Here is a 72,089-nt window from a genome sequence, read left to right on the forward strand (position 1 = left end):
TGACTAACTTGTATTTCCAAATACACCCGAAATAATTATATTTAATATTTTTATTTTATAAATAGATTCAAAATATTTAATCTTGATATATATTTAATAGTGTTATAAATTAGTATAAAATATATTTATTAACATCATTATAAATTTAGGTTTTTATTATAATTAAAAAATTATTTATTTATATTCTTTGCTTTTATATTTTAAATACTAATTTTTTGTTTTATTAATCACATTATAACGTGTAGTTACTAATTTAATTAAAAGTATATCGTTTCTTATTTACAATAATTTAATTTATTTCCGATAATTTAATAGGTTTTCTTTATTTATAACAATCACCTATCTAATATTTATATTAATTGTATTATTTGTTTTATTTTATCACGAATGGTGATCTTTCATTCTTATTGCCATATCACTTGTCATAATTTTAGAATGTATTCATATTTGGTTTAAGGTATTACTTTATCTAATATGTGATATATGATATATATCATATAAAATTTAAATTTATAACACTAAATGATTCTGGAGTATTATTTAAACATTAAAAAGTATGTTAGGTTGTTTATGTATAAAAGAGAAAAAAAATAATAGAAATAGAAACATAAAAATAAATACTAAATTAAAAATAGAATAAATATTTTTTATAAGATTATATTAAAAATAGAATTAGGTTAATAATTTATAAATTTTGCTGAACTTACATACAATTTGAGGCATATATTTCAAGTCGAGTTGGACTTGAGTAACATGAAGTGTTAATCTCATACATAAGTTCGATCCGATTTATAGGCAATTCTAATTTGTAGATTATATACTAATAATGTTATTTCTAATATCTAAATTAGAATTAGGGGTGAGTTTAATTGAACTTAACTCGAAAAACGTATCTTTTTTTATTCAATTCGACTTGAAAAAATTTAATACGAATTGACTTGACTCGTAATTTTATAAACTAGATTGAAAAAAAAAATCCAAACTCAAGTTATAAAATATAACTCGAATAATTCGAAATTTTTAGTTATCAAATAACTAATTTTCAAGTTTAAGTCGAGTCTCTCAATTATGCATGATATATGTATATCACATATGAAAAAATATATATGTATTGTATATAATTATAAAAAATGTTTAAATTGAAATCAAATAATATCATAACTGTAATTAAAATTTAAACATAAAATCAAACAACTCGACTCAACTCGAAAAAATTTCAAATAAAATTTGAGTTATAAAATATGACTTTTCAACTCAATTTTTTTAACTCAACTCAACTCGATTAAACGCTGATCCTAATTAGAATTCTCTCATTAAAATACAATTTATAAGATTAAGATTTGTCAAGAAAGGTTATGCTACTTGATGTAAATGCGCGGGAAAGGAAAAGGAATAATATAGTATTGTATTAGTAGATTAATGATTGGCCATTAATGTTCTTGTTCATATGTAATTATGGGACATGACATAGTGCATAAAACGTAATTAATGTAAGGGTAAAGTATACATATGGTCTCCGATTATAGGATATTACTTTATTATGTCTTTTGACTATTAAAAGTTATAAAATGATCACCCGACTATCAATTATGTTCCAAACTCGTCTTTTTCGTTAAAAATTTGACAACAATCTAAGTTGTACGTTAAACTGTTGAGTAAGATATGATATCATATCTTAGTAAACATATCCAACTCAAATGACATTTAATTTTTTAACGAAAAATGATGAATTTAGAACATAATGAATAGTCGAGTGACCATTTTGTAATCTTTAATAATCAAGGGACTCAACAAAATAACATCTTATAATTAGAGGACCATTTTATAACTTTTTAATAATCAAAAAATCCAATAAAGCATTACTCTATAATCATGGCACCATTTATATACTTAATGTAAATATTGGAAGATTTAGGGGACGGGCAAGTTTGCTTTTCTTTTCCTTATCCGTTTCAAAAAAAGACAAAATCAACCGCAATTAACATTATCATTCCACAAAATATATATATTATTGAGTGCTTCAGATTTTCATGAAAGGAAAACATGTTTGACAGTTAATATGTCGAATAATTATTTTAAGTTAAAATAGTAAAATGTTTGGGGGTGTGGAGATTAATTTTCGTCCGACTATATGTTATTCTTTTATTCTTTTATTATTGTATGATACATATACATCATATTTATTTCATTTCTTTCTTCTTTTATAGATTCAACAACGGTGCAAGGCCCGAAACCTAGTTGGCCCAGCACCACCCAACAGAAATCCAAAGCAGTGGATGGCCTGGAACCCACGACCCGCTGGAGCGCCCGAACCGGTTCAGGACCTATTGAAGTTAGGGTTTCTAGAACCCTTGTTTACCCTCTAGCGCCGCATCAGCACCCCAGCCTCTTCAACGCCACTTTTCCAACAACCTGTAACCAACGTCGGTTTCCTCGACAACAACCCATAAAACAACAAATCAGAGTCGTGGACTCATCAACATCAAACAACCGAGTTTTACTCGTAATCAAACTCTAAAAATAGGTTTCTTTTGTACTTATAAATACTCATGTATTTGACACACAAGAGATCACGATTACACTAGCAAATACAGGAGAATACAAAAGCAAAAAAACAATGTGTGACTAAGGCGTTCAAAGCTTTTATTTCGAAAAATAAATTTAAAAAGGTATCTTTTTTTTACCTTTGTTTCTGATTCGTGTTCGTTGCCTGCATGTTGCTCTTTCATCGGTTTTAAAATCGATCGCTGATGACAAAAAAGGGGGTGTTTGAATCGTTTTCTCTAGATCTACACCCCCACGAGGCGAATCTTGGAAAACTATGGTGATTTTTTAGATGAGGAGGGTTCGGGCTTTCAAACGATGTAAAAAAGTTGAGGGTTCGTTGTCGATAACCGACGACTGGCGTCGATCAATGGCGGCCGACGAGGCGGCGTATCATCAGAATCTGGAAACCATGGCGCCGTGTTCTTCGTCTGGAAGAACAAGGGAGAGAAAGGATGAGAGAGGGGAGGAGGTTGAGTTTAAAATGAGAAAAAAGAAATTTTAAGCCAAAAGTTTGGCTTTTATGAGAGACCCATGGAGCATAGGTGACTCGCGCGCGACCCGACCCATCAAGAAGGGTCTACGCGTTTTTATTTAAAAAAGGGTAAACTACGTTTTAATCCTTCTGTTTTTTTAATCTTATATTTTAACCCCTAATTCCTTTTAATTTAACCATCTAATTTTGTTTCCTTGTTAATTTAATCCTTTTATTTTTTATGCATTTTTATTTTTATTTTTTTATTTTACTTCTTATTATTTTTATTATATGATATTATATATATATATATATATATATTATTTATTTATTATTTATTTTATTTTAATCCTTTTATTAATTCTTTTTATTTGTTTATTTTATTTTATTTTTTGTTTTATTACTTTGTTTATACGTTATTATATATATATATTTTTCTATTTATTATTATTATTATTATTTATTATTAATGTATATATATTTTTTATTTTTTTATTTCTTTTTCTTATTATTATTATCATGATGCCTACTCTTTTTTTTATTTTTTTTACTTATTTAATACTATACTATATCTATATTTATTTTTTATCATCTCCTAGGCCCCCTATATCCCTTCTTTTTGACCAAATTTTTTTCTTTGGTGCATTTCATAACATATATACATATTTTATTATTATGTATTGTGCATTTCTTTTTTGTGCATTGTGTATATTTTATTATTATTGGTGTATACTTTTTTTCTCTTTTAATTTTACTATGTTTTTTTATTCATTCTTTTTCCTTTTTTTATTTTCTTCGATTGACTTTTTTTTATCATTTTTTTGTTTTTTCTTTGATTTATTTTTTTCATTTTTATTTATTTATTTATTTATATTTATTTATTATTATTATCATTATTATTTTCTAACATTTTCGACTATTTTAGAGAAATTCCAACCAATCGAAGGTAAGTAATTTGAATCGGGTTTTAAATTTTATTTTTAATTTTTAATTTTTCGTAATTAAAGACAACCGATAAATTAATTGACATCGAAATGGCAGTTCAGTGGTGCTAATCCTTCATTGACTGTAACCGACTCCCGGACCCGACACATTTCTGGTAAAACGAAGATCGGGTAAAATGGTGTCTGATCCACCTAAATGTTTTTAAAGTGATTGGTGGCGACTCTAAACCAATTATTCAAGTCAAAGCCCAATTATAGGCCCACCCGAAAGACGGTCGCGACAGCTTGGCGACTCCGCTGGGGACATGTAAGTGAGTCAGGCCATAATTAATTTTCGGTTGCCTTTTTATGTGAAAAATAGTAAATTTAAATTTAAATTTATTTATTCGATTCCAATTATTTACCTTTGATTATTTTTCAAATAAATATTTGTACTGACATTTTTTAATGATTTCAGATTTTTCAAAGTTTTCATCTCTGGCTCTATACCCGAGCCCCGAACCCTTTTAAGTGGGGTGAAAGTGACGCTCTCGTGAGAATTTATTCTCTATATGGGCCTAGCAAGTAACCTTCGGGATTCATATACCTTATGCTTTCGTGTGAATTTATTCTCCGTATGGGCATAAGGGAATGTTTCCTCTCGAGTTTAACTTAGTCCACACAATCTTGTAATGGGCTTAGGACTAAGGGTCTGGCAAACCCAAGGGGGCACCAGCAAGGAGAACTCGGGTACATTTTTAGAACCTAAACCGGGAGATTACAAGGAGGTAGAGCCCACACCAAAACCTCATGTCAAACACTAGACTGCTTCGATATTATTTCATGCTTTATTTTTTGTTCAAAGCATGTGAACTAGAAATTTATGCGGTTAGGACTTGTTCAAAATCAACTTGCATGATAGAGATCATGTTCGGGTAGGAATATTAAGCATTTAGGGTAGATATCATGTGGGGTAGGACTTTTCTTTTCATGATTGTTTTTTACACTAACTCTTTTCATTTTTGTTTTCTTTTATTTTATTTTTATATTTTGCATCATTCATTCAAAAGAGGTGTTGATCCGCCAAAAAAACGTGTTTGTTAAACGTAAATAATCTGCATTAATGGAGAAAGGGGTTATAATACAAGAGGTGAAAAGCTCAGAAGTCCGACTATGGTCAGAGACGACTCAGAATGGACCGAGATTTACACTGTGCACACCAAAAGTCAACTTTTTGAGTTGGCAATGGTTGCAGGGGAAAGACAAGAAAAAAGGTTATTGATCTGCAGAGCTCCTTCAAAGACAGCAGGCCATTATTAACCAATTTAAGAAGCAAACAAGTGAGCTTTTCCCTTCAATTGAGGCTTCCAAAGGCGCTTTCGTTGAGGGGAGACTCAACAGAGAGTGGAAACCAGAGATGCAGCCATTCTAGACTTCTTGGGACAAGTACAAAAAATAGCTCGTCACCTGCACGGTTTAGCCAGAGGAGCCGGAACGGTTCAACAGGGCATTCAACCGGTGACAGACGAAGGCAGAAGATGAGTCAACCTGTTAGAAGCTGTTCAGGGTCTTGAAGACTTAACGATTTTTTATCTCTTACGAAATAACACTTTTGTCCCCAATAAAGATTATTCACAGTAATAGACATATTTTTGGATCAGTGCCTCGAAACTTCATGCATCATGCATTCTTGCATATTTCGCATTTTTTTCTTTCCTTCTTTTTCTTCTTTCCTTTCTTTTTTTCCTCATTACATTAACTAACAAGAGATGTCTCATAAAAAAGGATAAAAACAAGGACACTTCCGAAGCAGAAATTCGTGCGTCTGAGAGTATTTCAAAAAGAAGTCATGCCAAGTGAAACAATTGAGAAATGGGGAGCAAGTGCAGATTAAGGCCCTAATCCAACTATCGGGGCATCCTAATGAGGCTTTATTCCATTTTGCAACATCCTGTTTTAACTTTGTTTTTTACTTTCTCATATTTTTTTAAAACTTGCTTTTGAACTTTCTCATATTTCGTTTTATAAGGATATTTCAATGAATTTATGTTGAGCATTGCATCAAATCTACAACTTGAAATTCTTTGAATATCAAATGAATTGAGACATTTTGTAAATGATCGGAGTTACAGATCTTTGATAAATTGACATGATCAAATAATGACCCTTGGTTTTACCCAGAAGATGCGCTCAAACGCCGTACCCTTCTCTTACAAATAACCAATATAGCCTTTTCACTTCATAAGGCTTGGTATTTAGATGTACATAGGTGCGGACAACATGGGGCATCTTTTGCACATGACAGTACTATACTTTTTTTGAGGACGTTCAGTGATGATAATGATATTCACAGATGGAATAGTCGAGTAAGCAAATCTAGTTTAGGTCAATTGTTTGGGAATTGAACTCTAAAGATGAGATTCCTTGACTTTTAAAAACACCTAGACTATAACAGGTTCTTCTTGACAAACTTAAGAAATTGGACTCGTATACCCAAAATATAATATTATATATATACAATAAAGCTTGAGATGTCCCTCTAAAGCAATTGGTTAAATGCCCCGAATTTATGGATAAGATTCAGCTAGCCTGATAAAGGTGATTATAATATACAATAAAACTTGAGTTGTCCCTCTAGAGCAATTGGTTAAAGACCCTGGCTTTATGGATAATATTCAGCTAACCTGATAAAGGTGATTATAATATCTATACAATGATATTAAGTTGTCCCTCTAGAGCAATTAGTTAAAATCCCCGGCTTTATGGATTCAGCTAGCCAGCCAATGGAAAATTTAAATAAGAAGTTTCGGTAAAAATGGACTAAGGGAGTTAAGGAATGTCTGTTATAGTCAAATTCACACGAGCACTCAAGAATTTCATTTTTAGACCGATATTTCTATACTACCTTTGTTAGAGGAGCTTACAAAACTTGAACAAACTGAAGATTTCAGAGAACCGAAATAGAAGGTCTAGTAATTGATAATGCTAGTTGCATCATTTTGTCCGCATCCAATTAAAATGCCAAGCCAAGAAAAAGACATGTTGCAATGACCGAAAAAATGACATTTTTTATGGCCGAAACCTTAAAAAATAGGAGGCCAACCTAAAGCTAACTCATCCATTTGAACAATTGTCAAAGAACTATAACTCTGAAAGCATAAAAGAGCTATTGATTCTTTTGATATTCTTCTGAACTCATGTTTATGATTTGATTCGATTACAAGCCTAAATTTGGGAGCAATGTTTTACATAATTTTTATATCTTTTTCCTTCCTAAAATAAGAGAAAGGAGAAAAACACTTTCAAATAGGACAGTCTCGAATATGAAAGGCTGCAACCCGAGAAGAAAATGGGGCATGATCGATTCTAAGGATCAGATATTTCTGCATTACCTTTGCTAGAGAAACTTACAAAACTTGAACAAATGGAAGATTCAGTGAACCGAAATAGAAGGTCTCGTAATTGATAATGCTAGTTGCGTCATTTTGTCCGCATCCAATTAAAATGCCAAGCTAAGAAAAAGACATGTTGCAATGATCGAAAAAATACATTTTTTATGGCCGGAACCTTAGAAAATAGGAGGCCAACCTAAAGTCAACTCATCCATTTGAACATTTGTCAAAGAACTATAACTCTGAAAGCATGAAAGAGCTATTGATTCTTTTGATATTCTTCTAAACTCATGTTTATGATTTGATTCGATTGCAAGCCTGAATTTGGGAGCAATGTTTTACAGAATTTTTATATTTTTTCCTTCCTAAAATAAGAGAAAGGAGAAAAACACTTTCAAACAGGACAGTCTCGAATATGAAAGGTTGCAACCTGAGAAGAAAATGAGGCATGATCAATTCCAAGGATCATATCGGCAGATAAAGAACGAGACTCCGTTCAAGGCTAATTCATATTGCATGCATCTTAGACATACTTAAGAGCATTACATTTATAATTTTTCACATGCATAATTTTGTGCAGCTTTCAGAGTCAAGTTTCGACTTCATGATGTAAGATACTCGATTCGAAAACTCCTTTAAAGATCGATGGTGATTGCTTGACTCAGCAATGAGAAGCTACATCTCAACCAACTTGACATATCTACAGATCTCAGAATCAATTTCAGATGGGTTCGAGAGCCAATTCAGAATGAATCCAGATCAACTTAACTCAATAACGAGTAGTAGGATTCCAGTTAACATTTTCAAGCCAGATTTCAATTCCACGAAGGAAGATATCTGACTGACAAAATTTATCAGTGGGCTTTCCCGTGAATGGGAGTCATCCAAAAATCATATTACTTGGTTCAGACCCACTCAGAGGAACCACCTGAAGAATTATGACCGGCTTAGACCCGCGAAGGGAAGCCATTTTTTTTTAAAGAAACTATTGGCAGCATAACTCAAGGCTAGAAGGGTTATCTGATAACAAAAGACCTTTGAGTTCGACTACACTCAGCTCCAAGGCACATCATTTGCAACGTAGCTTAAGGCAATAAGGGTTATTTTCCAATAAAAGACCTTCGAGTTCGACTACGCTCAGCTCCAAGGCACACATCATTTGCAGCATAACTCAAGGCTAGAAGAGTTATCTGCCAACAAAAGACCTTCGAGTTTGACTACATTCAGCTCCAAGGCACATCGTTTGCAACATAGCTCAAGGCAAGAAGGGCTATTTACCAACAAAAAACCTTCGAGTTCGATTACACTCAGCTCAAAGGCACAACATTTGTAGCATAACTCAAGGCGAGAAGGGCTATCTGCCAACAAAAGACCTTCGAGTTCAACTACGCTTAGCTCCAAGGCACATAATTTGCAGCATAACTCAAGGCAAAAAGGGTTATTTGTCAACAAAAGACCTTCGAGTTCGATTACACTCAGCTCCAAGGCACATCATTTGCAGCATAGCTCAAGGCGAGAAGGGCTATCTGTTAACCAAGACCTTCGAGTTCGATTACACTCAGCTCAAAGACACGTCATTTAACAGCATAGCTCAAGGCAAGAAGGGCTATCTGTCAACATAATTATCGAGTTTGATTCCATTCAGCTCGATGACACATCAATCACACTACTTTCTGGTGGCAGCCGAGGTTTTCAAGTTGAGAAAATAACATGGGTTAGCTGTGCCATAGTGACAAGAAACTATTTTCCGGCATCACAACTTAAGTTGAGAAAAGCTATCTGTCAAAGAAGACATTTTTGAGTTCGATTTCATTCAGCTCGAGGGCCTATCAACCACTTGGTGGAGTCAATGAACTATTTTCCAGTCGAATTTTTAAACCAATGTTTTTAAATCGAGAAGAACACTGAAATTGACTACAATTTGGCAACGAGAAGCCATATTCCAATTCAAATTCTGAACTACGGTTCCAATTTCATCATTTCAAGGCTGACTCGACTGCACGACAGAGGACATTCAATAATATGAAAGATGTTGAACTCAGTGATACACTCATAGACGAAAATTATGTCTTGAAATCTTTTCATATCCCCGTTACACGACTATGGGAAAAGAGGGGCAGTTGTGGACACTAATTTTCGTTTGACTATATGTTATTCTTTTATTCTTTTATTATTGTATGATACATATACATCATATTTATTTCATTTCTTTCTTCTTTTACAGATTCAACAACGGTGCAAGGCCCGAAACCTAGTTGGCCCAACACCACCCAGCAGAAACCCAAAGCAGTTGATGGCCTAGAACCCGCGACCCGCTTGAGCGCCCGAATCGGATCAGGACCTATTGAAGATAGGGTTTCTAAAACCCCTGTTTACCCTCGAGCGTCGCATTAGCACCCCCAGACTCTTTAACGCCACTTTTTCAACAACCCATAACCAACGCCAGTTTCCTCGGTAACAACCCATAAAACAACAAATCAGAGTCGTGGACTCATCAACATCAAACAATCGAGTTTTACTCGAAATCAAACTCTAAAAATAGGTTTCTTTTGTACTTATAAATACCCATGTATTTGACACACAAGAGATCACGATTACACTAGCAAATACATGAGATTACGAAAGCAAAAAAACAGTGTGTGACTAAGGCGTTCAAAGCTTGTATTTCGAAAAATAAATTTAAAATTGTATCTTTTTTTTACCTTTGTTTTTTATTCGTGTTCGTTGCTTGCATGTTGCTCTTTCCTCGATTTTAAAATCGATTGGTGATGACAAAAAATGGGGTGTTCAAATCGTTTTCTCTAGATCTACACCCCTACGAGGCGAATCTTGGAAAACTATGGCTATTTTTGAGATGAGGAGGGTTCGGGCTTTCAAACGATGTAAAATATTGAGGGTTCACCGTCGATGACTGGCGACTGACGAGGTGGCGTATCACCGGAATCTGGAAATCATGGTACCGTGTTCTTTGTTTTGGATAACAAGGGAGAGAAAAGATGAGAGAGGGGAGGACGTTGAGTTTAAAATGAGAAAAATGAAATTTTAAGCCAAAAGTTTGGCTTTTATGCGAGACCCATGGAGCATAGGTGACTCACATGCGACCCGACCCATCAGGAAGGGTCTGTGCGTTTTTCTTTAAAAAAGGGTAAACTATGTTTTTGGTCCTTCTGTTTTTTTAAATCTTATATTTTAACCCCTAATTCCTTTTAATTTCACCACCTAATTTTGTTTCTTTTTTAATTTAATCCTTTTATTTATTTTTATACATTTTTATTTTTTTATTTTACTTCTTATTATTTTTATTATACGATATTATATATATATTTTATTTTTATTTTTATTTATTTTAATCCTTTTATTATTTATTTTTATTTGTTTATTTTATTTTTATTTTTTGTTTTATTACTTTGTTTATACGTTATTATATATATATATATATTTCTATTTTTTTATTATTTATTATTAACGTATATATATATATTTATTTCTTTTTCTTTTTCTTTAATATTTTTATCATGATACTTACTCTTTTTTTTATTTTTTTTATTTTTTTACTTATTTGATACTATACTATACCTATATTTATTTTTTATCATCTCCTAGGCCCCCTATGTCCCTTCTTTTTGACCAAATTTGCTTAATTTTTTCTTCAGTGCATTTCATAACATACATACATATTTTATTATTGTGCATTGTGCATTTCTTTTTCGTGTATTGTGTATATTTTATTATTATTGGTGTTTATTGTGCATTGTGCATTTCTTTGATTTTTTTTTCATATTTTTGTTTTTATTTGTTTATTTTTAATTTATTTTTGATTACTTTATTTTTTATGTTTTTCTTTAATTTATTTAATATTTTATTTATTATTATTATCATTATTATTTTTCTAACATTTTCGAATCTTTTAGAGAAATTCAAACCAATCGAATGTAAGTAATTTGAATCGGGTTTTAAATTTTAATTTAATTTTAAAATTTTTCTCAATTTAAGACAATCGATAAATTAATTTGTACCGAAAGGATAATTCAAGGGTGCTAATCATTTTTTGACTGTAACCGACTCCCGAACTTGACACATTTCTGGTAAAACGCAGATCATGTAAGATGGTGTCCGATCTACCTAAATATTTTTAAAGTGATCGATGATGACTCTAAACCAATTATTCAAGTCGATCTTTAATTTTGGGCCCACCTAAAAGACGGTCGCGACATGTGGCAAATGGAAAAAAATTAAAGAGCTAGAAGAACTCTGTAAGCTTGCTTTATGAGATCTACCAGATTAGTTATTCGGATGGATGGTGCGATCAATTAAGGAATGCCTCAATTGCACTTTAGTTAGCCTTTTCTTTTTTCCATAAATTATTTATTTAGAAATTTTTATATTGAAATAAGGTGATTACAAGTAGTAGTTGTCCTAAAGATTTTTAATCATTTGACAATGAACGCTCAAATATCATATATTTGTTGAAGCTCGAACCTGAGACCTTGGAGATACCAATAATCCTTTTAACCACTGAAGTGATTTAGTTTGTACATAACTTTTTATACTCAAGGTTTATTTGTTTCACATAAAATATTTTTCAAAAAATGTTTTCCTCATTTTTCAGTATTTGGTTAGAGGAAAATTGATTGGTCAACAGAATTTCCTTTGCATTTTCTGAAAAAATGACTTACAATATTATATTTAGTAAGTCATTTTTCGAACTTTTCACTTCAAAGAATAAATACTAAAAATAATTTTATCTTATGAATTTGATATGCATATAATATTTTAATATCATTTTAATCAAAATATTAATTATTACAATATTTAAAATATATTTATTAATTTTTCTAATAATATAATATTATATTTTTAATATTATAATAATAGAATCAATTATATTATAATAATATAAGATATTATATTTTTATTTTAATAATATATAATAAGTTATTAATAAAATTTATATTATTTATTAATTTCATAGAAATAATATTATTAAATTACTAATAATGAATAATATTATTTATGTATTTAATATTAATATAATATAATATTTTAATAAAGATATTTAAAATATATTAATTAATACTTTTTAAAATATATAATACTATTATTTTAATAAATAATTAATATAATTTATAATATTCTTATTTCATTAGAATGTACTAATCTTAATATTTTTATTAATAAAATCATAGAAATAATATTTTCATAATAAATAGATAAATTATTTTAATATTTAAAAAATAATAATATTAAATTTTTATGATAAATAATATTAATTTTATTATATTTAATATTTGTAATAAATACTTTCTAAAAAATTATCAACTAATGGAGAATGGTTTACACAACCTCTTCTAAACACTGCAATTTTTTTTCCAAAAATGTAAATCATTTTACGAAAAAAATTTCAGAAAAATGTTTAACAAGCAAACCCTTAATACATTAGTTTAACTAAATTCAACATTAAATAAAGATTATCATAAGCAATGGTTGTCTTATGTATCTTAACTTTTCGTTCAAATTAACGGTTCATAATTTTTTTTTTTATAAATTTAGAGGCAATACAAAGTAGTATATGTCCAAAGATTTTTAATCTTTTGACAATAAATATTCATACCTCTATTATTTTTAAATATTAATTAAAAATACATAATAATTTTTAGGGTAAAGTATATAAAGGTCCTTTGATTATAGGGTGTTGCTTTGTTGTGTCTCTCGATTATCAAAAATTACAAAATGGTCCCTGGACTATAGGATGTTGCTTTGTTGAGTTCCCAACTATTAAAGTTATAAAATGGTCACCTGACTACGCATTATGTTTCAAATTCTTCCTTTTTTGGTTAAAAAATTAATGACAGTATGAACTAGATGTTAATATATTGTATGAGATATGATAAAATCTGATCTCAGAATCTCAAACGGCTATCATATCTCATACAACATATTAATATCAAACTTAGACTGCCGTTAATTTTTAATGGAAAAGGACAAGTTTGGAACAAAATAAATAGTCGGGTGACCATTTTATAACTTTTAATAGTTGAGAGACTCGATAAAGCAATGTCTTATAATTGAGGAACCATTTGTATCTTTTACTCTATTTTTTTATGTACCCGTTTTGTAAAACTGTACAAATAGTCCACCAATTAATTACACATTACTTAACATAATAGATATGTTTCTTTTATAAATATTCACTGTCAATAAGATAAATTTATTGAGATAATGCAGTGGGAAAATAAATTTGTTCATGTTAATAATTATTTTTTTAAATATGATGAATGGTATAACATCAATCAAAAGTCGTATATATTATTTGGTTCCTTTGGAAAATACACGAAAGATACCACGTATTTTTACATTAGTTATTGTGTTTGTCTTCTTCGATGTTAAAATTTCTATGCGTCTTGTAGACACCCATTTTCTTAAAAGATAGAACTAACAAGAGTTCATCTCCTAAGAGGACTCTTCTACCACCATATCTTTTAAAGCAACAACCACACCAACAAGCGTGCAACAACCGAGCAAGGAGTCTAGTTGCATTATAATTCTATTGATTCTAAAAATATTTAGTTTTTTTCACTATAAATACATGTAATCCTCCCCATTTGTAACACACGGATTTACATACAAGATATAGAGGAAAACACGAAAAAATACAAAGGCTAAGCTATTGTAAACGATTCGAAAAGGAAATAAAAGGTAGTATCTTTTTTTACATTAATTCGTTCATTTCTCGCATGTACATGTTATTTTTCTTAAGATTTGGTTTGAATAACCCAAAGCGTGGGTTGCGCCGATGACCAAAAAGGGGTGGGGTTTCGAAGTTTCGAACCTAGATCTACTCCCGATGCATGTTCATTTTTTTGAAAGTATTTAATATTCCTTCTAAGCCAATCTTAATATTTAATTTACCCTTTAATTTTACTTTTATATTAATTTTGTCCCATATATATATATTTTTAATTATATTTTTTTATTTATTTACTATATTCCTCTTTTTTTATATTATATTATTTTTATTATATATATATATCTTATATCATTATATATATATATGTATTAATTTTTCTCCATTTACTATATATATATTTTTTCTTAATATTATATTTTATACGTTTTTATATATATTTTCTTAATATTCTATTTTTGTTTTTATTTATTTATATATATATATATATTATATTTTTACTTTATTTTAATTTTTTATTATTTTTTCCTTAATATCATGTATATCTTCATTTTTTTATTTGTTTTACTTAGTATTATATATTTATTATTTTTATTTGTTTTAGTAAATACTACTTTATATGTACATATTATTTTTATTCATTTTTAATTTCTTTTACCTTTTTTTATTTTTTTTACTCAATTAATTTTTTCCCTTTATCTGTGTCTTTATTTTTTTAACATTTTATTTATTTTGTTTATTTTTATTATTTTTATTATTATTTTTACGTGTTTTGTTATTTTCCATTTTTTCTTGTTTTATTTATTATTCTCACGTTTGCACACTTGCTATCCTAATTCGATTTTGTACTCCGCTACGAATCTAATGTTTTTATCTTTTAAGGGTATTTAAATCAAACAATTGTAAGTAATTTGAGTCGGGTCTGTTAAATTTTAATTTTAATTTCGAATTTTCGCAACTAAGACAACCGGCAAATTAATTGGTATCGAAAGGGCGGTTTAAGGGTGCTAATCCTTCCTTGACCGTAACCGACTCCCGAACCCGACACATTTCTGGTAAAAACGCAAATCAGGTAAGATGGTGTCCGACCAACCTAAATTCGTTTTAAAATGGTCGATGGCGACTCCAATCCACATTTTTCAAGTCGAAGCCCAATTTCGGGGCTCAAACCGAAAAACGGTTACAACAGCTTGGCGACTCCACTAGGGATAGGTAAGTGAGTCAGGTCGAAATTAATTTTCGGTTGTCTTTTTTTTAGCGAAAATTACAAGTTTAAATTTTAATTTATTTATTCGATTCCAATTATTTATCTTTGATTATTTTTTTCAAATAAATAGTTGTACTAACGTTTTTTCAATGATTTCAGATTTTCAAAGTTTTTCATCTAAGGCTCTATACCCAAGCTCCGAACCCTATTTAAGTGGGGGTGAAAGCGACGCCTTCGTGAGAATTTATTCTCTGTGCGGGCCTAGCAAGTAACCTTCGGGATTCATATACCTTATGTCTTCGTGTGAATTTATTCACCGTGCGAACATAAGGGAATGTTTCCTCTTGAGTTTAACTTAGTCCACACGAGCTTGTAATGGGATTAGGACTAAGGGTCTGGCAAGCCCAATGGGGCACCAGTAAGGAGAATTCGAGTATCTTTTTTAGAACCTAAACCGGGAGGCTATGGAGAATTAGAGCCCACCCCAAAACCTCATTCCAAACCCTAGGTTATTTTGTTTCATGCTTTACTTTCTGTTCAAAGCATGCGAACTAGGCAGCGGGATAGAGATAATGTCAGGGTAGGAATTAAAGTATGTGGGGTAGATATCATGTGGGGTAGGATTTTTCAATTTACCTCACTAACTCTATTTTACTTTTGTTTTCATCATTCGCATCATTTAAAAGAGGTGTTGATCCACAAAAAACGTGTTTGTTAAAACATGAATGATCTGTATTAATGTACAAAGGGGTTGTAATACAAGAGATGAAAAACACGGGGGTCTGGCTATGGTCAGAAAAGACTCAGAAAGAAAATGAGGATAATCTGGAAGACAACTATGTGTCACATTCGATCAAGAAGACATGGTGCCCACAATCAAATAGATCAAAAGTCAACTTTTCAAAAATAGGTTGACAAATGTGGCAGGGGCAAGACGAGAAAAAGGTTACTGACCTCGAGAGTCCCTTCAAAGACAACAAGAACAAGATGACAAAACGATAGCTGCATTGGAAGCCATTGTCAACAAATTCAATGAACTTCAGATAATCCATTTGATGGAGGATTTCAATGATGTTTCCGTTATAGAACAGGTTCAACAAAGGATGAAAGCCAGAGATGCAGTCATTCGATACTTTTGGGAACAAGTACAAAAAACAGCTCGTCACTTGCACGATTTAGCCAGAGAAGCCGGAGCGGTTCGGCATGGTATTCGACCGGTGACAAATGAAGGTAGAAGACTAGTTAACTTGTTTCAGGGTCTAGAGGATTTAGTCTGGATGTACCTTTAAATATGTTTATTGTCTCTTAAAAGATAAAACACTTTTGTCCCAATAAAGATTATTTATAATAACAAACATTTTTTTGGATCAATGCCTCGAACATTTCATGTATTTTTGCATTTTGCATCTACATTTCATTTTTTAAGCATTTTGATAAACATGAAATTTCTTCATGGAGAATTCGATGAAGTGGTTTTAACCACATGACACCACATGGAAGCAAGATTGTAACATCAAAAGAAAAAAAAATTGAAATCACAACGAATGAGCCCGATCAGCTGGTTATACGACTAAGCCTACCAGGATGATATGAGAAAAGAGTCCACATATCCTAAGGGCTACGATGTTGAAGCTGTTTGCAGTTGCCACATAGGATGCTCCATACATTCATCTGAGAACTATAAGGCGCTGAAGCGCGAGATCCAAAACCTGATGGATTCAGGGGTATAGACAGCCGAAGAAGGGGACATTGCATATATCATTTGCACTTATAGGATTATTTTGTTTGAACACGTCTTTGATCTTTCATATTTGCTTAATCTTTTAAATGATTGAATTTATGCTACTTTCTAAGGTGGAGCAATTGAACAAATTTTAATCTTTAGTTCTTCGAATATTAAATGAATTAAGGATTCTTTTAATTCTTTAAGAATTATAGATTTTTGACATATGACAAGATTAGACCTTTCTTATCTTGTCTCAAACCATAAAATAAAATATCTTGATTCTTTACCCAAAATAACTCATGGTCATTACCAAAAAGACCAAATTTTGGCATTACCTCCCTTTGAAACTTTTGAACATTGCATTTATCTTTTTGATACACCCATACCTTTCTTTGAGTCAAATAAAGTCACACCATTGTCTTTTTAGACTCAAAATTGACATTTTTATGCCATTAAAACCCAATGCATTGAGTTGTTCATTTGAACATGAGCCTTCTTCTAAGACACAACTTGGGGCATCTCGCAGGGAGCATGAACATTGAGACATGTTGGGGGCAAAAAGCAAAAAGAAGAATTAACTCGGAATAATTCTACCATGCATTAATTGCACTGTTTTCATGTGAATAAAATTAATCCTGAAAATCTATCCCCCTGGGATACCTCTTCTATGAGGACTTCCATGTATGAAATGATGAACGACTTTCTTTCTTCATCCCTTCACAACAAGAGAAAATATATATCATTTGTGTCCCATTTTGAGCCTATAGTATTTTTCTTCTGATTCAACCCTAACCAAGGATCACCCTCCATACTGGGGGCAAGGTGGAGAAAACATTGATTCAGATGAGATACCGAAAGGTGAACCAAATGCCAAGTGTGAAGATTCAATCAGAAAAAAAAGAGAAAAAAGAGAAAAAAAGCAAAGAGAAAAACAAAGGAAAATTGATGAAAAAAGAAGACAATATGCATATGCAAAGATTCTCTCGATTCAAACGACTCATCGAGATTCAAACTATGAGATTGATCAAATCACTGAACCACTTCACTCGAAGATCATAGAGCATCAAATGATATTGATCAAGCACAATCATTTCTGAATTACTGAATCACTCCACTCGAAGATTATAGAGCATCAAGAGAGACACATATACGAGTAGATTCAAATTGAGCAAGATATGATTGAAGACATCTGAATGAATTGATCCTTGGTTCAATCACCCTTAAACACTTGTTTGAGACTTTTATCCATTTCTTTCATAACCATAAACCATGACCTACGTTACGTGCCTTAAAAGTCCCTTCTAATCATACATGGATTTCTAAACAGAAGAGACTATCTTCAGATTTCATCCCGCCCATCAGGACTAATCGTTATTTGCAAAAACAGTGTAATTAATGTATGAAAGAGAAAAATAACAAAGGGAGGTTCAAGACGTAAATTACGAATAACGTCTTGAAACCAAAGGAGGGTTCGAGTTGAAAACCTGAAAAGGCGGTTCGAATACGAAAATCGGGTAGCTGAGGCGATCGCACAAATTCCTTGATAAGGCATCGCACAATCCGAGCATGACCATGAAAGTTGGGAGTCGGAGAGCACTTCCAGTAGAGGAGCATACAAGGTACCCCATCAAACCTTTAGGCATCAAATAAACAAAAAATGCCAAACCTTTGACTAAACAAAAAAACCTGATACTTTTTATCCTTTCCTTACTTAACCATTTCCCAAAAATAGCTTTGATCTTGGCACGTGTCAAATAGCTATAATTTATTGAAGGATTAACATTGTAATTAATTCTTTGATATCCAATGAACTCTAGTTTTATGATTCGTCTTAATTGTAAAATCGTGAAAGGGGAAATATTTTCAAAACTTCTGATTAAACATTTTTTGAAACTCTTTTAATTGATATTTTCAGAACTTTGAAAATAAAAGAGAAACATTTTTTCAAACAAGACAATCTCTCTAGAGTGGATCTTGGTAAATGACATGTGGCTCTCAAACAGTAATCTCATGCTTAGAATTAATGTTGAAGCAAGAAATGAGGAATAATAGGGGCACTTTTAATGTTGGGGCATTTTTGGAGATTCAACATTGAATATTGGGGCATCTCTGGGGATTCAAAATCCTGATGTGAACGATCATATCTTCCGAAGGCTTTTCCTCCATATGTAGGAACCAACAGGTAAAAAATGAGATTCTGTCCAAGGAATAAAACAAGAACTCATTCATTATGCATACATTTTAGAGCATCATATTTATCATTTTTTTCACATACATAAGTTTTGCAGCTTTAGAGTCAAGTTTCAACTTCAAGGCGAAATATACTTGATTCAAAAGAGTGTGCAAAAATCGATGGTGGTTGCTTAACTCAGCAGCAAGAAGTCACACTTCAACTAACTCGACATATTGAAAGATCGACATTCATCTTCAGATTCAACATTTCCAATATAACTTTTGTCTCCCTTGAGACAGTCTCATTTAATGCAGATGATTATCTCACTTGAGATTGCTTTTCTTAAAACAGACTTTGTCTCACTTGAGACCGTTTCACTCGAAAGAAGTCATTTCATTTCACTCAAGACTGTTTTTAAAAAGAAGATTTTATCTCGCTTGAGATAGTTTCCCTTGAAACAAAATTTTGTCTCCCTTGAGACAGTTTCTCTTGAAACATAAACATTGAAAACATTTCCCTTGAAATAAATTTCGTCTCTCTTGAGACAGTTTCCTTTGAAATAAATTTTGTCTCTCTTGAGACAGTTTCCCTTGAAACAAATTATTTGAATATGTTTTATTTGAAACAAATTTCATCTCCCTTGAGACAGTTTCTTTTGGAACTAAGTTTTGTCTCTCTTGAGACAGTTTCTCTTGAAACAAATTTCGTCTCTCTTGAGACAGTTTCCCTTGAAACAAAATCTTTGAATTTATTTCCCCTAAAACAAATTTTGTCTCCCTTAAGACAGTTTCTCTTGAAACACAAAATCTTCAAATTTATTTCCCTTAAAACAAAATTTTGTTTCCCTTGAGACCGTTTTCATGAAACAACAGATATCTTTGAGATCGTTTCCCTTGAAACGAATTCTATCTCTTTCGAGACAACTTCTCTTGAAGCATCATCTGAACCGTTACACTCAGCTCAGACACATACTTGAGATGGTCGAGAAGCATTTCTCAAATCAAAAATAGAATATGCACATCAGATTTGAACATGTAAAGAATTCAAGATCAGGGATCAGAACTTGAAGATTCAAGAATCAAGATTCCAGACAGGCAACCGAAGATCGAGATTTCTCTCCAGAGCCCCAAGATAACATATGTTACGTATGCATTTTAGGCACACATAAGATCATTGCATCCATAGCATCACATATATGCATAACTTTTTCAGGTTTTAGCTAGAGTCAATTTCAACTTCGCGGCGAAGGATATTGAACTCAAAGCGACACAATTTGCTCGAGAGTAGATTTCAACTTCACGAAGGAGAATATCTAACTCGAAGCCAAACTTCACAATAAAGGGGTCATCCACGGTTTCAACTTCATAGCGAAGGGAATCGTGTCCACCCGCAACATACAATACTTGGATTTCAACTTCACGATGAAGGATATTCAAGTCAAGGCTCAACTTCACGACGAATGAGCCATCTGCGATTTTAACTCCACGACGGAGGATATCGTACCCGCACATCCACGATTTCAACTCCACGATGGAGGATATCGTGCCATTTGAGGCTCAACTTCACGACAAAGGGGCTTCCTAGTTTCAGAGCCAATTTCAACTTCACAGCGAGGGATATTGGACTCAAGACAACACAAGCTTAAGTTCACAACGAAGGGGCGACTGATTGTCAACAAACAACTTTTCAGTTTCATTCAGAGTCAATTTCAACTTCACAGCAAAGGATATTGAACTCGAGACAACACAAGCTCAACTTCACAGCGAAGGGGCGGCTGGCTGTCAACAAATAATTTCCCAGTTCTAGAGCCAATTTCAACTTCACGACGGAGGATATTGGACTTGGAACAATACTACCTACTTGGATTTCAACTTCACGATGAAGGATATCCAATTACCAGGCTCAACTTCATGACGAAGGGGCCACCCGCGGTTTCAACTTCACGACGAAGGGGAATCGTGCACACAAGCAGCATCCATCTCTAGATTGGATTTCAACTTCATGACGAAGGATATCCAACTCATTATCTATCACCAAAGACCTTCGAGTTCGATTACATTCAACTCAGACGTAAATCAAATTTACAACATAGCTCAAGGCAAGAAGGGTTATCTGTCAACGAAAATTGTCGAGTTCGATTCCATTCAGCTCGATGACACCTCAATCACACTATTTTCCGACTACAATCGTGGTTTTCAAGTCGAGAAGAAGATCGGGGTTAGCCGTACCTTAGTAGTAAGAAGCCTTTTTTTCGTCAGTATAGCTTAAGTCGAGAAAAGCTATCTGTCAACGAAGACTTTTCGAGTTCGGTTTCATTCAGCTCGAGAGCATATCAACCACATTGTGGAGTCAAGGGATTACTTTCCAGTCGAATTTTTAGCCAAGGTCTTTAAACTGAGAAGAATACCAAAGTGGACTACAACGAGAAGCCACTTTCTGATTCAAATCATTTCAATATGGACTCGACTTCGCGATGGAGGAGCCATCCGCAACTCAATTCGACAGAGAGTTATTCTTCAACTCCACTGAACGAAAATTTGTGTCTTTTTATCTTTGTCCTATTTTTCGTTCCACGAAAAAGGACAAAGAGAGGCAGCTGTAGACACCCATTTTCTTAAAAGATAGAACTAGCAAGAGTTCATCTCCTAAGATGACTCTTCCACCACCATATCTTTTAAAGCAACAACCACACCAACAAACGTGCAAAAACCGAGCAAGGAGTCTAGTTGCATTAGGATTCTATTGATTCTAAAAATAGTTAGTTTTTTTTCACTATAAATATATATAATCCTCCCCATTTGTAACACACGGATTTACATACAAGATACAGAGAAAAGCACGAAAAAATACAAAGACAAAGCTATTGTAAATGATTCGAAAAGGAAATAAAAGGTAGTATCTTTTTTTACATTGATTCGTTCATTTCTCGCATGTACATGTTATTTTTCTTGAGATTTGGTTTGAATAACCCAAAGCGTGGGTTGCGCCGATAACCAAAAAGGGGTGGGATTTCGAAGTTTCGAACCTAGATCTACTCCCGAGACATGTTCATTTTTTTGAAAAAATTTAATATTCCCCCTAAGTCAATCTTAATCTTTAATTTACCTTGAAATTTACCCTTTAATTTTACTTTTATATTAATTTCGTCCCCTATATATATATTTTTAATTATATTTTATTTATTTATTTACTATATTCCTCTTTTTTTATATTATATTATTTTTATTATATATATCTTATATCATTATATATATATATATGTATAAGATGTATTAATTTTTCTCCATTTACTAGGTATATATTTTTTTCTTAATATTATATGTTATACGTTTTTATATATATTTTCTTAATATTATATTTTCGTTTTTATTTATTTATATATTATATTTTTACTTTATTTTATTTTTTCTATTATTTTTTTCCTTAATATCATGTATATCTTCATTTTTTTATTTGTTTTACTTAGTATTATATATTTATTATTTTTATTTATTTTAATAAATGCTACTTTATATGTACATATTTTTTATTTCTTTTTTATTTCTTTTACCTTTTTTTATTTTTTTACTCTATTAATTTTTCCCTTTATCTGTGTCTTTGTTTTTTTAACATTTTATTAATTTTGTTTATTTTTATTATTTTTTATTATTTTTTTTACGTGTTTTGTTATTTTTTATTTTTACGCGTTTTATTTATTATTCTCACGTTTGCACACTTGCTATCCTAATTCGATTTTATACTACACTACGAATCTAACGTTTGTATCTTTTAAGGGTATTCAAATCAATTAATTGTAAGTAATTTGAATCGGGTTTGTTAAATTTTAATTTAAATTTCGAATTTTCGCAACTAATACAACCAGCAAATTAATTGGTATCGAAAGGGCGGTTTAAGGTTGCTAATCATTCCTTGACCGTAACCGACTCCCGAACCCGACACATTTCTGGTAAAAACACAGATTAGATAAGATGGTGTTCGACCCACCTAAATTCATTTTAAAATGGTCGGTGACGACTCCAATCCACATTTTTCAAGTCGAAGCCCAATTCCGAGACTCAAACCGAAAAACGGTTACGACACGTCTTCGTAAAAAGCTAACTACCCGATGTATCTTCCATTGTGTACCATAAAAATCATTTTATTTGAAAAAATAGATTAGAATGATTTTATCATGTCAATATTGAAGTCGTGAATTATTTATTATAGAAAGATTGTTTTGTTACTGAGATTTTAAGAAAATTAGAAAGTCGAGTCGAGGCTTTGAAGTTTGGATCCAATCCAACTCTGTAAGCATACTATATTTTGTCGTTGATATATTTATTGAAAAGATTTAAATTCAAGCTGCTATATACATATTAATGACGTGATTTATTGAAAATGTTGGCCCAATTCCTTCTGGTACCTAAGCTTCAATATAATCTCGCGGCTTCTGATACCTGAAGTGTTCCTTCTGGTAGTACTCCAGGAATTCCAGAAAATTCTTCTGGCGACATATATGTTAAGTGCGGGCCTCGGGGAATATTGGTTTCGGCTCGGTCCTGGCAAGAGACTGCTAATCGGTTATGCCGGTCTGATCCTGGTTATCCGGTTCCTAAGAAAAATACCGCGCACTCTAAGCAAATTGTACGAGACAAGTACGGAACTGACAGTCCTTTGTCGTCTCCAAAAGGTGCATTGAACAGCAGAGGCCAGTTATGGGAAATTCAGGGGCCAGTTCGGCCTGCATCACCAAGAAAGCTTGGGTTGAGTGGTAATTTCGTAAATAGGCCATCGAATTTGAGCTTAGTTGGTGATGCTATTAAGATTGGGGAGAACAAAGTTTCAGATGCTCATTTGTTGAGGCTACTCCATAACCATTTGTTGCAGTGGCGTTTTGTTAATGCTAGAGCAGATGCGACTCTGTCTTCCAAAAGGTCTAATACAGAGGTATTGACTTCGAATTTCTCTCTTGTTGTATTCAACTAAGTAGCGCAAAACTAAGTTGCGCACTTTGCGCTACTGCTACCTTGTTGTTTGTATGCTTCAAGTTTGCATGCTTCACTGTAACTCAACATTCATAGAATTCACTCGTAGTGTAATTTGGCTGCACAACTCGCAGCTGTAAATGTTGCACGCCATTACCTTTTCAGGGTTATGGCTAAGATTTACTTTTGTTATTATATATCATGCTTTCTTGTTATGTTAAATTGTGAGAAAGTTGCCTGGCTTCTCGCAATTTATCTTGCTCTTACTGCCTGGAATTTCTAATTTTTCATTCAAAAACTCTAGAACCTGGCCAACAAAATTGACTTGAATTATGTGCTATGGGGAAAAAATGTTCGTGGTAGAACTGAAATTATTCAGGCCACTTCTGTTATAGTGCTTGGCATTCTGTCTTTTTGGTTCTAACCACTTTTGCGGTGTAGAAATTCTGTAGCGTGCAAGCAGCAGAGTTGTTTTGTGGCTTAAAATGAGTTTGATCATGTTAAAATATGATGAAGAATCCTTTGTCATCATATTTTTCAGTTTACTTACTTACAGTTCATTTTTTCGATTATCTTCATTGAAGTTAGTAAAAATGAGGATGAATTCTTTTATCAACATGTTCCTATTACAGAAAAGACTCTATAATGCTTGGACTACCACCTCAAAACTGCGAGAATCTGTTAGAGCCAAAAGAAATGAGTTACAATTGCTGAGACAAAATTTGAAGCTGAATTCCATCCTCGAGGGCAGGTAAGAACAATAGCTCCCTACTAGTTGTGTTTATTGTTGGCTTCGTTTCTTTCTTTGTTTTAAGACTTCTAACCATTTGTTTTTATCTTAACTCGATTGTTACTAGTTTTTCACTGTCTGCCGTATCTTATTTGAATTGCATATTGCAAATTGAATGCTTTTTTTTTTTTATCTATCGACTACTACATATTATTTTCATTGATAAGTGCAGATGATATTGTTGGATGAATGGGCTGTCCTGGACCATGAATATTGCAGTTATTTGTCTGGGGCTATCGAAGCTCTGACGGCTAGCATACTCCGCCTTCCACTGGTTTGTGGGGCAAGGGTAAGTTTCTTATTCTGAAATTTGATAATTTCCTTCAAGCTTTAGCATCTCCGCTGTCAATGCTCTACTTTATTTGGGTCTTAAAAAGAAAGGGGAGAAAAATTTGCTTTGTCGCTTTATTTGTACAGGCTGATATCCCAAAACTGAAGGAAGCAATTTTTTCAGCAGTATGTAATGCAGGCAATAACATCCTCCATATGCTCATTATTATCGAAGGTAATTCTTGCTTTTTTACCTCATCCCTTTTTCTCCCCTCACCCTTCATTCTTTAATGCCCAAAGATCGAAGTTTCCTTCGTTCCCCTTTTATGTTCAAACTCCCTTTTTCTTAAGCAGTAGTTCAGACAAAAGTTAATTTAATAGTAATATATTGCTATCTATTGGAAGTTTTTTTTTTTTTGACAAATATCTAAAGGTAGATTAATCCTTTTTATTCTGTGGGTATCATGCTCTATGATTAAAACGGTTTTTGGAATTTTAGTCGATGATGTTTAGTATATAAGCTTTGTTTTTTGTTTCTTTCATTTTCATATAATGAATGATGATGGGCTTAGCTTTTGATGCACATCTTCTCTCATAATAAAACCTATGATAAATACGATAGGTTTGTTATGTGTTGAACCATGTTTACGATTTCGCGTTTACTTCTGTATAATGGGATTGGGTAGGTGGCTTCTTTTCTGGTGCCACGGATTAAATCAATAAATTATCAACATAGATATGCATAGATCAGTACCAACCAAGCCCGTCTAGCTCAGTCGGTAGAGCGCAAGGCTCTTAACCTTGTGGTCGTGGGTTCGAGCCCCACGGTGGGCGTTATCTTTTTTCAAGTGCTTTTATCTTTTAGCTAGTTAGAAAAAGACTTTGTCTAAAAGGCTTGCTAGGTTTACTCGTGTGTTCTTAGTTTGATACCTGATCTTTCTGAATGATTAGCTGCCATTTGGTTTACTTTGTTAACCAGGCGAAATGAAAATAATCATCCATAGTACAGGAACCAGATTATTTTTTAGCTAGTTGTTTCCATGTTTACGTAATTTTGTAGCCTTTATCAAACAGATAGGTATGACCGCAATAGAACCATTCAAGTACAGCAGCAAATCAAATTGATATGATGTTAGCTTTAACGGCTTGTTTGCTCAAACGAGTGTACCAGTAGTAAAAGTGTTACAAGTCGATCCAATTGCACATCTTGGTTTCGCTCATCTGAATTGTGGATGACCTAATTACAATACATCTTCCCTTTAAAGCCAGATTTTATCAATTTCATCTGTTCCTATAAGCTTGCATGTAATTTTTGTATCTTCTTTTGTGGATAGGCTGCAAAAGTTAACACAATGGTGGCAGAACTTAGAAATTTAAGCACAAACGAGATTCCTTCACTCTATCGATGCAAACAAGTATTACCAGCAATTGCAGCCATGCGGGTAAATTTCTCTTCTGTTGTGTTTTATTCGGGCTCGTTTCAAAACTTACGGGTTGGGTAATTAGCAGGTGAAGACATGTAGCCTTAGAACGCTCATTTACAACTAAACCAGGTTTCTCCCACCTTTGACAACAAAATCGTCTGATTTTAAATTCAATACCAACTGAAATTATGATTCGAAGAAAGGTTTCGATAATTGATTGAATGTCATAAGCATGGAGAGATGATACTTTGGACTTTTTATCGATACATTAAAATGTAGTTTGAAAGGAACTATCCTTAGGTTAGGTAATAGGTTGCCTTTGGTTTTCATTTTGCATGGGCCTGCCAATGAAAGTGTGTAAATATATACGTGTAAATGATGTTGGACAATGATTCTTCGTATATAAGCTCTGTATTGGGTTGCTTTCATTTTTCACGTAATGAATGATGCACATCTTATCTTATTTATAAGTAACCCTTGGATATAATATGATAAAACGAATGTAACAAACTTGATTATATGAAGATTCCCAATTAGCTGGAAACTATGAATGAATATCTGAATTAAAACAAAACTAATTGAACAATAGCTGTTGAGAGAGTGGGGAATTCTTCAAATGCTATATACAGGGGAAAGAATATTGTTCCAACAAATCAAGAAGACTCTAGATTCCTAAAAGGACCACGGTATTTGTTTAGTTGACTTTAATTTTGAGTGGAATCCGTATCACGAGGCGTGGCTTCTTCAAAGGGTGTGGGCTTTCCACTTCATCATCTCCGCCGGAAACAAAGAAGTTGGGCCTCGAGAATTCCGGCAGAGGCGGCAGGTTCAGGTCGAAGCCCCTCTGGCTGGTGGTACTAGTGCTGGAGCCTTGTTTCTCAGATGTTGTCCCGCTGTTAGCTTTGCCGCCTTCATAGTGAAGTCGCTTATGCCCACCCAAGGCCTGTCCGCTAGGGAAGCTTCTGTGGCAGATGGAACACTCGTGGGATCTACCGCTGGGGTTCGACGATGTGGAAGAGGTTGAACAGTCCTCGCTGGCGGCCATCAGTTTACGGTGGCTGGCTTTGTGGCCACCCAAAGCCTGATAGGAGGGAAAGGATTTGTTGCAAACCCTGCAGTTGAAACCAACTTTTTCCTCCGGCGGTGGGTGTAGGGTGGAGGAGTTGTCGGTAGCGCCGCGTGCGAGCATGAGGAGGCAGAGAGCGAGGTATTCGTCGTCCTGGTCGAGACGTGGTCGTTTGGAACGCTTGCCCTTGGTGAAAGAGTGGAGGCAATGAACATGGGAGTCAAAGGGAGAGGATGTTGGAGAGTTGAGAGCTTGTAGAGCCATGGAAATCGGAAGAAGATGGGTTCGTTGTAAAATGAGTTGGAATTGAAGAACTGTGAGTTGAAGAGCAGCGAGTGAGAGTTTTTAAAGGGGGAGTAGAAGGAAAGTGGTGAGAAAGTGATGGTTTTATTATAATAACGAGTGAGCGAGTGAGAGATCGATCTTCTCTTTTCTCAAATGCGGCGGCTTCCAAGTCAACAAAAGCCGTCAAAATCAAACGCGGTGAGAAATTGAATTTGACAACTCTCCGCGAACATAAATTGTATAGAAACTGAAATAATTTTTAATTTTAACTCGATTAAAAAAATTTAAATTAAATTTAAATTATAAAATATAATTCGTCAATTTAAATAATTTAAATTATTTTAATTCGATTCGATCGAATGCATATCTCTACTCACTTTAACTTATCAAAATGGGTCCACAAATTTCATCCCACTTCCTGTAATACCATCAATTTTAATTAACATAATCAATCTCTCCTTTTACATTTTATAACAAATTTGGGTTACCTCACTCTCACTTTCACCTTCACCTTCACCTTCACTCAAATTATAATATTACAATCCGTCATCTATATTATTATTTTATAAATCATGGCACGAGTACATTCGTGATTCTTATCTATTTAATAAATTATAATTTTTATTATTATAAAATCCATAAAAAATAGTAATAATATAAAAACATGTGTACTGTTAGACTTTTTAATTATAGCTTATCGGTTAAATTTATTTTCTTTTCATAAAACTATTACTCATTTATTAATTTAGTTATACATGATTATTTTAATTACTTATTAAAATATTATTATAAATATATAATTTTATCATTGAAATTAAAACAAATATCCATATGACCGATATGATAATATTTTTAGTCCTAAAATTTATATATTTTATAAATTCAAAAAATTCAATAAAATTTATCTCACATATTTAAAATTCCATCAATTTAAACATTTTTACAATATTATCAAATAAAATAAATCTAAGGGATACAAAATAATTAAATAGTTACATTCTACTGTAAAGCAACAAGAAGATATTGTTAAACTGTTATTATACTAAGAAATGAACAAAAAATTAATATAAAATATTTAGGATAAGAACAAAGAATGAATTGATGAAATTTTAAAATATGAAAGGTTAAATTTATTGATTTATTTTGATTTAAGAATAAATTAACTACTTTTATAAGATTTAAAGATTAAAATTATTATTATACAAGATCAGATCACTATCCTATCTAAATTTTATTGATCATTAATTATTTTTAGCAATAATTTAATTGAACTAAACTATGAGTTTTAGATAGAAAGAAAGAAATGATCTATTTGTAACCAAACCAAGATTAGAGGCTTGCTTATTAATTATATTTTTTGTTCGTTGTAGAATCTTGCTGGCAATTTCTTTACTTGATACATAGTGTCAATACGGTATGAACTCAAATTTGCATTCTCCCTACTGAAAATTTGAACTGATCCAATTCGATCAACTCAAATAACTGCTGGCTCAATCACTGACTAAAGCGGAACTGCTGGTTCAATGAAAGGGACATTCAGTGATCTGAGGGCTGAGGCCTAGGCTATTACTGAAGCTGATATTCATTACAGGCCATGAATGAATTCATTTCAACTCAAATAACTTGTGTAGAAAGCACAAAATGAGTACAATGAACGTTACACAATTGTATATTTATGAGCCATCGAAAATTTAAACCAAAATGATATCCAAGTTCTCAAGTCGGTTTCTGCCTGCAGAAGTCTATGAATCTTCATCACCAGCGCAGATAGCAAAGTGCCCAGAGTTTCTATCCTGAATAGAAACAAAAAAGAGAGAACAAACATTAACCAGGAGGCCAATTTTACTAGTGATTAGAAATGCTTACCTTGGATTGCATCCGCCGCTTGTTCAATATCTGGGTTCTTGCTTTGCTGATCGCTGAATTTGGTGATTTGTACATTCTCTGTACCACAGAATCCGAATAAATCAATATCAATTTCATATCTTTGGGTAATTCAAGACACGCATATATCAACCAATAACATAATAATTATAACCAGCCATCTAACACACCATTGTCTATAAAAAAAAATTACCATAGCAGTTCATGGCACAGACCGGATAACGAGCTTTAAGAGGTATGATGACCTAATGAATTATAGACCTGAATCTTAAAGGAGGCGTAATTGAAAGACGAAACACTCAACATGGTTAAAACCAACCTTTTGACTGTTGGACATATCCTCACTACCCAGAAGATTCCTCCTTTTTGGCGTAAAACCAAAAACCTCTTGAAGAAATCCGTATTCCTGCACAAGTCATGTCAATCTTAATCAACCAGAAAACAAAATACGAGCAAACCGAATCAACAAGTGTAAACTTCACAGAAAAAGAAGACTGACCTGCATGTGTTTGGTCAAACCTCCACCTAGAAAGTGCTTCAAAAAGTTCAACTGTCGCATTGAACTTTTATAAATTACTTTGAAAATTCATGGCACGTAACTCCTATAGGAAACTAAAGAATTAGAGGAAGAAAGGAAACCTGAATTAACTGAGAACATGTTGATGTCTGCAGTGAATCCCCGCCAATTTTCATTGATGTCTCGGGACAATAACCATCCTAACATTACCAAGATAATAAACATTAACATGAGATGTCCTAGAATTGTAAGTCATGAAAATGAAAGACAATATTAATACCTCAAGGAACTCCAAGACATCCTTAAACAAATTTCTCTGGTTGTTCAGATCTTTCTAGGCAGAACCTTTACCACCAGCTTCCATAGAGAGGTCTCTGACTTGATTCAGAATTACCCCCCTCAGTCCTAGTATATCTGAGAATGCTTCTTCAGTTTTATTTCCTTCGGATATTGAGCCATCATTTGAGCCTTTAGCTTCAGCAGCAAACATCTCTAAGCTTCCCATCTCAAAAATTACTACCAATGCTTCCCCTGCAGCAATGCGAACAGATCGGTCATCCTTGTCTAGCAAAGTGGACAAATATGCTATGGATCTGCATAATTTTCCATGATCGATCAGTCTCAGCCTTATATATTGTGGAAGCATCAAAGTATCACAAGGTTGTTTAACCTACTTTTCTGAGATTTAAACCCAACAGTAAGTTGGTTCATAACCAAAGTATATATGAAGAGGATTTAAGAGTACCCCCAAAAAAAATGATCCATAGAGCTGACTCACTCTTGCCAGAGATTGGGACCGAGTCTCTATCAATCCATGGTTGTCAAAAGGAACGACCAGGCAGATGCAGATACAACTGCTGTTATTACAACAGCAGAAGGTTTGACAGTAACAACCTACGAGTCAAGCAGAAACAATTAATTCTCAAATAAAGAAAATTATGAAGCATAAACAAATAATCATGCTTTCACATTGACAAAATAGAAGCAATAACCGATTCAGTGAACCTCAATACGCTATCAGAATTTGGATGTTTCACCAATTAACGAAAATCAGGATACTTATATTAGAGCCTAGTTTAGGAATGAACTGTTTGCCACATGATTTGCATTGATTTTTCTGTTTCCTCGGGATCAATCCCCCCAACAAAAGTGATGATAGCCAAGCAATTCAGTAACTATAACAAGTAACCAGGTAAATGCGAAAGAACTGATTGAGCGTCATAATACAAACAAAATATTAGAGGTAGAACAAATTCCAATTAAACTTCTTGCATACCGAAGCTATCTTAGAAGATTCAGAACCAGATTTAGAAGCCAGTGAAATAGGAGTGATTGACTCCACCATTATTTCCTGTGCATTATCTCCAGGGCCAACAGTCAATGCCAGCAAACCTACAAAAAGAAATTTATCAGCTTGAATACTGAAGCCTTGTGGTCTCTTCCATGCATGTGTGCACTCAAATTTGCAAAAGCTTTCAAAACTAACCAATGACATGGGAAGCTAAAGATATCTCTTTGCTGGACCCCTTTTTGATAGAATTCACACACTGGTGCAGTAATGTAGCAAACCTGAACAGCAAAAGATAATTCGAGCATCAGAAGCACGTAGATTCATGTACTCAAACCATATTTTTAAATCATAAGAATCATTTTCACCACCAACTGCAAATGTCCTTGGCAATAGAAAATAACAATCTAATGCCATGTATGTGATCTGAAGTCTGATTAACAAATCAATCCTACTAAATGAGTGCTATTCCCAATTTTTGGTGCCCCAATGATTTAACCAATTAATGAATTTTAGCCACCCAATCACAACTCCATAAAATCTTATAGAACCATGATCCTAATACATTGGGCAATTCTTGCAATAACATAAATCAAAACCATGATTAAAAAACACTTAGAAAAGTGCAACTTACTTCTTCTCCACGAACTGATGCTGCAAGTCACAGTTGAAAGCCTCAATAATCAAGGCCAAGGCCTTCTCTCGGGTAGAACCCCTTCAAAAAAGGTGAAAAACACCAATGGAGTCTTATCCAACTCAAAAGCATAATAATTCTCAAAAAAAATTGAGAAATCTACAAAACTTGTCTAACCAATTTCACCTAACCAAACATTTCTTCCCTAATCACATTCACAATGATATTTTAGGAATGCATCAAAATTTCACCCAAAACATAAATAAACAAATATATTAAATAACAGTATCTGACTTCTTTTCGTATAAAGCATCCACAGCTTCATCAAGTAAACTATCCTTATTAACTTCTACTTCTTCAATACCAGAAACCGCATTCGATCGGATCGCATGGTTGACGATGAACTTATACTACTATTACTATCATCAGCACCATCTAACATGGTCATATTCTTACGCTGAGTTTTACCTGTCAAATTCATATAATTCTTTTTATTCAGCTAAAAACCCGTAAATAAAATATAAATAAAAAGCAACGCCAAACACACCCAAAACAAACGATAGAAGAGTGCTCAAACGCAACTCGGCCAATCAATCAATAATATAATATTCATAACAATTTAGAAAGACAATACCCTGTTGAAATAACTAAAATAAAAAGTTTTATCAAATTCATTGGCAGAAATTATCGAAACAAAACAAAAAGATATTTGGAACAAAATTTCTTGCGTTTACCCATGTTGGTTATTACTTCTCCGCCGCCGATTTTAATATGTCAGAAACTACACGGTTGACTAAAAATCTGGGAATGAGATGGGTTTGTGATTAAACAAAGATCAACAAAACGAAAAACCGAACAAGAATCCAAACAGAAAAGAAAAGACGACAGCAAAAGTGAATCAAAGGACGATACAGCCATTAAATTAATGTACGGAGGGGAACACCTTTTGGATTAAATAACCTAAGAAACGAATCGGGTGTTAAAAATTGTTAAGGAACCCTAATTATATAAGAAGAATTTGAGAAAGGTTTTAACTTGGATTTGGGAATTTGGTGATCGCGCGACCTATGTGTGGCATTTTGGTAGCCGTTGCTTGGGACTGTCGGATGCACGCGCCGAGCGAGACACCAGGCGAGCGTAGGGATAAAGCAATTGGTGTTAGCCAATTCTTAAACGCTTAAAAATCCAATTGTCTGTGAAGGAGGTTATGACGTGACGTGAGGGGGTTAAAATACGATTAAAAAATAGTGTGATTAATTAAATAAATGATCGGTTATAATTAATATTAGAAATGTTATATGTTTTTACAAGAAATATTATTTGTATTGGTAATAATAATGATAATAATCGAGAATGTTATCGTCGTATGTAAAATGTGTCAAAAACATTGACCTTAACATAATCGGTTAATTACTCGAAACATTATTAACCATAATAACATATTAGGTAGCGATTATGTAACGTAATAGATAGTGTCTTTTTAAAACTGATCGGCCTTAGAAATCTGTTGATAACAAAATATGTTAATTACTTGATTTGTTATCAATATTATCAACATATTAGGTAGTACCTAAAATGTTACTAAAATTTAAGTTGATGGAACTTTAGAAATCCGAAGAAAACAAAATAGGTTGATTATTGGAAACATTAACAACCATAATAACATAACAAGTAGCGTTTATTTAACGTAATATGTAGCGGTTGTTTAAAGCTAATAGGGCCTTAGAAATCCGACGATAACAAAATATGTTAATTACTTAATTTGTTATCATTATTATCAACATATTAGGTAATCCCTAAAATGTTACCAAAGTTTAAGCTGATGGAGCCTTAGAAATCCGACTATAACAAAATAGGTTAATTACTGGAAACATTATCAACCATAATAACATAACAAGTATCGCTTATTTAATGTAATAGGTAGCGGTTGTTTAAAGCTGATGGGGCCTTAGAAATCCGATGATAACAAAATAGGTCAATTACTTAATTTGTTATCAATATTATCAACATATTAGGTAGCACCTAAAATGTTACCAAAGTTTAAAGATGATGGAGCCTTAGAAATCCGACGATAATAAAATAGGTTAATTACTTGATATGTTATAAGTATTATCAACATATTATCGTGTACATTGTTAATTTGCTTTTTACTTGAACCTTGGTACCGATTTGTTTATAGGTTAATAGTACTGTAAACGATAAAATATTTTTAACCTAACCAGTTAATTGGTTTAATATCGGTAATTGTGTTGAAAGTATCGACGTTGTTTAGATAGAAAGTATCGATACCTATACAAAAAGTATCGAAACTTTATGTTTATGCCTATTATCATTAAACCGGTAGATTTTTACCGTTTACATTATAAATTTACCTATTACTTTAAAGTAATAGGTTTCGAAATTATAAGTATCCATACTTGTGATACGTGTATCGATACTTTCTGTGTGCATGTTGTTTGAGAAGCATACTAGACTAAAAATATCGATACATATACAAAGAGTATCGATACTTTATGTTTACGACTATTATCATTAAACCGTTATATTTTTACTGTTTACATTGTAAATTTACCTATAACTTTAAAGTAATCGGTTTCAAAATTATAAGTATCGATACTTGTTATACATGTATCGACATTTTGTGCGTGCAAATTGTTGAGAAGCATACTGGATTAAAAGTATCGATACCTATACAAAGAGTATCGATACTTTATGTTTACGCCTATTACTAGGTACCGAGGTTTAACATATTACCGTGTACATTGTTAATTTAAATATTACTTTAAAGTAATAGGTTTCAAAATTATAAGAAATGATACTTATATGACAATATCGATACTTGTACATTTACGACTATTTTCATTGTATCGGTAGAAACGTTTACTGTGTATATTGTTAATTTACCTATTACTTTAAAGTAAAAGGTTTCGAAATTCCATGTATTGATACTTTATACATGTGTATCGATACTTGATGTTTGCGTATATTATCATTATACCGATTGACTTTTATCATTTTCATTGGAAATTACCCTATTACTTTAAAGTGATAGGTTTCGAAATTATAAGTTGGAATATATATATATATGTCTCTGTGTGTGTGTGTGTGTTTGTGTGTCGATCCATTTTGCGTGCAAATTGTTTGTGAAGCATACTGAAATTAAAGTATCGATACCGAAATAACAAAGTATTGATATGATGTGTTTACGCTATTATTATTATACCGATATACTGTTACCGTTTACATTGTAAATTTATCTATTACTTCTACGGTGCTTTTTATATATGGGTTATCAGAATGTTGAACTTACACATAAGACATCTACAATGCACGTCAAAGAGGTAAAGCAAAGGAAATCGTTAATGGGGATGTCAATGCACTAATTGCTTACTTCAAACCGATACTTGGAGTATCGATACTTGGAATTTCAAAACCTAGTACGTTAAAGTAATAGGTAAATTAACAATGTAAACGAATAAGTTCATTCTTTCTTAGAATCCCTCCATGATTTATGCAACTACGAGCCCTTTCCATATGTTCCCTTGTATCGTGTACTTGAACCTTGCCAAACAGTCTGTAGAATAGAGTCTCCCACAAGTCGTGGTCGAAATCAATTCTGTAATTGGGATTATCCAGGTTAATCATGTTGACTGTATAGCCAATAAAACCCCTTTCTAGGGTCTAAATGGTAAGCTAGGAATTGGTAAGACACACATTCTTTGAGGGTCATTGAACTCAACCCCTCCCAGCTAATGTAATAACCCAAATATCAAGTTAGTGATTTTATTGAAAAGATTTAAAATTTGGAGGATTAATTTGAATCAATGATATGTTAGAGTATGCCCAAAGATAAATCATATGATGATTGTAACAATACATTTATTTACCGATTTTTTTGAATAAAGGCATTGCCAATATTATTTTCAGTTATATGTCCGTGTTTAACATAAACTGAAATATAATAAAGTCCATATAATAACATTATTAAAAGATCCATAGTCAAGTATTATTATGGGCATGGACAATAATAATACGCTTAAGGCTAACATGTTATTGATTGATGATAAGGAGTTGTCATTGACATAGAGATGTCAGAATTGATACATGATTATATTGTTAGAGAACAATATATTGGATTGACCCATCAAGAGCATATGTATTGGATTATTATGTAACAGTCATAACATTGCTCATGGTGATGACTATATGTATGATCCTCAGACTTGAGATCAATGTCATCCCAACATATATTGTTGTATGTTTTGATACAATTAAACATGCTCCATAACTGGTTGCACTATAAAGACTGTTATTGAATATATCTCGATATATATAGTAGGGTGTATATGGTTAAGAAAGGATTTGTTCTGCCTACATAATAGGAAATATATCACAGACCACTTGATTGATGGAGACTAGAAATGCATGGCCATGCTCAAATAAGTTGATATGTGATATCACAAATTATTCGTTAATTATAGTCTACTCTATATATCAAGAAACAATAGATGTTCTATACAAGTGTGACTATTCTGAGACTTGTGCCTATTCTAGATATAAAGGACAAAAGGATATAATACATAAAAGAGTTAATCACGAAGATGATATGTCGAATCATAATTTCTTGTAACTTAGGTGACATTGATATATTGCTAGATGTCACTCATTATATGTAATATTAGAATTGTTCTAATAATTACTACTAACATTACAACAACCTACAGGGTCACTCCAGAGGATTAAAATGAGAAAAAATGTACAATTTGTTGTATGTTACTAAAATATATGTAGAGTTAAGATATGTATATTTGATATACATATGATTTTAATTATCCTGAATATAGTAAGTAAGCATTAAAAGAATGTAATTTAGATTACAACTCTTTTAATTGATATATATTTCGGAATAATTAAATAATTTTTTAAATAAACATTAAAGATTGTAATTCAGATTATAAGTCTTTAATGTATATTTAATTTGAATTAATTAAATAATATTTTATTTATTAATTCGAAATAACTTTAAAACCCCTAAGATGTTAGGGTAATTGATATATTTAAAGGAGGTAAGGTCTAGTAGCTGTTTTTACTTCAGCCATTTTTCTCAAAACTGTTTTTGGGAAAAGAAAATTTTGCTCTCAATCGGGTGAACTAAGTAGAGGTCGAGACGTATTTTCGTGGAGGCTTACGATTCGAACCGTTCGTGATCACCACTTTCCACTATTATCTTTGCTACTTTTCAAGGAACCCATTGTAAGTATTCACATCCTTTCCTCCCGATTTCGGTTTTACGTACTTGGATTGCTAGTGAGACTGTTGAGTTTTGTTTCCGCTGCGCCGTGGGGTGCACCGACGATCCCAATAGTGGTATCAGAGCCACTTGTACGATCCAAATTCGAGTTAAATTCTTGGTTGATGCGATATGTATGAGATGCATGTTCTAGTTTTATCGTTTTCGGTAAATATGCATGATATCATTGTTCGGATCGATAACCACAACGATAAATATGGTAATCTGTTAATTTGTTTTTCAATTGATTTGTTGCTGCAAGGATTTTATGAAATCCATATGTCAATCGTTGACATGATGATCCGTGGGAGTGAGATAGTAGATCGCGTTTGGTAGTGGAACAATGGTTGTTCCGATGCAAAAAACCTTCAGGATTGAAAATCCTAAAAGCACAATTCTGTTGATAAGTGTTATCAAATTGTGAGGTTTTTCCATAGAAACGGAAGTACTGTTTTTCAAAAAAAATCCCACCGGGAGTGCAATAGCAGATCGCCCCTTGACCCCTCATCGGTAATACAAATTGAAGGCCCATATTAATATTTTTAAAAAAGACATAACAACGTGTATATATTTTATATGTTTGTTTTGCAAGGTGTTTGACATGCATGGTTATAGCCCTTGTTCAATTTACAATGGTTTAATTTGAAATACGGTCTACGAGCCGTGCCTTTCTATATCTCTGTTGTATTTCTCTTCTCATCCTACCCCCTTGTATGTAAAACGAGTTTCTTTTAAAATTGTAATCCTATAAAGATTCACAAGGAGCAGAAGAATGTCGTGAAGATACCTAGAGAGCAGTCTTAGGCTTTAGGGTTTTTTGGTTATCCCATTGGCTTGGGATGGGCCACCTTAGTCATTGTTTTGGGCTATAACCATTGCATCTTATTTATTGCTATATCTGTTATGTATGCAATGCATCAAATGATAAAATAAGAATGAATATTGATGAGATCAATAAGGGCCTAATATTAAAACGAGCAATGATGAGATAATTGCGCAAATCCCTCTTTATAATCTAAGTTAATTTAACCGTCCAATATTTACCCTCGTTAAGGTTTCGATCGATATTGTGTGGGCTTTTCCAAAGCATTGGCACATAAATATATCTTGGTTAAACGCGAAGAATAAGCAAGTGATATTCACCGGTTGAGATATTGGTAATAACTTAGCTAGGTTATTCTAATAGGATTATAAACCTAGAGGTTAAATATTTGGATAAGTCATGAGATGACTTGAACAAGAGTTGTTCACTAAAATGAGGAGTTACATGAGATGTAACTAGTAAAGTGTTACTTACCTAAATAATCACTATCCTAAAAGAAAAGCCAAAGCTGATTTAGGAAATTGATGTATTATGGATCCTCACCCACTAGAAAAATTTTCGTTGATTTTTTCCGAAATTAAAACAGAGAGGGTTTTTAATTTTGAATAAAATAGTGAGATTAATTTGTAAATAAAGACCTATTTATAAATTTTAATTCGGTAAATTTACTTACTTTAATATTTCCATTGTTTTAGATTTAATGGTAAACAACACTTTATCATTGCGATCACTCCTTGAGAAGGATAAACTTAATGACATAAACTTCCTTGATTGGTTTCATAATTTAAGAATTGTTCTCAAATAGGAAAGAAAGGAATAAGTCATTGAAGAACCTATTCCTGATGAACCGACAACTAATGCTTCAAGAGCCGACAAAGACAAATTCAAGAAACATATAGATGACATGTTAAATGTTGGATGTCTAATGCTTGCCACAATGACTCCTGAGCTTCAGAAGCAACATGAGGACATGGTTTCATATAAGATTATTCAAAATCTCAAAGAAATATACGAAGGGCAAGCATGTTAAGAGAGATATGAGACCTCTAAAGCTCTTTTTCAATGCAAAATGGCAGAGGGAACTCCTGTAGGAGCTCATGTCATCAAGATGATGAGCTACATCCAAACGTTGGAAAAGTTGGGATTTCCTCTCAAAGATGAATTGGCTACCGATGTTATCCTGCAATCGTTGCCAGATAGCTTTAGCTAATTTGTCCTTAATTTCAACATGAATGAAATTAACAAGACTTTGCCACAATTACTTAGCATGTTACGAACTGCTGAAAGTAACATGAAAAAGGTTAGATCTAAGCCCATTCTGATTGTTCACAAGGAAAAAGGAAAGGGAAAGAAAAAGGTTGTGGCAAAGTCCAAGGGAAATGGTAAGGCCAAACTGAAAGGGAAAAACATTGAAACCCAAAGGGGGAGTTAGCAAGGAAGGAAAATGTTTCCATTGCGATAAGACAACACTGGAAGAGAAACTGTCCTGTTTACCTTGAAGAGGTCAAGAAGGCAAAAGCAAACGAAATGTTTGTTTTAGGTATTTATGTTATTAATGTTAATTTGTCAACATCTACTTCTTGGGTATTAAATACCGGTTATGGTTCTCATATTTTTACTTCCGTACAGGGATTGCAAAAGAGAAGGAATCTGGCTAAAGGAGACGTAGACCTACGAGTAGGAAATGAAGCAAGAGTTGTTGCATTAGCTATACGTACATATTTTTTATCTTTGCCTAGTGGACTTGATTTAAATTTAGAGGATTGTTATTTTGTGCCTAGTTTGACTAAGAACATTATTTCTATTTCTTGTTTGGACAAGATTGGTTTTGAGATTATTATTAATTATAATTGTTGTTCTTTTTATCTCGATAATGTTTTTATGGTTCAGCACAATTGGCTAATGGTCTCTATATTTTGGATCAAGAAAACACCATTTATAACATAAATACTAAAAGATCAAAACAAAATGACTCGAATCAAACTTTAACTTTGGCATTGTCGTTTAGGCCATATAAGTGAAAACGCATATCAAAACTCCATAAAGATGGATTCCTAGATTCATTTGTTTCGAACAATATAATGTATGTGAATCTTGCTTGTTGGGAAAAATGACTAAAGCTTCTTTTAATAGTAAAGGTGAGCGAGCAAGTAATTTATTGGGGTTAATACATAGTGATTTATGTAGACCGATGAATACACAAGCCAGAGGTGGATTCGATAACTTCATTACTTTCACCGATGACTTCAGTCGGTATGGTTATATTTATCTTATGCGCCATAAATCTGAAGCCCTTGAAAGGTTTAAGGAATTTGAAAATAAAGTACAAAATCAACTAGGAAAGAGTATTAAGGCACTTCAATAAGATCGAGGTGGAGAATACTTATGCATAGAGTTTGATGTACTCCTAAAGGAATGTGGGATTGTCTCACAGCTTGCACCACCTGGTACAGCACAGTGGAATGGAGTTTCTGAAAGAAGGAATCGAACACTGTTAGACATGGTTCGATCGATGATGAGTCATAGTGATCTTTCAACTACTCTTTAGGGACATGCACTTGAAACAGCCGCTTTCACACTAAATCGTATCCCATCTAAATCGGTTCAAAATACATCATATGAGGTATAGATTGGGAAGCGTACTAGTATGTCTTTTATGAAGATTTAGGGTTGTGAAGCTTATGTAAAACATCAAATATTTATAAAGCTCGAACCTAAATCTCATAAGTGTATATTTTTTGGATATCCTAAAGAAACTAAGGGATACTATTTCTTCAACCCTAACAAAAACAAAGTGTTTGTTGCTCGAACATGAGTTTTTCTCGAAAGAGAATTTCTCTCAAATAAAGAGAAGAATAGAAATATTGAACTTGTAGAAGTTTAAGAACAACATATCAATGAACTTGAAGTTGAGCATGTTTCACAAGTTGTTGAGGAGCATTCAAGAGATTTAGAAACACAACCACTGCGTAGATCCACAAGAAAATGTTGTGCACCTGAGAGATTTGAATTTCTCGTTACTGCACATGGACATGTTCTTCTTATGGATCAAGATGAGCCTAGGACTTATCAAGAGGCAGTGTCTAGCCCGGACTCTGAGAAATGGCTTGAAGACATGAGATCTGAGATGGATTCCATGTTAGTAAACCAAGTATGGAGTTTGGTTGAACCACCTGAAGGTGTCAAACCTATAGAGTGTAAATGGGTTTTCAAGAAGAAAACTGGCATGGAGGTAATGTACAAACATACAAGGGGTGATTAGTCGCTAAAGGTTTTCGAAAAGTTCATGGTGTAGACTATGGCGAAACATTCTCCCCTGTAGATATGTTTAATTCCATCCGGATCTTGCTCACAATAGCTGCATTCCATGATTATGAAATCTGGTAAATGGACATCAAAATTGCTTTCCTTAATGGAAAACTTGAAGAGGATGTGTATATGACACAACTAGAAGGTTTTGTCATTCCAAGAAATGCTGGAAAGGTTTGTAAGATACAATGGTCTATTTATGGACTAAAGCAAGCTTCTTGAAGCTGGAATCTTCATTTCAATGATGCAATAAAAGAGTTTGGTTTTATCAGAAATGAAGATGAGCCTTGTGTTTATAAGAAGGTTAGTGGGAGCATTGTTTCTTTCATAATCTTGTATGTAGACAACATACTCATCATAGGAAATGATATACATACTTTACAATCTGTTAAGACTGGGTTAGGTAGTTGTTTTTCTATGAAAGATTTGGGTGAGGCAGCATATATCTTAGGAGTTAAGATCTATAGAGATAGATCAAGATGACTTCTTGGTCTGAGTCAAAGTACATATATAGACAAAGTGATGAAAAGGTTAAGTATGGAAGAATCCAAGAAATGAGTTTTGCCTATGAGACATGGCATTTCTCTTTCGAAGGAAATGTGTCCTTCAACTCCACAAGAAAGAGAATGGATGAATAAGATTTTATATGCTTCGTCTATTGGTTCTATATGTATGCCATGATATGTACTCGACTAGATATATCGTATGCTTTAAGCATGACGAGTCAGTATCAAGCAAACCCTGGTGAAAATCACTGGGTTGCGGTTAAAAATATCCTTAAGTACTTAAGAAGAACTAAGGATAAATTTCTTGTCTATGGAGGGGAGGAAGAGCTCAGTGTAAAAGGTTATACTGATGTCAGCTTCCAAACTGACAAGGATGACTCACGATCGCAATCGGGTTTTGTTTTTTATCTTAATGGAGGTACTGTGAACTGGAAAAGTTCGAAGTAAGAAACAATAGCTGATTCTACAATAGAGACTGAATACATTGTAGCCAGTAAAGCAGTAAAAGAGGTTGTTTGGATCAAGAAGTTCATATTGGAATTGGGGGTTATTCATAGCATATCGGATGCTGTAGAACTTCGTTTTGACAATAATGGAGCCATTACACAAGCAAAGGAACCCAAATCTCATCAACGATCCAAACATATTCTTAGGTGCTTTCATCTCATTCGAGAGATCATAGATCGAGGAGGTGTGGAAATATGCAGAGTACACACGGATGACAACATTACTGATCCCCTAACGAAGCCTCTTACATAGCAGAGGCATGATCATCACACTTAGTCACTCGATATTAGATATGTAAGTGATTGGTCTTAGTGCTAGTGAGAGACTGTTAGAGTATGCCCAAAGACCAATCATATGATGATTGTAATAATACATTTATTTACCGATTTTTTGAATAAAGACATTGCCAATATTATTTTCAGTTATATGTCTGTGTTTAACATAAACTGAATGATAATAAAGTCCATATATTAACATTATTAAAAGATCCATAGTCAAGTATTATTATGGGTATGGACAATAATAATACGCTTAAGTCTAACATGTTATTGATTGATGACAAGGAGTTGTTATTGACATAAAGATGTCAGAATTGATACATGATTATATTGTTAGAGAACAATATATTGGATTGACCCATCATGAGCATATATCTTGGATTATTATGTAAAAGTCATAACATTGCTCATGGTAATGACTATATGTATGATCCTCAGACTTGAGATCAAGGTCATTTCAACATATATTGTTGTATGTTTTGATACAGTTAAACATGCTCCGTAACTGATTGCACTATAAGACTGTTATTGAATATATCTCGATATATGTAGTGAGGTGTATATGGTTAAGATAGGATTTATCCTACCTATATAATAGGAAATATATCACAGGCCACTTGATTGACTGAGACTAGAAATGCATGGCCTTGCTCGAAGAAGTTGATATGTGATATAACAAATTATTCGTTAATTATAGTCTACTCTAGATATCAAGAAACAATAGATGGGTTATACAAGTGTGACTATTCTAAGACTTGTTCCTATTCTAGATATAAAGGACAAAAGGATGTAATGCATAAAAGAGTTAATCACGAAGATGATATGTTGAATCATAATTTCTTGTAACTTAGGTGACAATGATATATTGCTAGATATCACTCATTGTATGTAATATTAGAATGGATTGAAATGAGCAAATATGTACAATTTGTTGTATATTACTAAAATATATCTAGAGTTAAGATATGTATATTTGATATACATATGATTTTAAATATCCCCAATATAGTAAGTAAACATTAAAAGAATGTAATTTAGATTACAACTCTTTTAATTGATATATAATTGGAATAATTAAATAAGTTTTTAAATAAACATTAAAGATTGTAATTCGGATTATAAGTCTTTAATGTATATTTAATTTGAATTAATTAAATAATATTTTATTTGTTAATTCTAAATAACTTTAAAAACCCTAAGATGTTAGGGTAATTGATATATTTAAAGGAGGTAAGGTCTAGCAGTCACTTTTTTACTTTAGCCGTTTTTCTCAAAACCGTTTTTTGGAAAAAAAAAATTTCTCTCAATCGGGTGAACTAAGTAGAGGCCGAGACTTATTTTCGTGTAGGCTTACGATTCGAACCGTTCTTGATCACCACTTCCCGCTACTGTCTTTGTTGTTTTTCAAGGAACCCATTGTAAGTATTCGTATCATTTCCTCCCGATTTCGGTTTTACGTACTTGGATTGCCGGTGAGACCGTCGAGTTTGTTTTTGCTGCTCTGTGGGATACGCCGACGGTCCCAACATGATAATGGATAAGAAATGACTTAGAAATAGTGTTTAGGACCAATTAATAACAATGGATGAATAAAGAGTCCATTTTGGTCCTTTAAGAGCAAATGAATTTAAAATTCATTTTAATTAGGATTTAAAAAGGGGAAAGTTAAAACAAAAAACTAAGTCATTTCTTATTCTTCTTCTTCTCGTGTTCATGTGCTCTCCCCATAGCCAAGGTAAGTTTTCTTTGAGTTAGTTTATGGACAAGTTTGGAAACGTTAAGTGATATAGAGGCTTAAGGAAAGTTCAAGGATGATTAAAACTAAATGATTAGTGAAATATTTAAGATTGAAGGAAATGAGTTTTTGAATGATATGTTGGAATATGAGTTTTTATTGATGTTTACTAGTATATTTGACTTGTCAAAGAAGTAAATAAGAGATTAGAAGCCTCGGATATGATTAAAAATATGTTAGAAAAAGTGGTATGATTCTTGGTTTGAGATGTTTGGAGATTTTAGATATTATAAGAAGCTAAATGAAGAAAAGTTAGTTGGGATAAGTAAAATAGAGTTTAGTAGTATTGTTGGAGGTAAAAATAAGGAAATTGACCAAATTTGGGGTAAAAATCAAGCTAAAAAATGGAAAATCTAGGTAAAGGTATCAGTACTGGAAGAACAGTACTGATACTATAGGTCTAAATTCAGGGAAAACAGATGAACACTATCGATACTGATACAATTAGTATCAATACTGATGTGGGTATCGATAATATGAGGAAGGTATTGATACCATGGATTCCAAAATACAGAAATGGTATCGATACTGCAAGGGAGTATCGATACCATAGTATAGAACTATCGATACCATAATAGGGGTACTGATACTATTGAGTCTGGAAAATTAAAATAGGAATTTTTTTTAATAGAAATTGAATATAATATTACTTTGAAGTATTATTAAAAGTATAAATGTTAGAGAGTATACTAACATTAGTATGATATATGTACTTAATGGATGCTTGTGTAGATCGTAACCAAGCCCCCGAGTCAAGCAAGAAAAAGGGAAAGGGTAAGGTTCCAGAGTAGTTGGACGACATCTTAGCATATTAGGGAAGTATATAAGGTGAATGCATCTAATGTAATTATATGGGATGAGAGAGACTTACAATGAGTTAACCTCTAATGTTTTATTTAATGTATGTTTTACCGTATTAGATATATGTTTATAATGTGTATGAAATTGATATTTCAAATAATTTTTTGAATAAGAAATACTCTAAAATGGAAGTTAAATGCCTAACGGTGCATTTTGGTAGAAAGATGCCATTAATGTAAGTTAGATAATAAGTTAAATGCCTAATGGTGTATTTTGGAAAAAAGTGCCATTAATGCAAGTTAGGTAATAAGTTGAATGCGTAACGGTGCATTTTGGTAGAAAGATGTCATTAATGCAAGTTAGATGATAAGTTAAATGCCTAACGGTGCATTTTAGCAGAAAGGTGCCACTAATGCAAGTTAGATGATAAGTTAAATGCCTAACGGTGAATTTAGGTAGAAAAGTGCCATTAATGCAAGTTAGATGATAGGTTAAATGTATAGCTGTGTATTTTGGAAGAAAGGTGCCACTAATGCAAGTTAGATGATAACTTAAATTCCTAACGGTGCATTTTGGCAGAAAGGTGCCACTAATGCAAGTTAGATGAAAAGTTAAATGCCTAACTTAGCATTTTTGGCAGAAAGGTACCACTAATGCAAGTTAGATGAAAAACAGTGCATATTGGCATAAACAATGTTACTTATTGGTTTAACTAAAAAGATTGTAAAGGATTCTCATGAAGTATACGAAGCATCTCGAATTTTGGATAGTCATGACATGCTTACGAATCAATTATAGTTCATTTATAGTATTATGCCTCACTAAGTAAACACTTAACGTGCGTTGATTTCATGCTTAGGTAAAATCAAAGAGTAGCTGAGTAAGGGGTGTAGCAACAACATCTATCATCAATTTAAGGTTGACTCGTCAGTAACAGTAGGACAATCATGTTCATTTTGAAACTTAGCTGGCATGTAATCTAATTTAAGAAAAATGTTTTGGAATGGATTTAAAGTCAAAATCTTTAGTAATATATTTTAATAAATGTTTTATTATTGTATTAAAATGTTTGGTTTGAATTTCGAAACAAAAATCTTATTGGTTTTACAAATGAGTGAATGTTATTATGAGTCATGTAACACCTAGGACTTGTATACGGAAATGTATATGGGAAATGGGTGTTACATTTATTGGTATCAGAGCTATAGGTTTAGATGATTCTCGGCCGAAACTAGTTCTAATTGAATTAGAAAAAGGGATTACATGCCGTTAAGATCGTCATAGTTACTAATATGGTGTCATTAGAGTGTGATTGATGGCGCTCCTTACTAAATTTAGTGTTATTATTATTTATGTTCTAATAGATGTCAGAATCCTTAAACTCGCGAAGAGTAAGGGAACAAGAAATTAGAGAAGGAATAGGTAGCAAAAGTTACGAGGCTAACAGTGAACAACTGATTCTATCTGAAAATGCTAGTGCGCGTGCCATAAGAGGATGCTGGTGCCTGAGTTTAGAGCTTTTATGTAAGCTCTCAATGCCATCCTAACACGATTCTAACCTCCTTTGCCTCCCCCTACTTCTCCAGTACCGATGATGTTAATCCCAAAGGAGCTGAAGAGTTTAGAAGCTCTAGAATTCCGGGGAGAAGAGGATGAAGGTCCTATGGAGGTTGACTTATGGCTGAATGATGTAAAGATAATGCTTGAAAGTTTTCACTGCTCAGATTAGGCAAAGTTGGGTAGAGCTGTATCGTTGTTAAGGGGATCAACTAATGTATGGTAGTCAAATATTATAATGTATGCACCACCGGAACAATTGACCTGATAGTTCTTCCTGGAAGAATTTAACAATAAGTATATTGGTGAACAGTTTAGACGAGCGATACTGCTGAAGTTCCTTAATTTGAAACAAGGCGACTGAACAATACATGAGTATGAGGCTGAGTATAATAAGTTGAGCTGTTTTGCTACTGTGGTGGTTCCCAATGACAAGGCTCGACGTGATTGGATCATTGAAGGTTTGAGGCTAAAGTTGAAAGAGATGATGTTGGCTTTGAATTTTCCTAGCTTGCAAGAAGTCATAAACCAAGCCAAGGCTATTGAAAGAGCCCAAGAGGAGACATTAGCAGCGGAGTAGAGTTTGCAGATGGGGAAAAGAATTGAAACACCTTCAACTCCCTATCATGCTAAGAGAGACAAGGTCTCGAGTTCCTGATATACTGACAGAGATGGTTCTACTGTAGCTTCACAGAGAACTAAATAATCCTAGTCTTTTGTTGCTAGCTTGGGTAGAGCATTTGGAGAGAGAATTTTATGTTAGACATGCGGTAGAGTGCACCGGGGAGTATGCAGACTTCTCAGTGGAGCTTGTTTCCAATGTGGCGAGAGTGATCACTTTGCCTGAAACTGTCCTAAGAAATCTGGGGACAATTCATTGCAATATGAAATATCTGTAGTAGCCTTAAATAGAAGCAGATGAAGGGGTAGATCCAGGGGACAATTTGAATCAATTCAGCGATAAGAAACTCGGGGAGTCTCCAGAATTTAAAACATTAAGACCAATGAGGATCGGGATGACCCGGAGATCATAATAGGTGTATTACATCTTTTTGATGAGCATGTATTTATTTCAGTTGACTCTGGTTGTACACACTCTTATATTAGTACAAAGTTGATTAGTGCTAGAGGAATTCCTTTAGAACCAATTTTTAGTGTGATGATAGCGGTAAACCCCATGGGCTATAGTGCGAGAGTAACTCGGATATGTAGGAAATGCCCAATAAAGATTTAAGGGGTTGTGTTCTCGAAAAACTTGATAGAGTTTCCCTTTGATGAATTTGATGGTTGTCTTCACATCATGGATGGGTTGATTGTCGTAAGAAGCAACTATTCTTGAAGGTTGCGAAAGGCTCCGAAATAGTAATGATCGGCGAAAAAGCAAAATCACTATCCAATGTGATACCGACCATGACTGTAAAGAAAATTATGTCAAAGTGATGCATAGGGTTTCTAGATAATGTGTTAGACACTCGAGTGCCAGAAGTGAGATTAAACGATATCCCAATAGTTAAGGAGTTTCCTGAGGTTTTTTCAGAGGAATTATCAGGTTTACCTCCAGATCGTGAGGTGAAATTTAGGATTGAGGTTTACCCGGGTATTGAACCTGTTTCTATGGCTCTGTATAGAATGGCTCCAATGAAGTTAAGAGAATTAAAAGCCCAATTGCAAGAGCTATTCTATAAGGGATGTATAAGACCCAATGTTTCTCCTTGGGGAGCACCTGTGCTATTTGTGAAAACGAATAACGGGTCTATGCCGTTATGTATTGACTATCGTTAGTTAAATAAAGTAATGATAAAGAACAAGTTTCCTCTTTCGAGGATTAATGATATGTTTGATCAATTGAAAGGTGCAACAGTGTTTTATAAGATAGACCTGAGATCAGGGTAACACCAATTAAAGATCAAAGTGGATGATATTTCAAAGACAGCTTTTCGGACTCGGTATAGAAACTACGAATTTGTGGTGATGCCATTTGGATTTACTAATGCTCCTGTAACCTTTATGGACTTAATGAACCGAGTATTCCAACCTTACTTTGATAAATTCGTGGAGGTATTTATAGATGATATTTTGTTGTATTCCAAGTCAAGAGAGGAACATGATTCTCATATTCGAGTGGTTCTTCAGACATTTCAAGAAAAGAAGCTGTATGCCAAATTGTCCAAGTGTGAATTTTTGGTTAGCTAAAATTTCTTTTCTTGGTCATATATTCTCCGTAGAAGGCATAAGAGTAGATCCCAAAAATATTTAAGCTATAGTGGATTGGCAACCCCCAAAGAATGTTTCAAAAGTTTAGAGTTTCTTGGGGCTTGCTGTTATTATAGACGGTTTGTGTAGAACTTCTCAATGTTAGCTTCACCGCTAACTAAGTTATTACGGAAATATGTGCCTTTTTCATGGGCGGAGAAATGCCAAGAAAGTTTTGAAATGTTAAAGAGAATCATAACAGAAACCCCAGTACTTGTACAACCTGAGTCGGGTAAAGATTATGTAGTCTTTAGTGATGCATCTCATAATGGGTTGGGATGTGTGCTTATGCAAGATGGAAAAGTTGAGGCTTATGCCTCAAGACAGTTGAAGAATCACGAGAGAAATTACTCGACACATGACTTGGAATTGACAGCGGTTATGGTTTCTTTAAAAATTTGACATCACTATTTATACAATGAGCGCTGCCATGTTTATACGGATCACAAGAGTCTAAAATACTTGCTGACTAAAAAAGATCTGAATTTGAGACAGAGAAGATGGATTGAGCTTTTAAAAGATTATGATTTGATCATCGATTTTCATCCAAGAAAAGCTAATATGGTAGCTGATGCACTCTGTCGAAAGAATTTTGGAGCTCTACGGGCCTTGGATGCGCGTATGTATTTAAAGGAAGATTGTGCCTTGATTGTTGAACTTAAGTTAAAGCCGATGCTTTTGGATCTGGTAAAAGAGCTACAAGGTCGATATGAGAAATGGTTGGTGAGAATGGTGCACATTGAAAAAGAAAAGGTCAAAGACTTTGAAATGAGGGTCGATGTATGTTTATATTATCGTGGAATACTTTGCATTCCAAATAATGATGAACTGAAGAAAGATATTCTTTCTGAGGCACATTATAGTCCTTTGACGATGCATCTAGGCGGGAATAAGATGTATCAAGATTTAAAGAGTCATTATTGGTGGCCTGGTATGAAAAGAGTTGTATCAGAGTTTGTTACGAGATTCTTGACATGTCAGCAAGTGAAAGTTAAACACCAAGTGCCATCAAGATTACTACATCTGATATCCATTCCTGAGTGGAAATGAGAACGATTTACAATGTATTTTGTTTCGGGGCTACCTTTTTCACCAGGTAAAAAGGACTCGATATGGGTAATTATAGATAGATTGACCAAGACATATTACTTTATTCTATTTCGGGTAGATTACTCGATGGATAAGTATGCAAAGTTGTATATAAAAGAGATAGTTAGGTTGCATGGAGTGCCTATATCGTTAGTGTCTATCGAGACCCAAGGTTTACTTCAAAATTCTAGAAGTCTTTACATGAGGCAATAGGTACTTGATTGAACTTCAACATAACTTTTCATCCACAGACAGATAGGCAGTCAGAACGAACTATTCAGATATTAGAACATATGGTAAGGGCATATGTGATTGAATTTAAACAATCATGGGACATGTATTTTCATTTAGCATAATTTACTTATAACAATAGTTACCAATCGAGTATTAAGATGGCCCCGTATGAAGCTTTGTATAGGAGGAAGTACAAAACCCCATTAAATTGATTTAAACTAAAGGATCGAGACCTAATTGGCCCGAAGTTGATAAAGAAATGGAGGAGAAAGTGAAAGTTATACAGGACAATCTAAAAATAGCCTTCGATCGAAAAAAGTCTTATGATGATTTAAAAAGAAAAGAAATTGAATTTTAAGTGGAAGATAAGGTATTTTTGAAGGTATCGCCTTCGAATAAAGTATTGAGATTTTGAAAAGGGTCAGACTAGTAGCATATCTATTAGCTTTGCCTCTGGATATGGACAAGACCCACAATGTTTTTCACGTGTCGATGCTTAGAAGGTACTGATCAGATCCATCCCATGTCATCACACCTGAAGAAATAGAAATCCGACCAGATCTAACTTATGAGGAATAACCAGTGTAAATCTTGGCTAGAGAAAGTAAGAAATGCGTAACAAGAGGATTACTTTAGTTAAAGTACTATGGGGGAACCATAAGGTAGAATAAGCTACTTGGGAAAGAGATAAGGACATGAGGAAGCAGTTTCCACACCTCTTCGTTTCAAGTACTTCTTTAAATTCGAGGATGAATTTTCTTAAGGGGAAGAATTGTAATACCCCAAATATCAGGTCAGTGATTTTATTGAAAAGATTTAAAATTTGGAGGATTAATTTGAATGAATGATAATGGATAAGAAATGACTTAAAAATAGTGTTTAGGACCAATTAGTAACAATGGATGAATAAATACGGCATTTTGGTCCTTTAAAAGGAAATAAATTTAAAATTCATTTTAATTAGGATTTAAAAAGGGGAAAGTTAAAACAAAAACTAAGTCATTTAATCATCATCTTCTTCTTCTCGTGTTCACGTGCTCTCCCCGTGTTCACGTGCTCTCCCCATAGCCAAGGTAAGTTTTCTTTGAGTTAGTTTATTCTTTAGTTTATGGACAAGTTTGGAAACCTTAAGTGATATAGAGGCTTAACGAAAGTTCAAAGATTATTAAAACTAAGTGATTAGTGAAATATTTGAGATTAAAGGAAATGAATTTTTGAATGATATGTTGGAATATGAGTTTTTACTGATGTTTACTAGTATATTTGACTTGTAAAAGAAGTAAATAAGAGATTGGAAGCCTCAGATGTGATTAAAAAATGTTAGAAAAAGTGGTACGATTCTTGGTTTGAGATGTTCTTTAGAGATTTTAGATATTATAAGAAGCTAAATGAAGGAAAATTAGTTGGGATAAGTAAATAAGAGTTTAGAAGTATTGTTGGAGGTAAAAAAAAAGGAAATTTGACCAAATTTGGGGTAAAAATTGAGCTACAAAATGGAAAATATGGGTAAGGGTATCAGTACTGGAAGAACAGTACCGATACGATAGGTCTTAATTTGGGGAAAATAGATGAACAATATCGATACTGATGCAATGAGTATTGATACTGATGTGGGTATCGATACTATGAGGAAGGTATCGATACCATGGATTCTAGAATACATAAATGGTATCGATACTGCAAGGGAGTATCGATACCATAGTATAGAAGTATCGATACCATAGTAGGGGTACCAATACTATTGAGTATGGAAAATTAAAATAGGACAGATTTTTAATAGAAATTGAATATAATAGTACTTTGAAGTATTATTAAAAGTATAAATATTAGAGAGTATACTAACATTAGTATGATATGTGTACTTAATGGATGCTTGTGTAGATCGTAACCAAGCCCCCGAGTCAAGCAAAAAAAATGGGCAAGGGTAAAGTTCCAGAGTAGCTGGATGACATCTCAGCATATTAGGGAGGTATATGAGGTGAGTGCATCTATTGTAATTATATGGGATGAGGGAGACTCACAATGAGTCAACCTCTAATATTTTGATTTAATGTATGTTTTACCGTATTTGATATATGTTTATAATGTGTATGGAATTGATATTATGAATAATTTTTAGAACATGAAATGGTCTAAAATTAAAGTTAAATGCCTAACGGTGCATTTTGGCAAAAAGGTGCTATTATTGCATGTTAGATGATAAGTTAAATGCCTAACGGTGCATTTTGGCAGAAAAGTGTCACTAATGCAAGTTAGATGACAAGTTAAATGCCTAACGATGCATTTTGGCAGGAAGGTGACACTAATGCATGTTAGATGATAAGTTAAACGCCTAACGGTGCATTTTGGTAGAAATGTGCCATTAATGCAAGTTAGATGATAAGTTAAATGTTTAAATGTGCATTTTGGCATAATAGTGTCACTAATGCAAGTTGGATGATAAGTTAAATGACTAACAGTGCATTTTGGCAGAAAGGTGCCACTAATGCAAGTTAGATGAAAAGTTAAATGCCTAACTGAGCATTTTTGGCAGAAAGGTGCCACTAATGCAAGTTAGATGAAAAACAATGAATATTGGCATAAACAGTGCTACTTATTGGTTTAATTAAAAAGATTGTAAAGGATTCTCATGAAGTATACAAATGATCTCAGATTTTGGATAGTCATGACATGCTTATGAATCAATTATAGTTCATTTACAGTATTATGCCTCACTAAGTAAATACTTGACGTATCTTGATTTCATGCGTAGGTAAAATCAAAGAGTAGTTGAGTAAGGGGTGCATCAGCAACAACTATCTTCAATTTAAAGTTGTCTTGTTAGTAATAATAGGACAATCATGTTCATTTTGAAACTTAGCTGAGATGTAATCAAATTTAAGAAAAATGCTTTGTAATGGATTTAAAGTGAAAATTTTTAGTAATATATTTCAATGAATGTTTTATTATTGTATTAAAATGTTTGGTTTGAATTTTGAAACAAAAATCTTAATGGTTTTACAAATGAGTGAATGTTATTATGAGTAATGTGAAACCTAGGACTTTTATACGGAAATGTATATGGGAAATGGGTGTTACATGTAAGGATTGCATGATTGAACATTAAATAGAATAGTTGTATTCAGTTCTTTAAGATTTGTTCTTAAATGTATATAAGAATAGTTGTAATGATCTCCGTTAATGTTTCCAAACCAATAAGTATCATGCATGCCGTACCCTATATCCTCGAGGCATATAACAAGATATCTACGACTTAAAGATTTACCAAGAGCGGTAGCTTATGCATGAAGACCGAACCTACAATCAACTTCGCCATTATACCCATACTGGTCAAGCTCAAGAGAACCTGCTGAATGAAGAGATTTGTACATAACTGCGAGCATTTGATCTTCACCCAATTATTTTAGAGAAATCTTGATGGTTAACTTGTTCAACTACCTTTAGTCGATGCACAGCCTCATCGACCAATCTTTCATTTTAACGAACAGTATTGTAATACCCCAAATGTCAGGATAGTGAGTTTATTAAAATGATTTAAATTTTGAGGATTTAATTAATAAATGACAAAGTATAAGAAAATAAATTAGAAATTATTTGGTTAAGACTAATTTCTAAGAATGAAAGAATGAAAGGGGTATTTTGGTCCTTTAAGAGGGAAATGAATTATGGTATTAAAGTAAAGTAAAGGGGAAAAGGGAGAGTGTTAATACCTAGGCTATCTTTTTTCTTCTTTTCCGTTTTTCTCATGGCCTTCTCCATAGATAAGGTAAGCTTCATCAAATTAGTTTTTCCTTTAGATTCTGGTTTGTTCCTGCAACCTTAAGTGATATGTAAGATTAAGGAAGGGTTAAATAAAATTAAAACTAGGAGATGGATGAAATATTTGAGATTTAACTAAATGGGGTTTTGAATGATATGTTAGAATATAAGTTTTTATTGATGTTTATTAGTATATTTAACTTGTCAAAGAAGTAAATAAGAGACTAGAAGGATTATATGAGATTAAAAACATATTAGAAAAAGTGGTATGATTCTTAGATGGAAATGTTCTTGGGAGATTTTAGATTTTTTAAGAAGTTAAATGAAGGAAAGTTAGTAGGGATAAGTAAAGAAGAGTTTTATAGTATTTTTGGAGATAAACATAAGGAAATTTGATCAAATTTGGGTAAAACTCGAGCAAAAAATGGAAAATCTGGGTAAGAGTATCGGTACTGATAGAACAGTACCGATACCATAGGTTTAAATGGGTAGAAATATGATGAACAATATCAATACTAATGCAATTAGTATCGATACCATGGATTCCAGAATGCCAAAATGGTGTCGATACTGAAAGGGACTATAAGTACCATGGTATAGAAGTATCGATACCATGGTATGGGTACCGATACTTTTGAGTCAGGAATTATGAGATAAGTTGAAATTGTTAGAGAAATTGAAAATATTAGTACTTTTGAGTATTATTAAAGTATAAATGTTAGATAACATACTAATACTGGTATGGTATGTGTAATCACCAATTTTCAGCCCAACCCGAGGCCCAGATAACCAGTAGACCAGACCCAGCTCCAACCCATGACCCGACCCGGTCCAGACCCGATTCTTATTCACCATGCCCACGTGAACCACCCTGCCACAACCATTTTTGTCTCCCATGCCTTGTCGCTCAATCCTCGTGCCACACGACACCACCAACACGCTGCCATACCCTGTTGTTGCACACTAACCCCCACCATGCTCTGCAACAACATCATTTCATCACCAAATGCATCAACCATCAACAACAGTTTCTTTTTTATGTAAATAGGTTATATAACCCAAACGAAAAGGAATGTAACGGGGGGACCAAAAAGAGAGAGGGAATGGAATAAAAAAGGGGTTCTCGGTTGGAAAAAATGTAAGGGGAGGGGATATTTCCCCCACCCCCCCAAAATATTCTCCCCTATTTATTTCTTTTCTCTAAAACAAATTTTGTAATCAATTCCCAAGGGCTAAATTAATACAACAACAAAGTATTTTTTCCTTTTCTTTTGTTCGTTCCAGTATTATATATATATATATATATATGTATTTTTTCTTTCTTTTCTATCCTATAAATTTGAAACAAAGAAAAAGATAAGGAAAAAAGAGATTCTTACCCATTTGGCCGGCATTTCACGGCGATCAGGACCTCTGTTCGAAGATCTGAAAGGTCAAAGTGGAGAAAGGGAGCCGTAGAATAACATACTCAAATTTGGGGTTGATCAGACGACGAACGGTGACGATCATAGCTCGGAAAGGCTGAGCAGTTTTCGGCCTTTTTGCGACGAATGGAGCCGAGTCTCACAAAACGGAGGTCAGATCGACGACGGGGAGGCCAAGACAGACCTCTTGGTGACCATCAGCCACCGGAGGTGGCGGCGGCTGGCCCGGCGACCGGTGAAGGTAACCCACCTGCCACCGGTTGATTTTTTAGAGAGAGGAGAGACCTTCTCTCTCTAAAATCTATTTAAATTGAAAAAAATATAAAAAAGGTTGATATTTATAGTCACAATCTTTGGCGTGTTTTGCAAAATAGTCACATGTATGGACTCGTTTCATAATTTCACCATCTATGTTTGTACTTTATAATTTTTGGTTTAAATATTGTTTAGTCCTCTTGGTTTAGCCATTTTTTACATGTTAGTCCCTGTAGGGACTGCTTTTATAATTTTACCATTTTTATGGTTGTTATATATTTTTAGGATTATTTTTCTGATTTTGACATTTGCTTTTATTTTGTTTTAATTTAGTCATTACAATGTCATGCTGTTTATTTGAAATTAGTCACTGATTTTTATTTTATTTCATTTTAGTCATTAAGTGTCTGTTTTGTTTATTTATTTCTATTTTGACATCCTATTGCATTTTATTTCAATTGCATTTTATTTCAATTTGGTCATCATTTTGGATTCTGTTTATTTTGAAATTGGTCATGGATTTTTATTATGTTTCATTCTAGCCACTGACTAAATTTGTTCCTTTATTTATTTATGAATCTGATACTAAAGCTTTAATTTACGCATTTTGGTCACTACTTATTTATGATTTGGGAAACTATTTTTTTTATCATTTAGTCCCTTACTTTTCAGTACTTTAATTCTAGTCCTTTAATTATTGTGCCTTATTTTATGTTTATTTTGTTTTAGTCCTTTTTGCCTTGTTATACAATTTTCTGTTATTTTTAACTTGAGCACTTTAATTTCTTTATTTACGTTTGTAATGTTCATTTTAGTATTTATTATTTAAGCTTTATTATGTAGCACTTTAATTTTTGTAATGTTCATTTTAGTATTTATATTTTCTTTGCATGTTTAACATAATATTTATATTTTAAGTATTCACTTGTTAATTAGTCAAAGTTTTATTTCCAGTATTGAATATCATTTAATTTTCATCTTCGCTTTAATTTCCATTTATTTGTTCCTAATTGGTATTTTTATTTTTTTTTTACCTTTTTCCATGTAAATTTGTTTGTACATATAAATCTAGACATTTCAAATATATATGAAAACCTCACAGGCATAACTCGACCGATTTTATAATTGGATTACAAGCAATATTTATTTATTTTAAAATATTAAAAAGGACCGTCTTAAAGTAACTATACGTCCTATTCTGATATTTAAAAAAAATAATTACCATACTAGAAAAACCTAAAAAATAAAGTATGCATAAATTAAATCAAAAATGAAAGGAAAAGAAAATGTTCTTTTTTTTAAACTTGTCGAGACAATTCATCTAATTTTATTAGAGATTTGGTTTCGACATTTTTAAATAATTGAACATCCCTTATCTTTTCTAATTAAAGATATAAGTTGGATCAATTGGTTTAATTTCTTTCTTTGGTCAAATCAAATTTTCTTAATATCAAGTTTTTGGGAGAAACTATTATATTCTTTTCATTTTAGTTGTAAAAATAAATATTCGTCCTAAAGTATTTTAGGGATTATTTCTCTTCGATTGGAAATATTAGAATATTTTCTATTCTCCTTAGAATATCCCGTTAAATAAAAATTATATGGTTGAATTTGGAATAATGGGATCGTAATTTAAATTTATATTCGAATTCTTAGATTTCCACTATTAGAGATAATTTATAATCGATGGGGTACCAATCTTGGGCGTTGTGGGGGTGCTTATCCTTCCCATACGTAATTGATTTCTGAACCCGCTTTTTTATTTAAAAAATAATGAATCTCTGGTCACACGCAGACTGATTTATCTTTTAAAATGATTTTTCTTAAAAATTCTTTTAAAAGAAATTTTTAGGTATTCGACCTACCTAACTTAAAAGATTGATGGCGACTCCAAAATATTTCAAAACATTTTCAAAAGAAAACCTCAAGTTGTACTAAGTTTTTCCCCACCCGGGTAAACAATGGTGTCGACAGTATGTGTACTAAATGGGTGCTTGTGTAGATTATAACCAAGCTCCCGAGTCAAGCAAGAAAAACAGCAAGGACAAAGTTGCCAAGTAGTTGGACATCATTACAACATATCAAGTGAGTGCATATAATGTAATTATATGGGTTGAGGTAGACACACAATAAGTCCACCTCATATGTTTATAATGTGTGTGGAACTGATATTATGAATGAGTTTTAGAGTAAGAATTGTTTTAAATAAAAGATTAATTGCCTAGCTATGCATTTGACAGAAAGATATCAATTATGCCAGTTAGATGAAAGGTTAAATGCCTTTGAGTAAAAGATTAATTGCTTAGCTGTGCATTTGACAGAAATGTGTTAATTATGCCATTTAGATGAAAGGTTAAATACCTTTGAGTAAAAGATTAATTGCCTAGCTGTGCATTTGAAAGAAATGTGTCAATTATGCGAATTATATAAAAGGTTAAATGCCTTTGAGTAAATGATTAATTGCCTAGTTGTGCATTTGATAGAAAGGTGTCAATCATGTTAGTTAGATGAAAGGTTAAATGCCCTTGAGTAAAAGATTAATTGCCTAGCTGTGCATTTGACATCTGTATCTAGTGTATGGAAAGGTATACAGGAATGGGTGTTACAAATATCGACTCTCCCCATGGAGAGATGTTCAGTCGAATGAACCCATTCTGTAGTAACCCCTGGATCTAAGCCTTTAACTCCTTTAATTCTATCAGTGCCATGCTATATGGAGTAGTGGACACCGAGGATGAACCTTGCATTACCTCAATATCAAACTCTTAACTCACGCTCGGGTAGTAAACCCGATAATTCTTTTGGCAATACATCGACACATTATCGTACTGTTCGGATATCCCCAAGTGTAGGTACTGAAATTCGAGTGTCGACTACGTGGGCCAAGAATGCTTCACACCCACAGTCGATCATCCTTTGGGCTTTCAAAGCTGATACTATCCTTGTCTGGCGGGATGTCTCACTAGTCACTACTAACTTGGTCTCATCAACTATTTTAAGTTTAGGTCGTCTTGCTTTGCACCTAAAACTGGCATCATGCTCGGTTAGCAATCTATCCGTAAAATCATGTTAAACTCCCCGAAGGGTAACTCCATTAAATCTACTGGGAAAGCCTGGTCTTGAATTCTCACTGTGCATTGTCTGAAAATTTTGTCCTTATAAATCTGCTGGGAAAGCCGAGTAAGGAGTGCAGTAGCAACAAATTTCATCAATTAAAGGTTGACTCGTCAGTAACATTGGGATAATCTTATTCATTTTTAAAACGTAGCTAGCACATAATTGAACTTAAGACAATATTTTGTAATGAATTTAAAGTGATAGTTCTAGTAATATGCTTCTATGAATGTTATATTGTTGTGTGGTTTTAAAATTTAAAACAAAATTTTACGGGGTTTTAAATGAAAAAATGTTTTAAAAAGTGATGTAACATCTGTATCTCGTGTACGGAAAGGTACACGGGAGATGTGTTTTACATTTATTGGTATCAGAGCTACAATTTTAGCTGATACTTTACCGAAACCGAGTTCACTTGAAATTAGAAAAAGGGATTACATGCCACTAAGATTGTCAAGGTTATTGATATGGTGTCATTAGAGTGTAATTTATGACACTCCTTACTAATTGTAATGTTATTACTATGCATGTTCTAATAGATGTCAGAATCCTCAAAGTCGCGTAGAGCGGGGGAACAAGAGATGAGAGAATGAATTGGTAGCGAAAGTTATGAGGCTAATAGTGAACAATCGGTTTCATTTGAAAATGCTAGTGCGCCTGCACGTCAAGGGATGCCAGTACCAGAGTTTGGAGCTTTTATGTAAGCTCTCGATGATATATTGACCCGTTTTTAACCTCCTCCGCCTCCCCCTGCTCCTCCAGTACCAAATATGTTGATCCCAAAGGAGCTGAAGAGTTTAGTAGCACCCAAATTTCATGGAGAAAAGCATGAAGGCCCTATAGAGGCCGATGTATGACTGAATGGTGTAACGATAATGCTTGAAAGTCTTTACTATTAGGATTTAGAGAAGCTGGGTGGAGTTGTATCGTTGCTAAGGGGATTAGCTCGAGTGTGGTAGTCAAATACTACAATATATGCACCACCGGAACAATTGACCTGACAGTTCTTCTAGGAAGAATTTAACAATAAGTATATTGGTGAGCAGTTTAGACTAGTGATGCTGATAAAGTTTCTTAATTTGAAACAAGACAACCGAGCAGTACATGAGTACGAAGCTGAGTATAATAAGTTGAGTCGTTTTGCTGCTGAGGTAGTTCCCAATGATAAGGCCCGATGTGATTGGTTTATTGAGGGATTGAGGCCAATGTTGAAGAAAATGATGTTGGCTTTGAGTTTACCTAGTTTGCAAAAAGTTATAAACCGAGCCAAAGCTATCGAAAGAGCTCAAGTGGAGACATTACCAGCGGAATAGAGTTTGTAGATGGGGAAAAGGGTTGGAACGCCTTTAACTCCCTATTATGTTAAGAGAGGCAAGGGCTCGAGTTCTAGATACACTGATAAAGAGGGTTCTACTACAACTTCACAAAAAACTAAACAGCCTTAGTTAGTTACTGCTAGCTCGGGTAGAGCTATTGGAGAAAGAAATGTATGTCAGATATGTGGTAGAGCACATCGGGGATTATGCAGACTTCTTAGTAGAGCTTGTTTCCAATGTGGCGAGATTGGTCACTTTGCCCGAAACTAAAGAGATTTGGGGACTATTCGACGCAACCTGAAAGATCTATGGTAGCCTCTAATAGAAGCAGAGGAAGGGGTAGATCTAGGGGACAAGCTGAATCAATGCAGCGACAAGAGACTCAGGGAGTTGCCAAAATTTATAACATTAAGAACAATCAGGATTGGGATGACCCGTAGATCCTAACAAGTGCATTCCATCTTTTTGATGAGCTTGTATTTGTATTAGTTGACCCTTGTTCTACACATTCTTACATTAGTAAAAAGTTGGTTAGAGCTATAGGAATTCCTTTAGAACTCATCTTTAGTGAAATGATAGCGGTAAATCTTATGGGTCATAGTGCGAGAATAGAGCGGGTGTGTAGAAAATGCCCAATAAAAAATCCAAGGGATTTTGTTTTCGGCAAACTTAATGGAGTTGACTTTCGATAAGTTTGAAATCATTTTGGGTATGGACTGGTTGTCTCCACATCATGGATGGGTTGATTATTTCTAGAAGCGATTATTTTTAAAAGATGCGGAAGGCTCAGAAATTGTAGTGATCGGTAAAAAAGTGAAATCACCATCCAATGTGATATCAACCATGACTGTAAAGAAAATGATGTCAAAAGGGCGTATAGATTTTCTAGCTAATGTGGTAGATAATCGAGTGCCAGAGGTGAGATTAAACGATATTCCAACAGTTAAGGAATTTCCAGAGGTTTTTTTGGAGGAATTATCGGGGTTACCTCCAGATCGTGAAGTGAAATTTAGGATTGAGGTTTATCCGGGTATCGAACCTCTTTCTATGGCCCCATATCGAATGGCTCTAATAGAGTTAAGAGAATTAAAAGCTCAGTTGCAAGAGTTACTTGATAAGAGATTTATCAGACCCAATGTTTCTCCTTGGGGAGTACCTGCACTGTTTGTTAAAAAGAATGATGGGTCTATGTGGTTATGTATTGATTATCGTCAGTTAAATAAAGTAACGATAAAGAACAAGTATCCTCTTCCGAGGATTGATGATCTGTTTGATCAAATGAAAGATGTACTAGTGTTTTCTAAGATAGTTATGAGGTCGGGGTACCACTAATCAAAGATCGAAAAGGAGGATATTTCTAAGATAACTTTTCGAACTCGGTACAGACATTATGAGTTCGTGGTAATGCCATTTGGACTGACTAATGCTCCTGCAGTATTTATGGACTTGATGAACTGAGTATTCTAACCTTACTTGGATCAATTTATGGTGGTATTTTTAGAAGACATTTTGCTGTATTGCAAGTTAAGAGAAGACCATGCCAACCATCTTCAGGTGGTTCTTCAGATACTTCGAGAGAAAAAGTTGTATGCCAAATTGTCCAAGTGTAAATTTCGGTTATCTGAGATTACTTTCCGTGGTCATATAGTCTCCGCAGAAGGCATAAGAGTAGATCCTAAAATTATCCGAGCCATAGTAGATTGGCAACCCCCAAAGAATGTTTCTGAGGTTAGAAGTTTCTTGGCACTTACTGGTTATTATAGACGGTTCATTAAGAATTTCTCAATGTTAGCTTTATCACTAACTAAGTTATTGCGGAAAGATGTGCCTTTTGTTTGGTTGGAGAAATGCCAAGAAAGTTTTGAATTGCTAAAGAGAATAGTAACAGAGGCCCCAGTGCTTGTGTAATCTGAGTCATGTAAAGATTATGTCATTTTCAGTGATGCATCCCATAATGGATTGGGATGTGTGCTGATGCAATAAGGGAAAGTTGTGGCTTATGCCGCAAGACAACTGAAGAATCATGAGAGAAATTACCCGACACATGACTTGGAATTGATAACAGTAATGTTTGCTTTGAAAATTTGGCACCATTATCTGTATGGAGAGCGTTGCTAATAACTCCGTAAAAAGACTCAATTTCTAGTCTTTTCAATTATGTTATTGTTTGTCTAAACAAAGTATGCACTGCATTTTTAGTTGTATTTAGTTGCATATAGGTTATATTAGCCTGTGGTGGATAAATTTTGCTTAGGAAAGATTTATTTGGCTTGATTGATGCTGCTGAGGAGAAAGGGTTGTTTGAGTTGTGTTTGTGCAAGAATTCTACAGAGGAAGAACATTTCAATCGTGACAATGCAAAGGTCAACGGAACAGAAGAGAACGTGAAGAGCAGATTTATCTCGCCAAGGTAAGATTTATCTGAAGAAGTCTGAAGCAGGTGTAGCAAAACCGCCTATATCACATGCCAGCTGGATGACCTACTTCACGTGCAAGCAAGCCTTCATTGTTCTAACAGCCACTAGCCGCCTTTCCTTTTTAAGCTTGGGAAATTAATAATGGCTAATTAAGGAAACTCCAAAAGCATGCAAAGCCCTAGGAGATTTTTCCTTATAAATATTCAGCCGTAGTCGTAAAAAGAAAGGGAGGCAAGGAAGAAGAAGAGAAAAGAGCTTTACCTAAGGCGTGAGCAAACAACTACAGTGCTTTCCCGCCATCTACCCACCAATCTTCCTTGGTGTCCTCCATAGCCAGACGATAGCAGAGCGGTGATCAGGCCTCGAGAGAGGGTGATCACCAAGGCAGGCGTGGTGCTGATCAGGATTGTCGCGATAGAGCCCCTATTTTTTTGGAGTCATTCTTCCTTTGTTCTTAATTCTTATTTTATTTGGGGGTGTATTAAATGGTTAAATCTTGGATGATCTTTGATAATACCATGAATGCTTTACTTGGTGTTAATCTTTGTTTTACCTAAACAATATTTTTATGTTTATGAATGATGAATTATGTTTTCTTATGATTGTTTTGTTCATAGTTTAAATATTTTGCCTTAATATTGTAAGAGCATCAACAGATCACCTGGGGTTTCGGTAAAACATTTCTTAGCATTGTGAGAGCATCGAGAGATAGACTTTTGTCTAGATAGTGATTCTTAGATTCAAGAGAATTAAGATAGATCAACGTAAGCAGAGGAATGAATCCGGGATGGTGAAGTTCTAACTTGTCTACCTTAGAGATAAGGAGTGAGTTTCAAGCGACTAAAAGGGATAATTGCTAGAGTAGGTTAAGGCAACGTCTATAGTTAACGCCGAGAGCTATTACCATATCAATCATCTAAGAATACCTAGTAATCCTGTCAGGCAGCTTATTGAGGCATAATAATTCATTCAGAACTTAGAATAATTGTTGTCAAGATAGTAGTTTAGCATCAGTGCTCTGTGACACGTCTGAATATGAGAGGTTGTTTGCATTATATTTAAACCAATACTTGTTTTGTTTTGTTTTGTTTTATCTGTTTGTATATTTCCTTTATCTCGACCACATTATTCTGAAATCATTGAATCATTCTTCTTAGTTTATTCGTATTAGTTCTTAATACTTAGTAGGATTTAGTTTGTGACATTAGTTCTAGCTGTGGTGAAAATATATTTCTAGTCCAATCCCTGTGGAGACGATACTCACTCACTACTATATTACTTCCATCGATGGTGTATACTTGCATAGATTTGCTTGCCTTAGCATATAAATTACAAGCGATCAAGTTTTTGGCGTTGTTGCCGGGGATTGGCAACTGACGAATGTTTTTTCCATAACAAGTTCTTTTTGTCACTTTATATTTATTTAGTCTAATGTAGTTTTTATTTTCTTTTATAGGTTTTTATTGCATGACATTGAGATCTGCTGGTAAACCTTTGGAACAATTCGACCTCGAAGTTGAGCAATCGTTAAGACAAAGGTTGAGTGCCTAAAGAACCAGAGAACATTTGAATCAAATGCAAAACAACATGGGAGATCTAGGAGACCCAGATGCAGCGATTAATCTCCAAGTTGTAAGACCAAGTGCGATACGAGATCATTTGAACCCAATTCTCGATGACCTCAATCCTAGCATAGTGGCACCCAAGATACAAGCCACTCATTTCGAACTTAAACCAGTGGTGTTTAATATGCTGAACTCTATCGTCCAATTTGGTGGTACACCCAATGAAGATGCTAGATAGCATGTACGTTCTTTCCTTGAAGTATGCGATTCATTTCGACAATAAGGAGTACATGAAGATGTGCTCAAACTGAAGCTTTTTCCTTACTCCTTACGTGATAGAGTAAGAGCTTGGCTCAGTGGAGTTCCTTCCGGATCAATGGAGTCATGGGCAGATTTATGCAAGAGTTTCTTACTCCGATATAATCTGCCCAATATGAACACATTGCTTCGGAACGACATCGCGAGTTTTCGCCAAGGACATGATGAATCAATGTACGAATGTTGGGATAGGTATAAAAGTTTACTTCGCAAATGTGTTAACCATGGATTCCACGATTGGACACAAGTGGTGATGTTTTACAATGGACTCAACGCACCAACTCGAATGATGCTAGATGCCTTAGCGAATGGCACCTTACTAGACAAATCACCCGAGGAAGCTTTTGACATTCTCGACAGAATAGAAAATAATGACTATCAATTTCCAAGTGCAAGATTGGGAACCGGAAAAAAAATCCCTTGGAGCATATGAATTAGAGAGTAAAGATTCGGTAGCAGCTCATTTTTCTGCCATAACCAACATGTTAAAAAATTTGCAACGACCTAATGAGGTAAGAGTAGTCAAAGCAACCAATAATATATGCATGTTCTGTCATGGCAACCATCATGAGAGCGAATGTCCTGAAAACCATAAGTCAACCAATTTTGTGGGCAACTATAATCGGAACAACAATAGTCCCTATTCGAACACGTACAATCCTGGTTGGAGACAACACCCAAATTTCTCATGGAATAATTAAGGAAGCAACAATCAAGCCACAAATTACAGGCCACAACAAAATAATTCCAACCATCAACATTTTCAAAATCAGCATCATCAGCAGCCCTGACAGAACAGTAAAGGTATAGCTTCTTTCTCTAACACTCATTCCAATACTAACTCCTTGGAATCATCTTTGTAGGAATTCATGGCCTCGACAAAAGATTTCATGGCTTCTATAAAGATTTGATGCACGGATATTCTGCAACAATTAAAAATCAAGGAAATTTATTACAAAGCCAAGCAACAATGTTGCAAAGCCATAATTCATCTCTCAGAGCGCTGGAGAATCAAGTGGGACAAATTGCCACAGTATTACATTCTCGCCCACACGGAAATCTCCCTAGTGATACTAAAGTCACCAAGCATCATGGGAAGGAGCAATGCAATGTATTAACGTTAAGGAGTGGAAAACAAGTCGACCAAGATGACAAGTTTAGGGGAGATCACCTGAACAAGTCTTGCCAAGGCCTAACACAACCTGATCAATCTGAGAATGTTGAACGAGAGCACGTGCCTGAAGAGAAGGAAAGAAGTGAAGGCTCGAAAAAACATCAACCAGATAACAAGAAATTCATGGTCATAGCTAGCGATTCCTCAGCACCATCAGCAGTAGATGTAAGATCTCAACCACCGTTCCCTCAACGGTTGAAGAAGTATGATGATGATATCCAGTTCAAGAAATTCGTTGATATTCTGGATTAGTTGTGTATCAATGTTCCTCTACTTGAAGACATTGAGCAAATACCTTCCTATGCCAAGTTTCTAAAAGAAATTGTTACAAAGAAAAGGAAGGTAGAACGTGTCGCCACGGCAACAGAAATCATCTCAGCAATGAGCAAACTCCCACCAAAGCAAAAAGACCCTGCCAGCTTTGTGATACCATGTTCCATTGGTAATGACTTCATATGACGAGCTCTTATTGATTTGGGATCAAGTGTAAACTTGATACCAAAGTCCATATTCATGAAACTAGATGGAAATAACACCCATCCCACATCAATCATCCTACATCTAGCTGATCGGTCTTATGTGCGACCCGAGGGCAGAATTGAAGACGTTGTAGTAAAGGTGGATAAATTGTATTTCTAGTTGATATTCTCATCCTGGATTATGAAGCCGATGAAAACGCACCAAACATTTTGGGACGCCCATTCTTAGCCACCGACAGAATTTTAATAGATTGTGAAAAAGGAGAATTCACCATAAGAGTTGGAGAACAAAAAGTCGCAATCAATGTATTCAACTATATGAAATACGCGGATGATCCAGAGGAATGCCAATGCATTAAAAATATTGAAGAAAAGACAATCCTTGGACGAGGTAAATCCCTAAGGCTCGATGAATACAATACTTTATACCATAAACCTACAATCGAGATGCATGAAGTAGAAAACTTTGGCCAAGATGAATTATTTTCAGAAGACGATTCTGAAAATTATGGCTCCAACCATAGAAATCTGAGCAATGAACACCCTGAAAGCGATACCAAGGTAAGATGTGAATTAAAGACAAATGACCAAATGAGATTTCTTCATAGGTCAGGTATGAAATTTGAACCTTTAGATTATAATGAAGTTAAGTCTGAAGAGTCATCTTCACAACATGCACTAAAATTGGAACTTAAAACTTTGCCATCACATTTGAAATATGCTTATCTAGGAGTTGATGAAACCCTACCAGTGATTATTTCAGCCAACCTAACCTCCGAACAGGAGAATAGTTTATTGAATGTTTTACACAACACAAGAAAACTATAGGTTGGACGATGGATATTTGAAGGAAATTAGTCCAACCATATGCATGTACAAAATCAATCTCGATGATAGCCACATCACCTCGGTGGAACCCCAAAGACGGCTCAACCCAATCATGAAGAAGGTAGTCATGAAGGAAATAATAAAATGGCTGGATGCAGGAGTAATTTATCCTATATCTGATAGTTCATGGGTTAGCCCAGTACAATGCGTACCAAAGAAAGGTGGTGTGACAATGGTCAAAAGCGAGCAGGATGAGTTACTCACCACGAGAACAGTCACGGGCTGGCGCATATGCATGGACTATATGAAGCTCAACAAAGCCACAAAGAAGGATCATTTTCCCTCCCTTTTATTGATCAAATGTTGGATAGATTAGCGGGAAAAGATTTTATTGCTTTTTCAATGGATAATCGGGATATAACCAAATTTCCATAGCACCCGAGGACCAAGAAAAGACAACTTTCACATGCTCGTATGGTACCTATGCATTTCGACGAATGTTGTTTAGATTGTGTAATGCTCCAGCTACATTCCAAAGATGAATGATGGAAATCTTTTCAGATATAGTGGAAGAGTGCATGGAAATATTTATGGACGACTTCTCCGTTTCGGGTGATGACTTTGACCGATGTCTCGACAATTTATCCAAGGTGTTAAAACGATGTGAAAAAGCTAACCTAGTACTGAATTGGGAAAAATGTCATTTTATGGTAACCGAAGGAATAGTTTTGGGTCACAAAATTTCATGCCATGGCATCGAAGTCGACAAAGCCAAGGTGGATGAAATTACAAATCTGTCCCCACCTACTAATGTGCGAGGTGTACGCAGTTTCCTTGGACATGCAGGATTCTACAGGTGGTTTATAAAAGAATTTTCTCAAATCTCTAAACTCTTATGTCTTTTGCTTCAACAAAATCATCCATTTGAATTTACTAATGATTGTTTGAATGCCTTCTCAGATTTGAAGAAAAAGCTTTCGGCAGCACCAATTGTTATCCCACCAGACTGGAACGAACCATTTGAGATCATGTGCGACACTAGTGACTATGCAGTCGGAGCAGTGCTAGGGCAACGAAAAAGTAATTTTTTTCATGTTATCTATTATGCAAGCCAAACTCTTAATGATGCACAACTGAACTATACCACCACTGAAAAAGTGCTCTTAATAGTAGTATTTGCATTCGATAAGTTTAGGCCATATCTAATAGGCACTAAGGTAATTGTGCACACAGATCACTCAGCCATTAAATATATGATTAATAAAAAAGATTCAAAGACTAGACTAATTCGATGGATATTATTACTGCAAGAATTCGATTTAGAGATCAAGGATAGAAAAGGTATAGAAAATCAAGTGGCAGACCATTTGTCCAGGCTAGATAACAAACCTGATTGTCCTGACATTACAAAAATTAAAGAGGATTTCCCTGATGAGAAAATATTATTTGTCATGGCTGCACCGTGGTATGCTGGCATAGTTAATTTTCTTGTTAGTGGTATTGTTCCTCTTGATTTATCTATCCAGGGTAAAAGAAAATTTTGACATGATGTGCGACATTACTTCTTAGACGAACCATTTCTATTCAAGCAATGCATAGACCAAATAATCCGAAGATGCATTCCAGAAGAAGAGCAACAAGATATCCTACGCCAATGCCACTCGTCACCATATGGAGGGCATTTTCGTGGAATGAGAACAACATCAAAAGTGCTTCAATCCGGATTTTATTGGCCAACCCTATTCAGAGACGCACATGAATTCTATAAGTCATGTGATATATGACAATGAACATGAAACATCTTGAAACAGCATGAGATGCCATGGCAAAACATTCTGGAAATCAAACTTTTCGATGTATGGGGAATAGATTTCATGGGACCTTTTCCAACATCATTCAAAGATATGTACATTCTCTTGGCACTAGATTATGTATCAAAATGGGTTGAAGCCATTGCAACACCTAAGAACGATTCCAAGACGATGTTGAAGTTTATGTACAAAAATATATTCACCCACTTTGGAACACCACGAGCTATCATTAGCAATGAAGGCACTCATTTCAACAATATTGCCAAGGCACTAAAAAGATATGGAGTACGACATAGAATTGCTATGGCGTATCACCCTCAGTCAAATGGACAAGCCGAAGTGTCTAACCGAGAAATCAAGCAGATTCTTGAGAAAGTGGTCAACCCAAGTCGAAAAGATTGGTCACCGAAGCTAGATGAAGCACTATGGGCTTATCGCACAACATCCAAGACACCGCTGGGAATGTCTCCATTCAAGCTGGTCTACATGAAGGAATATCATTTACCGGTTGAACTTGAACATAAATCTTATTGGCCATCAAAAAGATAAACATGGATGCTCAGCTTGCTGGAGAAAGAAGACTCTTGGAGCTAAACGAGATAGATGAATTTAGAGAACATGTATATGAGAATGACCGCCTTTACAAGGAGAAAACAAAACGATGGCATGATAGAAAAATATTGCCGAGACAATTTTATTTTGGACAACAAATACTGCTATACAATTCACGCCTTAAGTTATTCCCAGACAAGCTAAAATTGAGATGGTCAGGACCATTCATTGTTCACCAAGTCCATGAAAATGGAGCAATTGAAATCCATAACCAAAATGATGGTTCTATCTTTAAGGTGAACGAACAGAGACTTAAGGAGTACAAAGGAGCCCCAGTCATGCGCGACAAACCGGAATCGTTGGCACATGACGCCCAAGAGTTTGCTTTACTTAATTGAGCAAATATTCGTTGCCTAGGCAACAAAAATCTAAAAGTTGTACATAAATAAGTTAAGTTATTTTATGCTTTAATCCATTTTATTTTATTATTTTCTTCTTTCATAATGTAGGCAAGAAATGAACACATGGCAATATGGGGAGTTGAAGCATGCATGAAGGAAAAATGACAAACTAGGGCACACGGTTTTGGAGGTAGAATAAAGGGGGAAAGAAATATTTTCTCCTCCTTTATGTCAAATCACATATTTCTCATTTAATGAGAAATCTTTTCCTCACCATGTAAAGACTAAACTACCCCGAAACCACACATCACTTTCCAAGAAAAACTACCCATCCACCTATTCTTCATCATGTTTCCCTCTTTCTCTATAAACCATAATTTTTTTTCTTTCTCTAAAAAATACCTCCTTATCGCCACCACTAAATTTAGCCAAGAAAAATGATGAGATCAAGACCGACCCAACCCCCAAACAGAGTTTTCAATATTTCCAAACAGCCAAAACAGAAGCACGCTTCAAAATCATTCAGCAATGCCAAGTATATTTGGAAGATGCATTCATTTTTCCATCCAAGGGCGAGGAGCCGTTTGGACCCGAGGTGATGGACATCATAAAGAAGCATACCTGGGAGAAGTTTGCTTGAAATCCTAACGCCGCAGCACCAACAATGGTGCGGGAGTTCTATACCCATCTCGAGGACCCCTCTAAACACACAGTATATGTTCGAGGAAAACTCATTCGCTTCTCCCCCTCTGTACTCAATAAATAATTTAAGTTGGGGAAAGTGGATAACCAACACAAGAGATTTGTGGCGGAAGTAGATCTAGAAACGTACAACAGAGTTCTATAGGATTTATGCTTTGGGTGGGCCAAGTTCTAAGGGAATGCCCCCACAAGGAAATGAGTAGATCGCCGATCCTTAAAACCACACGTGAAATTATAGAACCACTTTCTCAAAGGCAAGCTGATGCCAACGTCCCACAACACCACTATCCTCGTCAAGTGACTGATGCTCTTACACTCAATTATATATGGTAGGAAGATCGACGTGGGCAAAATCATCTTTGAGCAGATCCATGATTATGCCAAACGGAACTGGGGTAACCTATTGTTTCCAAACCTTATAACCACGTTGTGCAGGAAGAAAAAGGTTCATGAGAAACAATTCAAAGATTTCATCAAACCCAATGAGGGTATTACAAAGAAAAAGGTCCCCAAATTGATGAGTTTCAATGATGATGACCCAAATGAAGGTCTAGAGCGGGGTGCAAAATTAGTTACCGCAGCTAGAATGGCTATTGTGGTAACGCACACACAAGAGATGCGTGAAAAGATCAGACTCCTGGAGGACCACATGAAAATTTACTTCGAGTATGCCAAGGCAAGGGACATGCAACTCAACGCCTTCATTAAAGAGTTGCTACCGAGCACAATGATCAGACTGCAAACCTTTCCCAGTTTTATCCTCAACTACAATGCATGTGGCATCACATTCCATGCCTCGATAACTTATGTCCCTCCAGACATTCCACCAGAAGTGCCCACCGATGTGCCACCACTGGCAACCCATGTCCCACCCGTACCAGAAGAAGGCCAAGGCGACACAGAAGAGTTCCTCAGTTCCTCATCCTTATCGACCACCGAAAGTAGTGATGATACTCCACCCCACTTCTTCACTGATGAAAATTTCACGCCAGCACCGAAGTAGCCCGAGCATGATCCTATTTTGTCCCCGATTCAATCAGCAACACCAGTCCCAACAAAAAATTCCTAGTCCGCCACCCGTCCCAGCACAACAGACTCCTATGACCGAGCAGTCCACTCCAGCACACGCCTTGTCTAGCAAGAAGTGCTAGAAGAGAACAACAAGACGTATACTTTAGCCATCTCCCTCCCCAGCAGCAGTAGACTCCGGATCCGAGAGTCCCTCTCCTCCCAAACGACACCGCACGAGGGCAACCAGTCAAGCCACCCCACCAAAGTGAGTTTA

The 72,089-nt window shown here is 34.2% G+C and overlaps 1 protein-coding gene, 1 non-coding gene and 2 pseudogenes across 2 annotated transcripts; 2 read left to right on the forward strand and 2 right to left on the reverse strand.

The window, feature by feature from the left end:
- The first annotated feature begins 23,502 nt into the window (after positions 1–23,502).
- On the forward strand, positions 23,503–25,186 carry LOC120152889 (annotated as a pseudogene).
- Positions 25,187–25,910: 724 nt separating this feature from the next.
- Positions 25,911–25,983, forward strand: TRNAK-CUU. Its single transcript has one exon. It is a non-coding gene; the product is annotated as a tRNA-Lys (tRNA).
- Positions 25,984–27,076: 1,093 nt separating this feature from the next.
- On the reverse strand, positions 27,077–27,942 carry LOC120152609 (zinc finger protein ZAT10-like). Its single transcript, XM_039164807.1, has one exon. It carries the CDS (start codon positions 27,901–27,903, stop codon positions 27,268–27,270), a length of 636 nt encoding a protein of 211 aa, XP_039020738.1. The 5' UTR covers positions 27,904–27,942; the 3' UTR covers positions 27,077–27,267.
- Positions 27,943–29,307: 1,365 nt separating this feature from the next.
- LOC120152642 lies at positions 29,308–33,403 on the reverse strand (annotated as a pseudogene).
- Positions 33,404–72,089: the final 38,686 nt, after the last annotated feature.

This window comes from Hibiscus syriacus, unplaced genomic scaffold, assembly GCF_006381635.1.
Source record: "Hibiscus syriacus cultivar Baekdansim isolate YM2019G1 unplaced genomic scaffold, ASM638163v2 tig00111095_pilon, whole genome shotgun sequence".
NCBI classification, from domain to species: domain Eukaryota; kingdom Viridiplantae; phylum Streptophyta; class Magnoliopsida; order Malvales; family Malvaceae; genus Hibiscus; species Hibiscus syriacus.

Coding starts and splice junctions, on each gene's coding strand:
- LOC120152609 (XM_039164807.1), bottom strand. CDS start 27,903: ATGGCTCTACAAGCTCTCAACTCTCCAACATCCTCTCCCTTTGACTCC.